Below are 72089 nucleotides of genomic sequence, written 5' to 3'. Positions count from 1 at the left end.
TTATGTTCGAGGAAACAAGACGATTTTCATTGATTCCCGATAACACATAGTGAAACATTCTCGGGATTTCTAGGCTTGGAAGAAGGGAAGTACGTGGAGATTTTGGCAATATCTAAGTTGTAGAAATGATTTGGTCCAATTTAGAGAAGATTTGGAAGCTACAGGTGCACATAAGATAATCCAAAGGAAGAAGAAAATTGTCATAACTTGCAGAGAAGAAAACGGATAGTTCGAATATATTTATCGAAATAACATCACTTGTTGGGTATATTTAGCCTAGATATGAGACATAGAGAGGGGACGTAAGCCTTGGGTTAGTTTCAGTGAAGTTTGAGGTTGTAGAGACGATTTCACAATTCGCAGTCGAGTTGCAGAGAAGAGAAGGAAGAAGAACATAGAACAACACTTAGGGAAAGTTGCAGATTATGTTACCTGTTCTTTCAAATCCAATCACTTTGTAACAATTTCCCAACAATTATTTTCAGTTCGCAACAGTTCTATTAGAGTTTCAATGTAACCGTGGCTTCTGTAACAATTATATCTGTTACAAACACACTGCTTTATACCTTTTCGTCTTTGTGAACACCTTTTGATCAATGAAATCAACTTTTGAGCATATTTGGAACATGAGGAGATAAAAACCCCTTTGTTTAGGCGATAGAGGAAGCTATTTTTCCAGCATTTGTGTGGTAATTTTTTATTTAATTAATTATTGCAACTCTTTTTATGATTATTTGCCTTGATGAGAAAAAATGATTTATTGATTTTTGTTAAACAATTGTGATTTCTTTTGATATAGCATGCTTGCCTAGGGTTTGATGTTGTGTGCTTTCGTTAAACATTTGTTATTTCTAAAAATATAATTATTGCAATATATTAGAATCACTTGAACGTATGAGGTGCATGATTATATTAATTAAATCACATAAAACTGGAAAATAATGGAATCCTAAGTCTCAGTATCTCTACAATCTTGATAACAACTTTGAATTGAGTTTTCTTATTTGTAGTTTTATTTAAGTCTGAAATGAAAAATCTTCACAAGTCTCAACGAACCTTTTTCTACAACTATAAAAAATCTGATCACACCGCAATTGCACTGAATTTCGTTAAGCAAAAACGCTTGATACCCAACAGTACAGAAGATACCAAACAATAAGCCAAATAAATTGATACAGTTTTTCTTAAACGGAAACAATTGAATCATACACACACATACATCCATACACAATAATGGAACATATTAATTGTACAGAATTTTGTTAAGCAAAAGCAAAATATATGCAATATGAACATGCTTTTCTTAAACAAGAAAACGATTAACTAACAATTTCGTTACCTCAGATTCCGTAACCTCTTCTCCCAAGAAATATATATATATATATATATATATATATGTATATATATATATATTATTAAGCGCAAGTTCAAGTTAGAACTCTCCCCTAATATGTTGCGATCCTCTCGCAAGAACAAAAGAACAACAACAAAAGAAACCTTTACCAGAGAAAGGTTGAAACGGTTTCAACTCATGCGTGCCAATGACAAAAGTTGAAAACCCGAAACGCATATGTTTATGCTAAACACAACTCATGTAAACATAAATTGATTCAACATATTATTACTTTTCACATATGAGTTTCAATCGGAACACCTTATGATCCTTTGATAAATCCTACCAACATGGGCTAGAACTTAGTCCTCCTAAATCAAAAAGCCACACAAACCATAAGGACTACATCATATGGGATCGAATATTAAGGTTATGAAAACCGAAATCAGACATCCCATAAACAGAATACACATAGAAAAAATAAAAACATTCATTCACAGGCTATGTAAACAGTAACTATCACAAGAAAAATTATAATGAAATAATTTTATTCATAAATAATGATAGTTTAATTCAAAAATAGACCTTATACAATATACAATAATTGAAGCATATCAAAAGATTGAAGTCTATTTTTCTGATAAGAATCTAATGTTATACTTTATTTCATAAGCAATTTAATCCTTCATATCACTAGAGGACGGAAGGTTATAACTTTCAGAATTGATCTTGTGAATTTCTTCAAGAAGATAACCTTGTTGCTTGACTAGAATTCTTGCAGTTGAAAAGTTTTCGTGAAGGACTCTGCAAAAACATGTACTTCTGTCTTTGATTGAACACCGAATTGTGTCAATATTTCAGCATATTCTCTCTTTCCTTCTTTCTAAGACAATCTATCTTTTTGATCTTCCTCTTAGGCTTGTTGGCATCAGGAAATGGTGCTGATTTATTCTTAAAGAAATCTTTCAGATCAAGAACCTTTGCAAGAGAAGACATCGGATCCTGACTCATTGTTCGGAAAAGGAATGATCAGAGAATGAGAAAGATCCTTTTATATTTTTCATACTACCGAAAATATAGTATTTCTATAAATATAAAAATCTTTAATATTTTCAATTACTAGATTTTATTCCCATAATCTACACATAATGTGCCTTGATTTTTGCTTCCTCACACACACAATCGGCACACAGGGTGATGATGCAATTCTAATACCGATTAGGTGGCATTAGTATGAGATTTTCTCTCATCATGGGATTTAGAACAGACAGAGTGTTCTTGATCTAGTATCGTATGGTTTAAAATTCTTTTCTTGTTACCTCGAATTAACGAAGTTTCTTGAGATTGGTTGGAGTGGCATACACACTTCTTAGCTGTTCTTGTTCTTGAGATAGTTTCACACTTTGTCTTATTTTTCCCTTTACCATTAGATGATTTTCCAACATCGGAAGACATATCCATTTTTAAAATGGTTAAATCACTAGTGGAGGAAGAGGGAATCAAATTAATAAATAATGCAATATATGATGTTTCCTCTTCTTCAGAATCATATGAATCAGAGGTCTCGTCTAGAGTTACAGCTAATGCCTTGCTTCCGGTGTCAGCTAAGATTAGGTCAATCTTTAGCCATGTGACCACAACCTTTACACTTGAAGCACTTAGGCTGATATTCATCATCTTCTTCTTGATCGCTTTTGTTATTGATAGGAACTCGATCATGGGGTCGAGAAGATCGATGAACATCTTTTATAAATATATTATTTATCTTCTTTAAGATATCTCGAAACTTTCTAGTGATTAGTGATAATGACTGTTCAATATCATCATCAGAATCTTCTGCAATAAGTTCATCAGAATCATCCGACAATCTATTTTTCTCCATATGAGCTTTTGGAAAATTTTCATATTTGAAAGCGATAACAGACAATGATTCATGATCAAAGATATTTAACTTTCCAACAATTGTGTTTCGCGAGAGAGTTGAAAGATCATTTGCTTCTATGATTGCATGCTTCTTAGATTCGTATCTAAATGGCAATGACCTGAATATTTTGCACATTATATCCGTTTCAGAATTCTTTCAAAGAGAGAAAGAAGCATTTAATATCTCAAAGAGTTTAATATGAAACTCTTCAAAAGTATCATTGTCATCCGTTCAAAGGTTTTCCCAATCAGATGTGAGAGTTTGAAATCTAGCTTCCTTTTCTGATGAGTTTCCTTCGAATACGATCTGGAGATTATTCCAAGCTTCTTGTGAAGTTTGGCATGTGGGTACATGATGTTGTAGATCGAGGCTTACAACATGTATAATAACATCCAAACCATCTGAATTCTGCTTTGCAAAAGCCTTTTCTTCGCCTGAAAAATCCACTAAGCGTTTAAACTCAGGTTCCGAACCTTCTATTTTCGGGAGATTATAACAATTAACGACTAACAGCTAAGTATTAAAGTCTCGATATTGAAGAAAAGATCTCATAGCATACATCCACCATATATAGTTTGTTCCGTCAAATGTTGGCGGTACGTTAACTGAAATCGGTTCATGTGAACTCAAATTCATTTCTTATAGGTTGGATCGCACCAAACACAGATTGTTAGATCTTTTCGTGTTTTCCTGTACTGATACCAATTGAAAAGACAAGGGTACCCAAATACACCACAATATTTTAAATATCCACCTATAAGTTCTCTTAACGAAAGTGACCGTCTGTGGACAAATTTGAGACAATACAACAAATCTGTACTCACACATTGTATGATTGTCCATGGATACGAGATCGAGACGATACGACAACCAAAGTGTAATACTTGATAATAGGTTCGGACTTAACCAAACTCTATAATATAAATATCAAGTATGTACGGAGTTAACGTTTTTGTATTTTACTTTTAATTATAATAAAACAATTATAATTGCGGAAATAGAAAAGTAAAAGACACAGCAAGATTTTGTTAACGAGGAAACTGCAAATGCAGAAAAACCCCGGAACCTAGTCAGAATTGAATACTCTCAGAATTAAGCCGCTATACAAAATCTAAACCAACTTCGTATAATTGATACCAAGCAACGAACCCTACTTCGATGAGTGCACACACTGGAACAATTCCTTTGGATCGTATTCCAAACAGTAAAGGAACAAAAAATATGTTTGGTAACAACTCTTTCGATTCTTTCAAGATAAAAATATCTCAAGTCATATGCAAAGGCTCTTCCGTTTAATCTAATAAACTCCTTTGCCTGGTTAAATCAATCTAATCCAATAACTACAAAAGTAGTCAAGTTTAGATTCACAATCAATCGATATAGATTCCAACAAGAAACTATAAAGTGATGACGATCTCACGCAACTAATCAATCGAGAATTAATAACACTGCAATTATCTAGTTTTCCACCAACGGTACTCGTAGAGCTTCTTGATCCCACAAAAGTCTTTAAACGAGCGGTCGTAAGAGATTTCGCCTAATTAGAGTACTTTCCTCTCCGATTAGACGGCTCCACTAGGAAAAAAAAAAGAAGTTTGCCTGGCTCTTAGGATAGTTTGCTAGAAATGAAAAATTAGGTATTTATAGACCAAGGATGTTTGGACACCAAGGAATTTCCTAAACCGAAAATATTCTCAAGATATGCAATGAATAGCAAAATTCAGTTTTCCTAATTCCAATAAATGCTTTTCCAAAATTTCTGAAATCTCTCAATAGAAAATCTTCAATTAGTAAATGCATATTATTAATTTTTATTCTCAAGATATATGCATTTAATGCTGGTAATTAAAGCATACAAAACCAAAAACCTTAATTAAAAGATTCTCAATTATTTTGGCACAGGATCTCCTTGAGTACCAAGGAATATCTGTGAACAATAAATGATAAGAGTTACTGAACATGTTCAAAGTATGTTGACATCTTTTCACCGTAAATACTTATTCATATTTACACGGATTTACATTCTTGGAATCGGTTATACCACACTTCCAAACAAGTTTAGAATTGGTTCACATATATTCCAAGACCACTATGTGATTGATCAAATATCAAATCACATTCATGGGTTCAATCGGTGCTACCAATCACTAGGTTCGGTTATACCTTAATATGGAAATACTTGTGATCATTCACACAAGTTACCAGGACCGGTTGCATCAATTACTAGGATCTGTTACGTCAATTACCAGGATCGGTTGGCATATACTCATGGTATTGCTTGTGATCGGTCACACCGGTTACTAGGATCGGTTACATCAATTTACAATATCGGTTACACCAATTACAAGGATCTATTACATACGCACTCTGTGATAAGTAACACCATTAATTACTAGGATCGGTCACCCCAATTACAAATATTGATCATACTATCTCATGGTGATTCCTTAGGATCGGATACACTAATTAATGAAAACTAGTCATACCGAATCATAAGTCGGGCATTGTGATTAGTTATACATGGATACATAATAAAGTTACGATCGGTTCTACCATCTCACACACATTGGTAATCCAAAGATTTACAATGAATAGTCGTACCAATAAGCCTAGCGATTTCCCTTTCGATTCACAAAACAAGTTCTTGAATGTACTTCTTTTAAACAAATGTAAAACATTGTTTCGTAGGATGAAATCTTCACCGTAACCCATTGCATAATCATAACAGTATATACAAGATTATGTCGATGTCATATCTACGAAGTTCAAAAGATAAGTGTTATACTTTGTAGTCTAATTTCCTAATACTATAATCATACAATCATGACCATGTCACATCACTATAGTATGATACAATATGTAAAGTATATACATCTTCGCAGTTCTGTTTTCGATATAACACAACTTGAAAGATACGTTAGGAATGAAACTGTTCAAGTTAATATTACTAACCTCAAGAGGAAGGATGATGTTGTTATTGTAGTTAGCTTCTTCTTTAAAGTGTTTGGGAACCGACGTTGTTACCAAGGTTAGTGGTGATAGTGGTTAAGTTGCTCTCTTACAGTAACCCTTACTGATTTGGTTTGCAATTGTTTTCAATCTCTTACAATCACATTTCCATACTGTAATACTATTGCATCCGTGGAACTTTCTTATTTTATGTTTTCCATTATGCAGATTTCATTATTTTTTATATGTTTGAAGACATAAGTGCTAGACTGTATATGAAAAAAATGCGCTTGTGTTACGTTATTTGTTTAGCTGAATTTCATGGAATTTTAATTTGCTTCTTAAATATGGCTAGATATTTGGCGCTGATGGAAAGGGATATATACGCGCAATGGGTGCTGGTGTTTCTAAATCTCAGTTTCTTGCTGCTGAGTTTATGAAGGCCAGGTTGCAGAAAGAAAAGCACAATGTGCTGAAAGAGAAGCAGAAAAGCGAAGCTTTAAAAACACAGTTGGATGCTGAAACATAGAAAAAAACACACTGGAGTCATGATCAGATCTCTAATAGCTCTTACCAGCAGGTGACTTCTAATAGCTCTTAGTAATATGTAGTCAGATGCATACAATGTTGCTATCATGATTTCTTAAACTAACTTGGTCGTGTTTGTTAAATATACAGGATATTGGCATGCCAGTGATGCCCTCGTCGTTTGGTTTTTTCTTTCTGAGGAACTTAAGGAAAAAGTCGGTTGCAGTTGCATATGTCGATACTAAGGTGTTGATTGATGATGATTACGACTGCATGCTACAAGGAATCATTGAGCCAAATGCAATGTTGTGCGACAGAGATGATGATGTACTTGGGGATGTTCCTATTGGTACTTTTATTAGGTGGCCAAAGGCCTATGTGACTCCCATAGCAGAGCTATCAAGTTAGAGCGGCAGTGACAGTGGATTGATTACTTTTTTGAGTTTTAGCATGTAACTTGGAGTTGTTAGGATATGTCTTCTAATTCATGTTGGAATATTCCATTTTCTTTTAAAAAATAATTAATAAAGTTTATTAATAAAGTCAATGTTTTAACCTCTATTTTGTTTTTTTAATGTGGATGAATTTCTGACACACCAAATATAATTATGAACGGATTTCATATTTCTGAATGAATTTCATATTCAGAAAATCTGAATGCCAATATCTGAATCGTTATCCAGAATAATAACAAGACTTCTTGTTAGAATTAAAATTTCTATTTAATAAAAATACCTCGAATTATAACAAGTGTGAACTATTATTTTATTTAACACACATCTTCCGTGGTTTTTAAATGGCATATTTCAACCGTTATTATATTTTACATATAGTAACCGTGATTTTTTTTAATGATAATAATCAACCGTTATTATATGTTACATACGATAACCGTGGTATTTAATAATAGATTATGTACGTGATTCTAAATCACAAAATTTAGTCGTCGTATTTAATAACATTATCCATTTGTCATTTATAAAAGATCACACAAGATAAATAACGGTTCGAATGACAGATGAAAACTGTGATAATTCATGTTTTATAACAGACTTTGATCGTCATTTATAACCCCTTCTGGGCTAGTGTCAACATAATCACGTCGGAAGCTGTTTACGTGCAGCGACTGATTTTCTTTCGATCGCTAATATTCTCTATCTGCTATTTCCCCGCATCAAAATCTTTGTTAGTCACCGGAGTTATATTAGAAGCTATACAAGTCCACACACTGATTTTGTTTTCGTCGCTAGATTTCAAGACAAATTCATCGATATGCACGATCAGAATTACATAGGTCGAATTCCAAAAAAAATATCCATTCAACTTTAAATTTCTATTTTCAGATTCCAAAAAAATGATTTATCTGACGGTAGAATTGGATATATGCTTAGAGACACACAAGTCTTTGCAAATCAAATCCATTCTCGTTTTCTTTCGGCATATATGTGCATACTAGAAAAAATTGAAACTGTGCATTTAATTTGATACAGATATACTCTCTCGGATTCAACTTAAGTATATGAATAGATACGTTCAAAGGAATATTCAGAAATAAACGCAGAATTTCTTGTGCACAGTTTTAATTTTAATTTACAAAAAAAAGAAAAAAGAATTTCTTGTGCACAGTTTTTTAAAAAAACCAGTGAAGTCCTGTAAAAACAATTAGAAAGAACTACTAAAAATCCACTTCATCGTCAGATTGGTTTTCATTATGGCATACATTAGCTTCAAACTCAATATTTTCGTCATTACCAGAATTATAATCAGAATACACATCATCATCGTCTTCTTCTTCTGACATGTTGGTATTTGGTGCAACATAATCGACAATTTCAATTGGAACGTCGCTCCTATCCCAAACAAAATTGTCATCATCATCCTGATTTGGTTCATTGCTCAAATCTCTGATTGATTCGGATGAAAATCTTTCTTGAAATGCCTCACTAGGGGTGGTAGTGTTTTCTATAAAATTTCCCTCCTGTGTAATAAGCTTTTCTGGTACATTATAAGTGCCACGAGGTTGTGTCTTTATGATAACGTGCCAATGGGGATCCTCTTCATCCTTCAAATAGAAAACCTGTTGTGCTTGGTGTGCTAACATGAATGGTTCATCTGCCCAAGAACTTCTATTAACATTAACACAAGTAAACCCATACTGATCATGTCTGCATCCTAACCTACTTACATCCGCCACTCGCAGTTGAAAAGAAGAACCCGGTATCCATAGGCATACTGCACCTCGATAATTTCAGTCACCCTTCCATAAAAATCAGCATCTTCAGCTCCACTGTCAACACATACTCCACTATTTTGTGTCTTTCTTCGCCGCTCCCACTTAAATGTATGAAATCTATATCCATTGATGATGTAAGACACAGCTTCGCCCATTTCTACTTCCAATGGGACGACCACTTTGTTTGAAAACAGATAGCTCTTCGGTAGATTCTTGGCTACCGTCTTCGTTTCGGTCCAGTTGATTGAATCTCGTTTCCACGCTTTCAAAATGCCGTGAAATAATAAGAATCAGACTTTCTTCCATCAGTTGACCTTCTGCCATACAGCCTGCGGAACAAGCTTTATTCCGTACATAAGCCTTTAACGTACGCAAATACCTAGGACAACAAAAAACAGATGCACAATGAATAACTTAACAAAAAAGATGTGACACACAACCATAAGTACCTCTAAATTGGGTACATCCAACGATACTGAACCGGACCACCAAGCTTTGCTTGTTTTATGAGATGAATGGGCAAATGCATCATCACGACGAAGAAGGATGGGGGGAAAATCTTTTCTAATTTACACAAAGTGATTGCTATCCTTTCTTGTAGCTCATCCAGATCTTCCATCTGCAAAACCCTAGTACACCAACACCCTAAAGAACATGCACAGCTCAGTGATCGCTTCACACACATCGTCAGGCAATAGTCCCCGTATTGCAACTGGCAACAATTGTTCCATGATAACATGGCAATCATGACTTTTCAGACCCATAAGCTTTCGCTCTTTAATATTGACACAACGAGAAATGTTTGACGAATACCCATCAGGAAGCTTTATCTCCTTCAATCTTCCACAGAATATATCCCTCTCTTGCCTCGACATAATAACATAAGAGGCAGGCGGCTTCTTGTACTTACCTCCTTGTTCTGTTAGGTGTAATTCCGTTGTTATTCCCATTTCTTGTAAATCTAGTCTGGCTTTGGTATTGTCTATTGTTTTTCCCTCCACATCCATTATTGTCCCCAACACAGTATCATAAACATTCTTCTCAACATGCATTACATCGATATTATGAAACAGTAAAATTGTGCGAACATATGGTAACTCTTGAAAAATTGGAATCATCTTCCAATTAAAGATCAGATTTTGCTGTTTACTAGCATTAGCACCAAACTCAACTTGTTCGAACTGAGCCAACTGCATCCCCCGTCATTTGCCTAGGTGGCCCCCGTTTCTGTTTTTGTCCATTAAAAGCTTTCTTCAAGTTGCGCCAGTTGTGGCCAGGAGGCAAGAAACGTCGATGGTACATGTAACACCACTTACCTACAGATAACGTTTCAAGAAATATTATATATATTCTCAGTGCATGAACAAGATAAAATGAAGTGCGGAACATAAAGATCTGAACTACTTCTACTTCACAGTCAAGATTTGGATTAAATAAGAATCCCAACAACCATAGAAACAAGTATCATTCTAAACTCGTGAATTCAACTACTACTAATGCAAGCCTCACATTGCGCGGATCTGATGAAAATGTCGGGTGTTGACGATCAGAATCTTTCCAATTCTCCGAATCAGAGGGATGTCTCATAGTTTCATCATCATCATCGACAAGGGGTGTTTTATGATATGTCATGTGTGGAGCAGTCTTTGAACACACATATAATCTCTGAAGTCTTGGAATCAAGTGGAAGTACCTTAGTGTTTTTTCAGCAATCTTGCCTTTTCGTTTTGCAATACCCTCCTCGTTGTCTACAATCGTCTGGTCAGAAGCCAGACATTTCGGGCATTCATTTAGTTGTGCATTCTCTGAAATTCCCTCCCACTTCAACTTCAGCTCTAGTACCCGAGAAATTGTTATTGCACTGAGTACATGGACACCGAATTTTTTCGACCCCTGGTTTTATGTGTTGAAATGCAAAATTCAGGAATTCTTCCACTCCAGCCTTGTACCTAGTCCCTCTCCTGGGCATTCCCATCCAACTCTTGTCCATGATCCTATCTATTAACATAAATATGAACAAATTAAACAGAATTTAAACAAGGTTAAAACAGATCTTCAGAGAAATCGAAATCAAATACTTGAGAAATCAGTTGAAATCGAAATCAAATACTAATCAAAAGCAGAATAAATACGTGAAAGGGAAAGTATAAAAACTTACACTTCACCGATGCACAAAACCCACACTAATTTTCACTCTAACATACCCATGATTTCCTTCTCTCAGCTGTTGTAAACACGACACCCACTTTAATCTTCACTCTAACATGCCGGGATTTTCTTCTCTCGGTTCTTCTGTTCTAACGGAGATACCACAGTGTACCGACTACTGAAGAATGAGAAAGAGGTGATATATCGGATTTGGTAAATTAGATAAGGGTAGTCTGATCATTTTCACAATCTGGAATATTTATTTTACTTATTCTTGATAAGGGTGGTCTGGTCATTTTAACAATCCCCATAATATTTATTGTGCTTATTTCCAGTAAGGGTAATACGGTCATTTTCACAATCTAGATTATTTACTTTATTCATTTCCGATAAAGGTAGTATGGTCATTTTCACAATTTGGAATATCTACTTTACTTATTTCTGATAAGGGTAGTCTGGTCATTTTAACAATCCCCATAATATTTATTGCACTTATTTTCAGTAAGGTAATATGGTCATTTTCACAATCTGGAATATTTAATTTACTCATTTCCGATAAGTCTAGTCACGGTTTGGAATATTCACTTTACTTATTTCTGATAAGGATAGTCTGGTTATTTTAACAATCCCCATAATATTTATTGCACTTATTTCCAATAAGGGTAATATGGTCATTTTCACAATCTGGATTATTTACTTTATTCATTTCCGATAAAGCTAGTCTGGTCATTTTCACGGTTTGGAATATTCACTTTACTTATTTCTGATAAGGGTAGTCTGGTTATTTTAACAATCCCCATAATATTTATTGCACTTATTTCCAGTAAGGGTAATATGGTCATTTTCACAATATGGAATATTTACTTTATTTGGTGAATAATGCTTCGAGGAAAAAAAAAAAAGTGAACCCAACAGACTGCGTTTCGTTTGATCCACTCATACGGATTAAGAAAAGATCTTGACGGTTGAGATTGTATTTTGGATGCTCATACGGATTGAGAAGCCTGTGTGTATCTCTTTGTGCTAATACAAACTCATGTATTGGGTTTAATTATGAACTTTCGACACGAAAAAAAATTCAAAAAAAATATTAATAAATTTAGGACATTGTTATCGACATTCTGATTTAAAAAAATCCAAAAAATACATAAGAATGAATCGGGAAAATGAAGAATTAATTCGATAATTGGTGTGTTTGTTTGTGCTTTCTCTTTGTGCTTCTGGTTTGAATTTCAACTAGTTACATAGGTCATGAAGTAATTTCGACTAGTCATACAGGTCATGAAATAACTTCAAACTTAGCCGGATACATCATCGAAATCGACAAATATGAACCAAGAAGCTCTGAGAGGGTTCTGACTTCAAACTTAGCATGATACATCATCAAAATCGATAAATATGAAGCTCAATGTCGATTCGAACTTCAAACTTGGAATAATGACATATAATCTATGAACCAAGCTCTGAGAGGGTTCCGACTTCAAACTTAACATGATACATCATCGAAATTGATGAATATGAAGCTTAGTTTCGATTCGAACTTCAAATGTGGTATAACGACATACAAATTATGAACCAAGAAGCTCCGAGAGGGTTCTGAATTCAAACTTAGCATGATACATCATCAAAATCGATATATATGAAGCTTAATGTCGATTCGAACTTCAAACTTGGAACACTAGTGGAAAATGGGGTTTCTAGGACCCACATCAGAGACCCTCAATAACAGTAGTTGGACCGTTGACCAAAGATATCCGTCTCTGATATAATAAAAACACGGAGAAATTCCGAGATGACTAGTAGCCGTCTTTGAATAATTACTATTTTTCCCTAAAATTGCTGCCGATCCCGCGACCCATGGAAACCGATTTAGGTGTAATAATTTTTTATTATTTGATAGATCGTATAAATACATTTTTCTCTCTCCCATTTCTCATCTCAGTTTCTCTTTCTTCTTCTCTCTCTCGGTCTCCTCCTCATATGCGATCTTATCCATCTTCTTCATCCTCACCACCAAATCGAGACTGAAAAAAACCCTCAAAAGAAATCAATTAAATCGTTGCTCTTAAACATAGCCCCTTTCCTCGTCAGGAAGAAATCCATCTATTGTTCTTGAAGCATCTTCTTCTTTTCATCTTTGCGGTTAAGGAGAAAACTGAAGCTAGAAAGATCGTGACGAGATGTTGAAATTGAAAGAAGAGGAGTTGGAGATTAAAGGGAAAGAACAGCTGAAACTTAAATTGAGTTGAAGAAAATTGCAGAAGTTGAAGGAATTTAATCCTACTGTGGTATAGCTTTCTTCATCTCTGGTTTTTAAATTTAGGGTTCATAAATTTTTGATAACGGGTTTCCATATCTTGATCTTGATTTGCTGAATCAGTTTCTGATTAGGGGTTTTGATTTTTAGATAAAGGGTTTTCGTTTATTGATCATGAATTGTTGAAACAGAAGTTTTGATTTAGGGTTTGAGTTTTGAGTTTTGATCTTGATATTTGATTTCTTCTAGACTTAGGGTTTGGCTAATTGATAAATTCTGGATTAAGGGTTTCAATTTCTTGATCTTAGATTTCTGAATCTGGGTTTAATTTTGATTTGGGGATTTTTTTTTGTAGGTGCGGAGTCTTCCACTGGTTCAATCTCTGAGAGAGAAAGAAGCAGAAGAACCCAGAGATGAAGAAACCATCATCTTATGTTTTATGGTGCAAAGGTCAATGGGCTGAGGTTAAAAAAGAGAACCCAGATGCAGAATTCAAAGAAGTTTCAAACATTTTAGGATCCAAATGGAAGAATGTAACTAAAGAAGATAAAAAACTATATGAAGAGAAAAAATCTGATAGAGAAGCTTACTTGCAGATTGTTGGCAAAGAAAAGCGCGAGAACGAGGCTATGAAGCTACTCGAAGAGGATCAGAAGCAGAAAACTGCAATGGAATTGCTTGAACAGTACTTGCAGTTCAAGCAAAAAGGTGCAGCATAAGCCAAGGATGGCAAGAAAAATAAGTAAGCAATGTGAACACTTGATTACGCATTTTGCGAGAATTTTCGATATCGAGTTGAATTGTTTTTAACTCTTGTTGTTTGTAAGATTTGTAGGAAGGAGCGGGATCAATTGAAGCCGAAAAGGCCATTGACAACATTCATAAGCAGGAAGCTTTACTGATGCTTAAGAAGAATGAGAAAACTGAAAACATAATCAAGGTTTGTTTGTTCATCCATTCGACGAAATTTGTGAATTGTTGTGGAATTGGAGTCTAATGCAGTGTGTAATTGCAGAAATCGAAAGTGACCACAGAAGAAAAGAAGCTAAGGTGAAACCATTGCAGTAGACCCTGATTAAACCAAGAGGAATGCTTCCTCATTCATCAATTCAGGCAAATTTCGTTTGTCGAACTTGCGAGTTTCGTCTTAGATGTTGTTATATGTGAATTGGGGTTTTGTAATGGTTTTGATTTTGGCAATGCAGCAAATAGCAAGGAAGAACTTGATCCATGACAGGAAAGGCATCAGCAATGTGACTATCAATGCATTGATTTTTTTAAAATCTCATAGAAGTTTTACCCATGAGAAAGAAAGGTGACTGATCTTTCTAACTTGGACAGTCCTAATTTACGCGTATAAGCCAATTATGTTTTGCAAAATAATGTTGAAATGGATTCTTGTTTTTTCTCATTGTGTCGACTGTTTATTGCTGCACAGTAACTGGACTGAAAATTGAGCTCATATTGGAGGTCAACTGTTTATTATATGTCAACCCAGTTTTAGTTCAAACTGGAGGTCTTTAACCTCAGATTTACTAAAATATTTTAGTCATACACCAAATAAGTAATCTTGGTTAGTCTGCAGAAAAATTAGTGACAGGGGAAAATCTAAGACTCGTACCAAAATACTGATGTCACCATGTTCCAAGAATTGCAAATTACAGAGTTACTTTCATTTTTGTCTTCTTATCAGAACCTTGCACCTGAATTGTGCAGTTAACATCAAGGAGAATACTAGGAGGTGGGAATATTGGAAATGCTTGTGCTGCTCCCTTGGGTATGATCCACAACTATAGAGCTGAGATGATTAAACTATAACATGTGGCTTATTTAAAAGATAATCTTCCTTTACTTTAATTATACTCCCATCTGGTTTGAATTAATAAGACCTTATGCTGGTATATATGCTACTTGTGAGTGAAAGTATACAAGTTATTTTTGATCTGTGAAATATGAAGGTAGATAGTATAAATGACCTCACTTATAATATTTTACCTCACAACTTAACTTAACCAGTTAATAAGCTGATTGCTAAATTTTCGAGGTTTTTTTATTATTCGTAATATTCCTACAACTGTCATGTAGCTCATTTGGACATAACTTGTCTTGTAGCTCATCTGGTAATGTTGCTTTCTAACATAGGACCATCCATTGATCCAATCTTCCATGGTGATTACTATGGAAGTTTAGTTCTAAACCTTGACTTACTTACATTGTACATGTTTTATTTTGATGTTTTTGTTTCATGTTAATCATGAAAGTATCATTAGAATGGTAAATGCAAGTTTTAAATCTTTTTTGCTATAGCTTTGAGTAGTGTGCTGGTTATTTAGATTATAACACAGACTTTTGGGTAAAGGAAAGAATGGATATACAGTTCTTCTTTTGTTTGACGTATTTCTCAGGTTACTCCACTGTCCATTGTTAGGGTTCTTAGAATGAAATTTATTTTCCAAGAATATTACTCATTATTACTATTTTTCTGTGATGTACTGAGATTCGTCATGGAAAATGGTGACAAGGGTTGCGAGGTTGTTTTCTCAACTGCAGAGTAAGTGTCATGTGCTTCTTTGAGAGTAATTTGTTCATCTTTGCAGCCTGTACGTATTATTCAGGACTGTTCACCTTTGCAGCTTGTATTATTCAGGACTGTTATCTATCCCTTCTGAATTATTGTGTTTTGATATGTAGGTTCTATTGATATCCTGGTTACTTTGGAGCTTACACCATAGTGAGAGGCATGGTATTCTCAAGGCATGTTTTATATGTTTCTTTTGGTTTGGAATTAGCTGCAGCTTTAAATTTCGATTCTTGCCTATCACACATTGTCGGAACGTCGTCTATTAGTTGAGCATGTCGTTAGAACTTACTAGCTAGCTTGGACATGTGTTGTTATGAACTAAGAATTTCATTCTTATGTGTAATTTAAACCCATGAATGAAAGAATGGAAGTTGAATTCTCAATTGGAGTTTAAATTTGAGTTAAATTTGAATTTCAATTTGACTTCGACTTGACTTTGCTGTGACTTTGACTTCCATTTGATTTGACTTTGACTTGGAATTGAGTTCAATTTGACTTGACTTGACTTTGATGCAGTCAGATTTTTCAGATTTAGCCATTCTGGCATTTCAGCAAATCCGAATCTATATTTTTTTTTATATTATAATTTAAATCTGAGCCCACGGTTAAGGGTCTGTACCTCGTTACCCTTAAAATACGTCGTTATTTTGAGACCCACGGCTTAAGGTCGTACGAGACAGCGACGCTTTATCAGAGACCCCAACAGAGACGGTTGGAAGTAGTCGTATAATACGTATATATGACTTGTTCTGACGGTCGCGGAACTTCTGTTTTCCACTAGTGGAATAATGGCATTAATCTATGAACCAAGCTCTGAGAGGGTTCTGACTTCAAACTTAGCATGATAAATCATCGAAATTGATGAATATGAAGCTTAGTTTCGATTCGAACTTCAAATTTGGTATAACGACATAAAATTATGAACCAAGAAGCTCTGAGAGGTTTCTGACTTCAAACTTAGCATGATACATCATCAAAATCGATAAATATGAAGCTCAATGTCGATTCGAACTTCAAACTTGGAATAATGGCATATAATCTATGAACCAAGCTCTGAGAGGGTTCCGACTTCAAATTTAACATGATACATCATCGAAATTGATGAATATGAAGCTTAGTTTCGATTCGAACTTCAAATGTGGTATAACGACATACAAATTATGAACCAAGAAGCTCCGAGAGGGTTCTGAATTCAAACTTAGCATGATACATCATCAAAATCGATATATATGAAGCTCAATGTCGATTCGAACTTCAAACTTGGAATAATGGCATATAATCTATGAACCAAGCTCTGAGAGGGTTCTGACTTCAAACTTAGCATGATAAATCATCGAAATTGATGAATATGAAGCTTAGTTTCGATTCGAACTTCAAATGTGGTATAACGACATAAAATTATGAAACAAGAGGCTCTGAGAGGTTTCTGACTTCAAACTTAGCATGATACATCATCAAAATCGATAAATATGAAGCTCAATGTCGATTCGAACTTCAAACTTGGAATAATGGCATATAATCTATGAACCAAGCTCTGAGAGGGTTCCGACTTCAAACTTAACATGATACATGATCGAAATTGATGAATATGAAGCTTAGTTTCGATTCGAACTTCAAATGTGGTATAACGACATACAAATTATGAACCAAGAAGCTCCGAGAGGGTTCTGAATTCAAACTTAGCATGATACATCATCAAAATCGATATATATGAAGCTCAATGTCGATTCGAACTTCAAACTTGGAATAATGGCATATAATCTATGAACCAAGCTCTGAGAGGGTTCCGACTTCAAACTTAGCATGATAAATCATCGAAATTGATGAATATGAAGCTTAGTTTCGATTCGAACTTCAAATGTGGTATAACGACATAAAAATTATGAACCAAGAAGCTCTGAGAGGTTTCTGACTTCAAACTTAGCATGATACATCATCAAAAGATAAATATGAAGCTAATGTCGATTCGAACTTCAAACTTGGAATAATGGCATATATCTATGAACCAAGCTCTGAGAGGGTTCCAACTTCAAACTTAGCATGATAATCATCGAAATTGATGAATATGAAGCTTAGTTCGATTCGAACTTCAAATGTGGTATAACGACATACAAATTATGAACCAAGAAGCTCGAGAGGGTTCTGACTTCAAACTTAGCATGATACATCATCAAAATCGATAAATATGAAGCTCAATGTCGATTCGAACTTCAAACTTGAATAATGGCATATAATCTATGAACCAAGCTCTGAGAGGGTTCCGACTTCAAACTTAGCATGATACATCATCGAAATTGATGAATATGAAGCTTAGTTTCGATTCGAACTTCAAATGTGGTATAACGACATACAAATTATGAACCAAGAAGCTCCGAGAGGGTTCTGAATTCAAACTTAGCATGATACATCATCAAAATCGATAAATATGAAGCTCAATGTCGATTCGAACTTCAAACTTGGTATAATGGCATATAATCTATGAACCACGAAGCTCTGAGAGGGTTATGACTTCAAACTTAGCATGATACATGATCGAAATTGATGAATATGAAGCCGTAAACTTGGTTCATTGGATTATAATAAAATAGACTACCGTAAATCTATGAACCACGAGCTCAGGTGTTGACTTATACTGTGTATCGTCATCTCATTTTGTGATTGATTTTAACTTTCCAGTAAGAATAAAGTAGACTACCCGTATATTTTGTGTACAATCGAAAAGCCAAGTTATCTTGTAACCACCACCTTAGTGACAGAAGAGAACAGAATCCAAAAGAGTGGTATCTCTATGTATGTTGTTGGATCTGAAGATTTTTTCTTTTGAAAAATTTTGTGTACATTTGGGAGAGCCTGGTAAACTTGTAATAAAAACTGGAAGTTGTGAATCTGGCGACTTGATTAATTATGGTGTACTCTATATCTCTCACTTTTCTCTGCCTCTTTTTTGTTCGCAACGAGCAATCACTAAACTTGCAAGCTTCGGGATGATAAGTAGTACCCTGTGTATCATTCACTGGCGGACAAGGACCTGGTTTAAATTTTTGTAAAGTCTATAATCTTCTGTTTAATTATATTTTCCTGTTTATTTCATAGACAAGATCGAAGAGGGCAAGTGATGCGAGAAAGAGACAAGCTCTGAACCACACAAATGGTAGTGAGAGCTTTGCAAGAAAGACATTTGAAAGGGTATCGTGGGATCTTATTTACTTGTACACATCCGTTTTCTATTTTGAAAGAGGGTAAAAGGTCTAGCTATCGATCCATTGACGATGTTCAATGAGACGCATAAAGATGAGCATCAGAAGCTTCCTCCAGTATGTGCAGAATGGAAGGTATATTTTTAACTTTTGTTAACGATCCTGTGTTATGGTTGATTCATTATCCATGTTTATATTGTTCGCTAATTGATATACAAAAAAATTATTTTGTATTCTCATATTTTGTTTAATGGTTTGATTTTTCTTTGGTGTATAAGGAGATGAATGACTTGCTTGAGAAGAAGCAAAGAGGGGAGATTGACTGCTCGTTGGAATAAAACAGAGTTGTTGATGCTAGTCGGCTTGGTCGTAAAAGGCGTCGAAAGCAAGCTGCTCTTCCAACCTATTATTCCAGAACTGATGAACAATTGGCTGCAGTCAAAGAACAACTTGATGCTGCAAACAGGAAAATAGAGAGGATGAAAAGAGTGGGTCAAATTTCATCAACCTAATGAATGTGGCTTTAAAGAATTTAGGTCAAGCTCCTCTGCACTGGATCCAAATGAAGATAGTGAAACAGAAGACGAAGTCGATGAGGAAGAAACGGAGGATGAAGAAGAAAATATGGAGGATGGCCAGTATAGGAATGACGAGGAGTTGGAGCAGCATGATGAAGCAGAAGAAGATGAGGAATAAATGTGAGTATAAGAAGCAGGAGAGGATGAGGAATAAATTGAAGACTGAGTATTTTCTGAAGGCTAACAGTAACTTCCTAACCTCTTGACACATACTTTCTACCGACACCGATGCGACTACATAATTTTAGCCGCTGGAGGGCTGTAGCGTTTAATAATGATCTCTTGCATCTGTATTGTGTTTGTCGCTGAAGACCGGTTTTCTTGTAGTGAATGGATTTGTATCTGGTGTTCGACTTCCTAAGCCTGACCCAAAGCTTAACGTTTAATCTTTTGCAGGCGTAACTAAAAGGAGTTTGTATAACCTTTTGGGATATATGAGTTCCCAAACACGGTCTTATTATTGTAAATGGAATACACATGAAAACTGCCTTTTGTTTGGCATTGCTTTTGCCTCAAAGCATCATTGCCATTCTAAAACTAGCGGGTATTATCCGAAACAGTCACACTTTTTTAATTTGGTTCCCAAAAGAGTCACCGTGTTACAAACTCTTTGCAAAATGACCACTTGTCCATTATCTGAGGAGTGGTTGGAGAAAATTACACAATGTCAAAACAAAGTAGGTTTTAATTTGATGGAGATAACTTTTTTACTTTTTTTTTTCAACAATAAAGAAGAAGACTTGTTGATTAAAAGAGAGAGGGTGCTGGGGATTTATACCACCGTAGAAAGATGCAGAAAATAAAAAGTACAGAAAACATTTTTTTTTCTTGGGGGTAACACGGCTACCACCTATTTTAAGCATGATTAAAATACACTCTCCACCATTTTCATAACTTCATTCAAGTTAACAACTTCAAACTCTTTGACAACGGAATATCAACACAACAGAAGGTGTTTTTCATTGTTGGAGACTGCGTTTGAAAAACTATGTACTTTGGCGGTTGAAAACTTTTCACAAGATTGGTTAAAAAGACCAAAATCAACAATTTTTGGGTGAAAAAAGACATGTAAATTTTGATACTGTAAAAATAGTCAGGATGTGAAAAGTTTCATCCTACCCATTTTCAAATACTTTTTCTTATTTTTAATTTACATCAGGATGCATCCAGTTTCATCCTCACTCTTTTCTAAGTTTAAGCCAGGATGAATCCAGTTTCATTCTTGCAATTTTCTTGGTGTCTATTTCACCCATACTAATTTTTACTCGTCCATTAGAACCATGTTTTAAAAATATTTGGACAAATGACCCATTTTCCGAAAACTTTTTCACTTATTTTGCGCCAAATACTCCACATGCATGATCAATAACGGAACCAAATTCCAAATAAAGGTCCTAGCTTTTATCACTCAAAGCTAAGTTCCAAGTTATAATAATAATGTAAGGCATTGTAAATATATAACATCCATTTTAAGTTTAGTTTGAAAAGTAACCCAAACTTGTTGATCAAAAGAACAGTGGATCAAGCCACGAGAACTGGACCCGCAAGCATTGCAAAAAAGGCAAGCAATACAGAAGCATCAATTATTTTTCCGCACATAAGATCTTAGTTGGAAGTCTGTCATAAATTATTAACCTGAACAAGAAAGAACCAATTTTGGGGATTATTTTGTCTCAATAATTGCTTAAATATGTTAACCATATGCAATTGATCTCCATCCGCCACCAACTTATCACACACAGGACTTTTGAACTTGTGAAATCCACTCAATAGCATCCTATCATAATTGAAAAAACACAAGTTTAGCTTTCCAGAGAGAACAATCAACTTAGTGCTAGCAACTTGATTAAGCCTTCTAAGTAATGTAGAAGGATAGGTGGAAGAATGTAATACGTAGATTACTGGAGATACGAAGGAAGAAAGAGATACGATATAGGAGATATTCCAGAAGAGATTAAGAAAAGATAAAAAAGAAACCGTTAAACAAATAATAAGATTGATAATAATATTATTTGATACAAGATTGTACGTAGAGATAACTCTATGCCCGTTTATATAGGTTTCCACTAGATACCTAAAATATTAGAATTCTAAATAAAAACAAATACTAAGGAAATGATAATAACTTTTTAACTAAGTAAGATGTCCTACATCAGAATGCTCGGACTCCAAATAACACCATTACTAACACATTTATGCAATAATTGTAGTCTTAATTCTAACAAACGCAAAAATATTTGGAAACTTTTTTTCAGAGAAGATCCAAAAATTCAGATATCATGCCAGAATCTAACATGCACGCCTTTATGCACTTTAAAATGGAAAAGCTTCGGAGAGTTGGAGTTATATACATTTCGTGATAGCTTTCCAAATAGACCTACCATAAGTGCAATTAAGATTTTTAGCAGGCCGATTCATCATTTTAGTGCCATATTTTTCGTAATAGTTGCAAAATGAATGGTGAAGTAACCGAGTTAGTATTATCCTGATGCTTTAACCTTCTTTAACATACGTTAAACTAAAGAAAAAGAATGTTTATGGAAGTTAGCAGCTCGCTGGAGTTATTGATTGTATTACCTGTCGCAATAACTCTAGGTTCTAAATATTCGTAAAAAAAGGCAATACTGTAACAGATTTGTTAGCGAAGTAGATACTTCGATACTCTACAAGAACCCAATGGTGGAACAATCCACGCCATCTTTTTTCACGTGACGCAACAATTGGGAGAACGCTTTTATGAGGCAATCAAATGGTCCAGAGACAAAGAAATTGCTCATTTCGATTTAAACCATCTACATTGAGGGATTTGTATCCTTGCATAAAAAAATGATTAAGTTTATTTTCAATGGGATATGGTCTTCACTTATTGCTTTACATGTCACAAAAAAGCTACCACATAGGATTTTATGGGAATTCCCTCTTCCATGATAGGATATGGTCTTAGAGACTGACCACCAAACCATTATTTTGTCATGAATAAGAAGAAAAACTCCCTTAAATATAAAAAATAACAAAAATAATATGATGAAGACTTATATTTGTTAGACTCATTTGATAATTAGAAATGCACCAAGACTCCAATAATTTTACTCCTTCAGATAATTTTTGGTCGCTTTATTTGTTAGGAAGGAATGGAATAACTCATATCCACCAGGGGCAAATGAATGTATTCAAATTGACTTAAACTCAATGGTTCCATGATTCTTTCCAATTAAATATAAATAGAATAATTGGATTAATCCCATCCATTCCCCAAAAATCAACGTTAGCGCCATTGTATATGTTTTTATTTTTTCTCTCTCGAAGAACCTTAAAAGGGTGTTTGGAAATTTTGGATACCAGAAATAAAAATGCGTATACTTTTCCAAAAGCAGAAATCGATCTCGGAAGGCAAAAACAAAAATTATTTACTTCACAAAAAGTTCATAACATTTTTGTTTCTAGACATTATTCCAAAAAGTATACCTTTATGACATGTTTGAATACACATTCAGAAATAGCTTTTTGACTTATAGAAATTAAAAACAAAAAGTTAGTTTCATGAAATTTCAGAGAACTCCAAAAACAAAAAAATCAATTTTTTGTGAAACAAAATATCTTTACTTTTAATTTCTACTTGTCGAAAAGCTATTTTTTGAAATCCAAACGCGCTATAAGTTAACTTCTTACTTTTTTATTTATGAAAATCAAAAAATAACTTCTTAAATAACTCCACCTTATGCCGCCACATGGCTCCACCGCGTCCACATAATTGCGAGGAAGTCCAAATCATTGAACTGAAATAAGAAGAACATGAGCCCGGAGCATCTTAGATTAATTTGTTCAAGTTCATGATCCAACTCAGAGCTGTCGAGTGCTCTCCCAGCTGATTTTGATGCTCAAGACTCACATCAAACCCCAATGCATTTTCGATATATGGCGCATTTTCATCCCGCCCAAATTCAAATCACTCTTTCACTCTCTCTCTCTCAAAATCGACGAATCACAACATCATCAAAAAACCAGATCTCGTCATCTTCTCGATCACGCTTTGTAATAGGCTATCTCCCTTAACAGCATCAACGCCAGGTTCTCCCTGAATTCTCTTTTCTATTTTGATTTTGAATTTCACTAATTCAAGCTAATGCTAGGTTTAGTTTTTTGAGTTCTGTATTATTTTGATTGTTTTACTGACAAATTGAGAAGATTCGTAGATTTAGATTAGTAATTGTTAAAAGGATTCAGATATGTTTGATTAGATTTGATTAATTAGTACGATTTGTTTTCATGAGCTGTTTGAGCTAAATGCAAATCAGTTACGGTTTTAATAGATTAGTGTTAATGATCGGGTGAATTGTTACGTTTTGGTGGTGCTGGTGGAGGAGTTGGTTGTGGTTCAGTAGGTGGTGGTGTTGGTGGAGGACTTGGTCATGCTTCAGTAGGTGTTGTTGGTGGAGGAGTTTGTCAGTTCAGGAGGTATTGTTGCTCACGGTTCAGGACTTGGCTATGGCTAGGAGGTAGTGTTGGTCGAGGAGTTGGTTGTGGTTTAGCAGGTGTTGTTGATGGAGGAGTGGGTAAAAGTGGTGGAATAGGCATTGGTTTTGGTGGTAGTTCTAGTGGGGGTGGAGTTGTTGGTGGATGGTCTAGAAAGGGTGGTGGACTAGGCATTGGATCTGAGGAAGGTGCTACTGGAGGTGAGGTTTCGGTTTCGGTTTAGTAGGTGGTGCTGGTGGTGAAGGGTATGGACAGGGTGGTGGAATAGGCATTGGATGCGATAAACGGTGCTGGTGGAGGTTCCAGAGGTGCTGTTGTTGAGTGAGTTATGAGTGTGTGACCTTATGTTTTGACTGATAATTTTGGGGGACGAAAAATGAAGTATGTAGTGAGCTAATGCACGATTGTGGCACACTGCACATCATTTATGGCTATAATAAATCACCTAAATGTATTCCCTGTCTGATTTGTTGTTAAAATTTTTTGCAGGTTTTTTAGTCAAAAGTGGTCTAAATAAACTAGGACTCTGTGTTTGGTATGGAGCGATCAGGCTAACCATTGGCTATGGCAAAATTTGCTAGGCAAGAATAACTATACTTTTTTTTTTCTGTTACAAGGTCGATATTTCTCAATGTTGATCATCTATTTTCTTGCTTATGCAGTGGAAGGAAGTTACGTACAGTGTATGAGAACCATCCGAAGTTCAACTTGTCACAACACGCTAGTGCTCTTGATGGATTCTCATGTCAAAATTGGTTTTTGAGCTCAAGTTTCCTTTACTCATTGCTCACACAGAAACCTAGTTCTGAAGGAGCACCATGTGATGCAAGGTATGCATTGAAACTTCAATGGTGCACATTGGTCTTCATGCAGCTGAGATTTTTATGATTTGATTCCCAGTTGTTTTATTACACATTCTTAGAAGCACTAGAATTATTAAGATAGATGATTTTTTACGAGGAGTTTCTTTTTATTGGTAATAGTGTTTTTTAAGAGAATAATGTAGCTCTGTTGGTCGTTCATGTAAGGGTGTTGGTGAGGAAGGAAGCTTCTTCTGAATTTTCATTTCTTCTTCAAGAGATTGTGCAGTGAAATTTAGCAGACCAATATGTTAGAAGGAAAACATTTTAGAAGATACCTTCTGTTTGCCTCCCGTGCAATACTTGCTTTAGTCTGGAGTCGGGTGCTCAACAAAATTTATCAAAGAGCTTCAGTTTTGTGGCACCTTTACGAATCACTTTATTATGCTTGTGTGTTTAGATGGTGGAAGGAGTTTCTATCTTGTAGACTTGTTTGCCAAAATGTCTTGCAGAGACATTTTTTCTATATGTAGACTTACCTTATGCGCTTCTTTCCCTTCATTTCTACGAGTTTATACGCGCTAAGAAGTAACATCATTTTCCTACATATCTGAGGAAGTCTAATTGTGTAATAGCATAAGTTACAAGGATCTGGCCATTCAAAGTGAACCCACAATCAAAAGCACACCACTCACTTCATATGGGAATGCTCAATTCCATGACCTCTTATCTGATACTTGTTGACATACATTGATATGTCCATATAGCTATGTAAACACATTGAATATCACGTGACAGTAATTACACTATAAAGCCTTTATGTTGGCAAGTAATTCTTGTTTCTCATACAGTTTCATTTTATCTTTTAAGGTTTAGTGACTTAAGCAACTGTAAATCCTCAAAGGCTGCAAAATCCACAAATTAGAAAGGTAAGTTGTCAATGATCCCGGAGCAGAGATGTGACATTGGTATACTGATAAGATTAAAATTGCAGCTGTTGTAATATATCTTGCTATTATATCCAACCACTTTTACTCTGGTGCCTGCATATAGATGTCGTCTCATCTTGGCGTTTTCAAAATTACAAACAACTCCAAAATGCATGTGTTTTCAGTTTCTGAACTGGTTAAGCATATTCACTGTCAAAGCTTTCATGTTTGACATATATGCCAGTGTTGATCTTAAAGTTACCTTGACTAGCTGAATCAAACTTTGTTGTGCTGGCTTGGTACAGTCTTTGCAGCGTGCAGGAATGATTTGAATCCTCGAATAACTTCACCTGTAGTTTGTATTAGTGGTGCAGATAATAACTTCATTGATTCCAATTCCACGGTTGGTAAATCTGTAGTAAGCCGAAGCACTTCTAATGCTGCAGAAACTTCCAGAGATTCAAACATAAAAATGCCTTATGGGAGAGATGAAGCAATGATCTATCCAGATCCTGTTGGTAATGGATTTATTGACCATGGGCTGGGTGAAAACATCGCTGATGTTTTTGATGATGATGAATTCTTTCAGGTAACATGTATACTCAAGTGCTCATTATCATATTTCATGATGTAAGTAGTATTGTAATAAAACTTTAGTCTGAAGCTTTAATTTTTTTCGTTCTTCATTTCTTGATTTCAGAATCTTGTTGCGGATCAAATCATTCACAAACAGTTCTGATCAACTTGCACGCAACAATTATCAATGCCTCAGCTTCCACCTTTCACCCCAGTTGTACAAAAGGATAACTGTAGAAGTGCTGAAGGGACTTGTTTGCCACCAGAGTTATCCGCAAACTGTGTTCATGGACTGAAGGTATATTCTTTGTGTTCTGATCAACTCTGCCCATCCCATGTTCTTTTTTTTTTTTGATACATATTACTGAAATTGATTCAGGTAGCACTTTGCTCTGCAACTCATTTGCAAGAGATGAAGGAGTTGCTAATTTCCATATCAAATGAGCTTATTGACAATGTGGATGATCTAAGAAGCTCACCTCAGCTAAAGAAGCTTAGCCAGGATAGGTTAGTTCCTATTTTGTGTATGTATAGTCCCCAGTTATCTTTCCTAATACACTCTTCGATTCTTATTTGAGCGTGAGAAACTATCAAATAACATTAATTTATCTTTTCCCTCATAACCAGGTTGCAGTTGAGCAAGGAAGTTAGGCTTCTTGAGAATTATCTCCAGGCTTCATCGCTGAATGAAGATAGACAGGATTTTCATTTTTCAGCATTCACCACTGCATGCAGGGGTTTCAAATCTGAGACACCAGCAACCACATCCAGGATTGGTCCTCTGAGATTTGATGCTCAAGTCCATATGCATACCGACCTTAACTACTGTATTAGGGGCAACCTCATCATTATCATTATCTTCTGTTGGCAGCTCTGTCACACCAGGCTCTCTGGAAAGGGAAGCCTTTACTCAAAAGACCGATGATGTTAAATATGTCGATGGATCGAATGACAAGGGATGTTGGAGTAGAAGTAACTTTCCATGGACTGAAGAGCTGGAGTTTTTTTCTAAACTTCATAAGTGAATCCAGTTATATGCTTATACATATGTATGTTATCTCTCCACGAATACCACCAAAGTGTATCCAAATTCCAGTGAGTTAAGTATATAGAGCACTGCTGGTGCTTATCAGCTGTTTTTCTTTTTAAGCATCTTTCTTGCTTCTGGTAGCCTCTAGAGCAACAGATCATCGACTTATTGCATCAACTGATGTCCATCCTGATGGAAGCAGTGTGAAAGTTATAAAATTATTTTGGAAACATATTAATATCCTCATAATATGTTTGTGAAAGTCTATCCATAGCGGGTAACAATGTTCGCAATCCCCATGGGCAACTAGTACTTGAAGAGTGCATGTGGTTCTGTTTGCCTATAGTCAGATATCTAAGATACATCTCTTCGGACAATTAGTATTATACAGAGTCTTCTAATTTTTAGTATTGTACAACTTCTTCTGAGTTGTAGCGCAATGCTTCAGGCCAATAACTGGAAAGTATTTGGGAATAGTTCGTTTCGCCTCAATCAGAGGGAGGTGATTAATGCTACAATGAGCAGCTGTGATATTTTTGTTTTGATGCCAACTGGAGGTGGCAAGAGTTTGACATACCAGGTAGGAAAACAACTATGAACTTCTATTCCTGTGCATACATCAATGGCCATTCTGTTCATAATTGAGAATTTTATCTCATTGTATTGGACTCTGGTGTAACCTGAGACATGTTCCATAAAGAAAGTGGGTAATAATTTTATCTCAGTTTTCACTAGGTTAATAGAGTTTGCTGGTGGCCTTGGATGAAATTAAACTGTTAAAGGCGCACACTAAACAAAAACTAGTGATTATGATTCTTTAGGATGCCTTTTTTTCTTTTTTCGCTTTCCACTTTTCTTTTTCGCCATAAAGAGTTATTGGGTGTCGTTCAACATAACCAACGACACTGAATGCTCATTCTTTGGTGGTTTCGAAAAACCTGATGGAAACAGAAAATGCACATCAAGTTATATTGTGTGTTTTATTAACCCAGTTAGTTCCTCTCTTAAACTCTATGGTGTTCTCTACAGCTTCCTGCTCTTATATGTGAGGGTGTAACCTCGGTGATATCACCTCTTGTCTCGCTCATTCAAGATCAAATTATGCATTCGCATCAGGTACTGGATATTTATGTTACTTTCTATTAATTAATGGTTTTAACTTCCTTCTCTTTCTCGTATCAGATTTTAGTTTAACGTTTCCTCTGAATATGGACTGGACTGAACAGCAAGAGATATTTAGAGAACTGAGCTCTAGTTGCTTTAAATACAAGTTATTATATGTCACTCCTGAGAAAGTTGCTAAGTGAGTGGCTTCCTCACTCTAATTTTAGATATATATGAATGTGCTAAGTCAACAGGACAGAAAAATTCATCATCTCATATCCTGGAATTCTTCAAAGGTTACATGAGCCAAATTGTAGATTGATATGATAAGTTATTTTCCAATCTGCTGACTTCAATATAACTGACCTTGGTGATACTGGCAATTAAAAACTTAGGTAAAGAAGCATCGGTACGACTTGGTGAAGCATCACGGAGCTGGGAAACACCTTGAAAAGGGTGAAGCATCCCGAGTTCTGCATCATCTCGTTACTGAGGAATTTCTTGTGGAGAAAGTTAAGAAAAGTGATTATGGATCCGTATCATCAGTGTTGAAGGTACCACAGTCCTTTAATTCAATTTCTGCACACAAATTTTTTAGGCCCTGAATCTTGATTCAACTGTTTACTGTCTTTAGGTAAATGAGTCCAAGTTCTACTATCTTTGCCATGGCGGAAAGAAAATTATTTTAAGGTGCAAAAACTGTTTCTCTTGGTTGCTTGTTTCATTCCTTACGGCGTTGCTTGTTCTTTGCTCAAGCTTTTGCGTCATGTTTTGCTTATTAATTTTTCGTTGTCAATGAGAGAGACCCAATATGCAAGGAGAAAATAGTCGGGCACCTGTGATATTTTATAAATAAGTTCTCGTCGAATCTATTTGCAAGAGCTCAGTGTCTCATATCAGTTAAACTTTGTTTAAGTAGCCATCAGTAGAAGAGGGGTGCGAGAGGAAAGCAGTGCTAAGGTAGATATTGGGATTTTGTGGGTTAGTAAGCCTATATATGCTTCTTTATCGATATTCACAAGCTTTCATGCGAGGGTAAAGCCTGCATTTTTCATGTTTGGCCGTGTTAAAATGAGAAGAAATATAAATGAGACAAGTAACTCACAGAGGCAAATAAATTTCAGCCTACTGAATTTGCAAATATAACTTAGGCAGAGCTTAGTCCATTCACTTTCAACCTAGACAGATTCGTGTTCATATCACGAGGGGACCCATCAACAAAGCTGCTTGACCCAAGTTTAACTCATCCCTAAAAAATTTGGCTTATGGAAAGCTCTTATTTGGGCAAAGTAATTACAGCATCAAAGTTGATTGAAAATAGATTTTGAAGTTTAAAGACTGAAGAGGTTAGGAATCATTCGAAGCTTGAAGGAATGACAGACTGTCTGCAAAACTTGAGGCCTTATGGGCACCACATGCTGACATGTTTAGGATCTCATTCCTACATGCCACTCCACTTCATAATTATCGGGCACCATGGTCAGTTCAAAATTTCAAATTGTAGTGTTCACTAAAAATATCTGTTGAGCTGTGAAATTGTTAGGGTAATATGTGCTTTTGAAGCTTTACTTCGATGAAACTGATTTCGATTAATGGAATGTCTTTTTGTTTGTAAGGTATAGATGCATCCATCTTTTAGGTATTACGTTAATCTTATAGTGAATAGATTGATATTAACGTTCAACACTATTCAAGTCCCATAAAGTTTTAGACTAGGCTTACTTTTATCCTGGTAAATCCAGCTTATATAAAGTTGCTGTTTCTGTTGTCACTTATATACCTTTTAGGTTCCCGGCGTCCATGAAAACAGCTAAACCTTTGGTAGCAAAAGATCCACTTGCCTCTTCAGGGAAGACGAACAACCCACAGGAAAACGAAGCTGACAAGGTAAATTACAGTCCATTTGCTATTCTTTGTGCTTTGATGCCTGAGTAGATTCGACGCCCTTGAGCATTATCAGTTAAAGACACTTGTTTGTCTCCGGTTTGCAGCCTCTTTCTGCCAAGATCTTTGATGCTTTGATGTTGCTTCGAAGTGATATTTTGGATGCTGCTGAAGGTGTTAATGCTCACCACATATTCACGTATGTTATACCTTCCGTTCATCTTTGTTAGGGTTTTATTTCCTCAGATAATTTGTCCCTATTGATATATGTAATTCATGATACCTTTCTCTCTCACTGTCTCACTCCCTCATTCTCACAATAGGAGGCCTACATTACAAAGGATCAGCGAAAGAATTCCCAAACATGAGAAGAATTTCTCGAGATCAATGGAATAGGAAGGTAAACCTGTTCACATTTGTACATGAATTGTTATGGGTGTTATTGTGAAACCTTACATTCGTCAACTCTACTGAATTTAGGGCAAAACTAGCCAAATATGGTGACCGGGTACTGGAACTGATCGAGCGTACAATCAAGGACTTCTACAGTAAGGGCAAGAGACGTCGCACTGGTAGCGGTCATAATTCTGGAGCAAACCAGAGAAGTTTAACAGAATATTATAGTTTAGACAAGAGAAGTAGCAGTAGCAGTAGTGGTGATAGTGGTACTAGTTCTGAGGCAAGCAAGAGGAGAAGAACGTTGACTGGCACAATCAAGTCAGGGTTCTAAAGTGGAAGATGATGGATTCACCAGTATACTTGATTATTGGAGAAAAGAGCAACATCAGATGAAGCTCTATGATTATCCAACTTTGATGATTTTAGTGCAGCGAAATCTGTTCAATGCATCAATCTATTACCTTCGTGGTCAAATTTGGGAGATCAGTTGATTATGCACAATGTCAGCAAGTTGTACGAGCGATTCTCTTTCAAGGAATACATGTGTATTTAAAGTGTATGTGTTTGTACAACAGAATACCACGTTGACGGTTCTGAAAGTTGTAATCGCTGAATTTCTTGTATAGCTTTTTATGGCAGTGAGTAATACAACCCTGATTTGGGGTTTAAAGTAACAGTCAAGTTCCCTTCTGCTGCCTTTTGTATGTCTATTCCTCCAAATGTGATTGAACTTGTCAAATTAGCATACTGTATAATAAATCAAAATTTTCACTCCAGAAACATGATATAGATCTGCAGACATTCAGTTTAATAGTGTGAAATGATATAAATTGACTACATGACTTGATAGAGTTAGACAACTCCAATAAAAGGATCCTTTCTTTATCTCTTGTTAACTTTCAGTTTCTCTCTCAGATGAAGAAAATCAAGGTTCAGCAGTCAAAACTGCGATAATCAAAAATATATACATGGTCTCATTAGAATCTCTATCAAAGTTTCACTAGGATCCTTTTCTTCATCTCTTGTTAACTTTCATTTTCTCTCAATAGAGTTCAGATGAACAAAAATATATACATGGAATCTCTATTTGTCATGGTGAAGACAGGTCTAGTCTATACAGGAATCCACATGTTACGCACCACATAATCCAATGTTTTTTCATCCTGCACCACAGTCAAAAAAAATCAAATGAGAGTGGGATTATATGAAATGCAAAATCTTCATTTGAAGTGACCTTTTGTGATTGGTTTATGATAAGTAAATTTGAATTATTACCTTGGACATCTGCATCAGTGTTTCGTCAGCAAGTTTTTCAGCAATAGCCGCTTCTATAACGCTTGCTGCAACTTGAATGGTGATATCCCGAATACTTGCAGTCGAAGGATATACGATCCCGCTCTTGATTTGTTCATCCGTAACGAATAACGCAAGGCTGTCAAAGATTATTATTATTTAGTTAATTAGAATGAAATAATAAGTACATGCCATAGAGTAAACTGTGAAATACAAAACATAAGTATAACTTCTATTACCGTTTAGCGCCAGCAAAAACCATCCCATCTGTAATAGAATGGGAACCTGAGAGTAGACTCCCCAAACAGACCCTGTAGAAAACATAGCACTAGATATGAGTGTACAAGTAAGTAATTTTTTTGATTTTTTAAAGAAAAATAAGTGCGAGTAACTAGCATATACCCAAGAGATAAAACTCTGGTATCTGCTTGATTAACATGGCCTACTTTCCCATTTCCTGCAAGTAATGAATGTGTTGTTAATATCGAACTATAACAGATATAAAAGAAACGCATGTCAAATAAGAATAGAAGACAACCAATAACTAACCAATATTGACATTTGCACAAGGGCTCCCACTAACAAAGATTATGTTTTCTCCTGCATATTTGAAAGCATCGGCTGCTGTGCATTCAGCTGACATAGCCAATATTGCAGGGCGAGAAGAACCTGAATCCTTCATGGCTTTAAGGACCTCCTCGGTGAAAATACCTTTGACTTCGGATACACCAAGAAGGATGTCGGGTTTCACTTTTTTAACCTGATAAAATTGAGTGTTTATCAGACTACAGTACCTGAACTAAAAATTTAGTTAGTTCTTGCAACATACACTGCAAACAGAGCAAGCTCTAACAACAGAGAGAATTCCCATGGGACAAGAAAGCGATGAAAGAAACACATGACTAAGCAAAAAAACAAGCAAGTTACCAGTACAAGCTGCAAAGACAAGCAAGCTACCAGTTTGTGCGGTACTTACCACCTCAAGAAGACTAGCCCTCGCACCGAGTCCCTTGATCTCCTGTTGACTGAAGTCTCTTGCAAAATGTGCAGCTGGTGGATCAAGATTGAATCTATTTTTTGTAACAAGGCCCTGACCAAGCCAAAAACGAACAAAAGAATGGATAACTACAATCAGTTAGTGAAATCATACAGCTTTCGAATTGATAATACAGGATTTCTGAAACAGTAGTGTATGTACATGGAAAAGTATTTAACAATGCAGAGTCAACATAAATATATGCTTGTGGAACAAACACTGAGTAATCAAAAAGTTTCCTCTGGAGATCATTTCATGGAAATTTCAAAAAACGAAGCAACAGCATCCGAAACAAGTATCATCCAGGATATTTCAAAAACTGTCACAGAATTCGAAGGATATAAAATAGATTGTCAAATCAGTCTGAGCTGGAGTAGAATAAGAATGGAACCGCACTTTATTGTCATATATCCAGATTGGATTCTGTGGTGCCTTCTGATCGCTCTCTGTCATCACAGCGACAGCTTGCTTCACTATTTTTAGCACACCTATCCATGCACTACATGTTAGAGGAAAGCATTAGAAGATGTCGACCAAGGGGCACAACTATAACCATGCTGCAGATATCATTTTCTAGTACCTTCCGGACCCAACTATAACCATCTTTTGTTTTACAAAGTCGCTCAAAGGTCGATTCTGTGCCCTTAGAGCTCCCAGTAACCCAGCTATTGCAACACCACCAATTCCCTATTAGACATGAAATGTAGGCACAACGAATCAGATTACTCAAGAGGCACTAAATAAATGTGATGTTTACTACCCCTATTTCTGGTAAACTGATCACAAGGTTTGTTTCATTAAACACCAACCTGTAAGTTATCATTAAACATGCAAAACTTGTTATGATATTGGTCCCACCAGTAGCTCAAATTTCTCAGGGAGGAATATGGATAATGCTCTAGACGTCCCAAAGCCCACATCAGTTGAAAATCTTCAAACTGATGAAATTGTCAAACTTGTTAGCGGGCAATATTATTCACAGATGTACAAAGTCAGACTTTTTCAGGATTATACCAGCACAATAGCACTAGGCCAACGTGTGTAAACAGCTTCCAAGAATTCATCAACCACGGCCATGTATTTTGGTCCTTCTAGCCTTTCCTCTCGCACGCCTAAATCTGCAAAGCTAATATGGCGTGAAAAGAGACCCTTGTAATTTTCACATAACAAGATTACAACGATTAACTAATAAGGTTCATTCTGAAAACAACATAACAAAGCATGACCTTCATCATATGTTTCTCCCATACCATACATGAAAACAAAAGGTTTTGGCAACTTTGAGAGTTGTTGTGTTAATAAATATTTAACATAGAAATAATTGTCAATTTACGACTCGCGAAATTCTGAGCTTGGTGACTTACTAATTTTATTTCATATTTTTTGATAATTGCTTGGTGACTTACTTAAAGTTCAACAGAATGAAGTCCGGTAATGTATTTGTTATAAGATAAGAAGGCTGAAGATTTAGTCATTCTTAAGAAAGCAGAAGCATGTTCAGGTAACATAACTTGTAATTGCATAATAAGACTGGCATAGGGAAGAACTTACATAGAGGATCTTCAAGAAGATTTTTGTTGCTGGTTCCAACATCAAGCATGGTGGCAAGTATCTGTCAGACATTATCAGTATATAAGGAAGAAAATCATGTGCATTGTTCATGGATCTCAGTGTGCGACTGACATATAGAGTGAGAGAAAGTGGAGGGACATACTCTCTGTGGATTAATTCCTGCAGCAGCAACAAACATATCAAGGAGGCCAATCGATTGTCCTATTCCATGTACTCCTAGGTCATGGAGTCCAAGGATATGGCTTCCATGCGTCACTACTATGATGTCTACCTCTCCGGACGGCAACATGGAAATCATCTGTCCTTTGTCCTTTCTACTAACAAGCAACACACGACGAGAATGTTTAAACAAATTAAGATAGCTTTGACATGCTAAACCCACCGTAGGTTTGCATATCATGGGAGCCAATGCTGCAATGTTGTGGGTGAGCACTTTGTAGTATAGCATCGGATCCATGTGGTGCAGTTTCTCCATTAGTCTACGTTTTTCTAGAGATAGAATATTTTCAGGTTCATGGGTTTTCTTCTCCAAGGAAGAAAATGACTCCACTGCAATCAAAGATTGTTATATGAAACGCCTAATTGAGAATGAATGAACATCAAAATGAGCAATGCCACTTCAACAATATGTGCTATAGTAGTAGTCAAGAAAGGGTTAAGTAGAACTTACTGAAACGCTGATTCTCATCCTCAAAGGATGAAGTCTTAGGTGCAGCCAATTGTTGCTGCTCGTCCTTCTTCTCCTCCTCCTCCTCAAATCTACCATACTCCAGACCAATGGGTCTAGTATGGTGACTACCTCCAACACCAGGGTATGCTTTTACTAGCTCTTTCCACACACTAGCAGCTGAATTACCCATCAACACTGTAATTCCGTCCACATCTGTGTAATTGACAGTGTCACGACCACCTTTATGTAGTATAAGAAAAGAGAAAGGACCCTTTCGAAGTACCATTCCTTGTACTGTTCCCCCACTTTTCCTTCTTAGTTGTATCAGATTTCTAACTTGAAAAGAGCTGTTGCAAGTATTCACCCCAAGGTATACCTCAACTACTGGACCGACCACCTCAGTTACCGCTGTAAAGAACCCATCATCGAGAAGAAACGCATTAGGCAGGAATGTGATTTTAGATCTACAGTCTTGAGACATGTTGGGGAATTTCCGGTGGAGGGGAAAGGAAATCTTCCTTCTGTACTCATCATCTCCACTACCTCTTGTACTACTCACACATAGAATCGTTTCCTTGAAAATCTGAGTTCTCTCAGATTTTGAAGAAAGAACTTCCATCGCTACTACTCTCAACTCAAAAGTTTTAGGGTTCAAGTTTTTCCCCAAATTTGTTTTCTGTGAATTAGAATTATACGTCACCCACAAAGAAAACACTATAAAGTAAACAAAAACAAAAACAAAAAAAATGAAAAAGCGGAATCTCTGGGTACCGGCTCACAAGTTTATAAGTTACTTTCCCACTAAAAAATAAGTCGAAAAAACCGGAAGATAATTTGGGAAAACGGATGACGTGTGGAAGTTGAATAGATTTTTGATTTTTCGTGTTATATCCAAACACTCTCTGAAACTTTTTTGGTGCCTCTATTTTGGCATTTTGACATGGTTCGGTGGCAATTCCGGTATAAAAAGAAAAACATTGATTTTTGTCGAAGGGACAGCAAAAAATGATCCGAGGAGAGCGTAGTCGATCACATACTTACCATTTCATTCACAGTTTTTAAAATGGGAAAAATACGGAAAACCGGAAAAATATGATTCAAAAAAAAAAAAAGGCAAATTACAAAGAAACCTCACGGCCCATGCTTCTCAAACCCCGTATTGTTCAAGGTAGTGGTTGCAAACGCCTGTTGCTAATTCCACTTGAGTGCAACCAAATGACGATCATATGACAGTTCTATGTTTGATTTTAACTCAAGCTTTCCATTGTTTCTCTGCCACCCCACCCTAGAAAACAGATTATTCTCTATAAAGAATTAGCGAAAAGGGATTTTAGTTAACCCCATGGATTACTCAAAAGGGTTGCAGCAAAGGAGGTTGGTTCCACCCCATGAGATTATACTAATCTTACCTCTAGAGTGATGAAGGGTGTATTTTTTTTCAATCCTCACAGGAGTTTCCATTTAGAATATAGGAACAGAGGGAGTCTGGAACAAATCTATTATGGAACAAACATAAACTAGATCCAGATTTCCAAGACAATGATTCAAGCAGGAGAGAGAGAGAGAGAGAGAGAGAGAGAGAGAGAAAACTACTACCAAATAACATAACATATACTATATATATCTCCCTACATAAAAGATTAACCTTCACTGTTCACTATCAGTGTCACTAAACATTGTTGTCTGAAGCATTGTTGTGTTGAGCTATATACAGAACCATAAAACACTAAAAAAACAGCTTGTAAACAAAATCAAGTATGAGACGGAGGCCACTGGCCAACTGAGCTATCCTTGGTTAGCTTATAAACTTAATCACTTACCATTAGTTTCATCCAGCATGTTCTTCCCCCATCTTTTTCACTTCAGGATCCCTGAATAATCAAGTCACGAGGTTATCAAAGTGAAAACAATTTTTTTTTACTGGTAGAAGAGATGCTCCGTAATGCATAGGTCCACTTTAACCAACCTCCAACCCTACTATACATAGGTGGAAGAGAATGAATCCTAGTATTAGGGTAATGTTAATTTTGACTGTAAGATCGTGTAAGGGGAGTTTGAGGATGTAGTCTTAGCCATTGAATCAGGTGACAGGTGCTAGCTATTAGCTATATACAAAGGGAGTGGTAACTGTACAAGGCACCAAAAGTGAGAGTATTGGTGCCAAGGCGCCTCGACCTGCCAAGGTGCCGCCTTTATTTAACGGATCTTTGCTAAGACCTAATTAACCAACCTAAACCCAGATATATGACACTTAGTCCTTCTTCATTTTTAATCTTGTTCTCACTTTTTTGAACGAGATCAAAGCCCTGTCCATTGAGTAACATACCATCTAAACTAGGTATGTTGGATGAAATAATAAAAATTAATGTATGACCTGGCGACCTGTGGCTCCATATTTATACCCTAATTCCTTGTACAACATAAGAGTGGTGAAAAGTCTGGTGAGGGATGTCCCCAGACTGCCATTGAAGGGCAATAATCAGTCTTAACTAGTTAACCTAATCGTGCTTCTTCACCAAACTACTACTTCTGAAGGATCAAGTAAAGAAAATGAAAGGGAAGATGGCAATAATGATATTAATGGGATTGTGTGATGCTACACAGGCCAACCTGAAATCAGAGTTTTTAAGAAATATAAATTACTGAGTTGCGACCAGCACCTTTTAACGTGGTCAAGTATTAGGAGCCTTGGTCCAGGAGGGACTCCCACATCTTTAAGAACACTGCAACAGATGAAGACATATAGAAAAGATTGTCACCATCTTCTCAATGCTATAAAAAGAGGTGATACGAACTCCCTCAACAACACTTGCCTGTCAGTAAGCAGAGGTAGAGTATTGTCTGTTAAAGAGCCTTCCTCAAAGTTCTTCTCGTATTTCAAAAGGCCAAGGCTCGACAACATGCATCTTGTTCTTGTATACTCCACTGGCGGCTCACAGACTCTGTGACCTAGCTGCGCAGATGCAAAACAAAGCGGAATATAAATCACTTGATGGAAAAAAGAAATGTTTGTGTTCCAGGCATACTACTTCATAATGCTCTTGAAAAAGAGACACAAAGAAAGACAGAAAAAGGAATATCAACACCAAAACATACACGTGTATATACGTCAGTTTATCATACGCTAAAGAAGTTTGCATCGGCATAATTGAGAGATACTTTCTCTGTGAGATCGATGCTAGGAAAGGGATGGTGATACAAACACAAGTAAATTAACAACAAACAAATACTTCGCTCGACGGAAGATGGTATCATACCCTAGCTTGGTAGCATTTTATCAGAATGTGTTACAACGATATGCCTAAAAAATGAATTCAGCCGTATCGATATGTATTTACACGGATACGCGTACTAATACTCCAATACTTCAAGATACTATTCAGTTAGAAAAACCTGACTAAATATTAGATCCCAATACCTTAATATTAGAAAATTTAGATATTTTACTAGATTCTATGATAAGTTTTAACTATAGTGACAAAATATTAGTTCCAAATCTGTCCACTGATCTTGTTCTAGACTTTCTTCCTTCTTATCCAAACTTTTCTCTCGAGTGAGGTTAATCATACATGCATGTATTTTGTTAAGTTTCTATCTTATATATAATATATTTATGATAAACTACTGATATGCCATATCGCCGTATTTTAGTTTTTCAAGTAGGTGTATCATAGTAGCGTATTGGTATCTTGTATCCGATACCGTATACGTATCGCTGCAACACAGGAACTATCACATGCCAAAGATCATACTACCAACATATGATTATACTCCCTCCATCCCATGAAAAGTGGGTCTTTCAATTTTTATGAGATGGAAGTAGTGTAACTTTACAACTAAAGAGACGATACAATAGTTATCTAACCCAGCAGCTTAGAAAGTCCAGCATGAGAAGGCTATATACAACATGTCCTGTTGATAAGGATGTGTTGTGAAGCTGAACTAAGACATCAATCTCAGATATTCTCTCCCACAAGATTTTCAGAACTGAGACTTATAATCTTCAGCAGCCAGTTCCATGACACAGTTTTAAAGATATTTCAGAACAGCCTCACAACATATGCTAGAACATTTTGCGATATAAATACATACACAAACTCCATCTAATACATCTGCACCATGTGCAGTACATACACTGGTACACGGCCAACAAAACCAATTCTTCAAGAAATGTTGGACGAATCATTTTTCTGATCCTATGCAAAGAATTTGCAAAAAAAAAAAAAAAAAAAAAAAAAACGTTTTAGAGAAACTAATGTACATTAAAACCAGTTCCGTATAATAATTGTGATTGTGAGAAAAATATTCCACTTAACTGAAATTATGAGCATCTCTACAGAGAGGTACATATAATATCTGCATTTCACAGAACGTGATGTCATAGGTGATATGTCTCGAATATTTATTAATGTTATTAGGAGTAAACATCCAAGAGTCTAGACTCAAGATTGGTACAGATAACAGAATTAAACTCTTTCCAACATATGCTTACCTGGAAACACAACCTCCAAGATTGCACCGGCGACCCCTAATATGGCTGCATTGACTGCCGCATCAGGACCCCTCATCCGCGTCAACATCAATTTATAAGTGACTCCAGCACCAAAACCTGCTGCCATTCTGCAAAATCAATGCCTTCATTCACTAGGTGTCAAGATGAAGACCCGCCATATTTATAATATATCAATCAAGGACTAGACAGTGAACCAAGTTCAACACTAATCAAGCCATGGATCCCCTGATATGCATCCATCCAATTGTTAGCAAAGAACCAGAACACATAGATAGAGTGGGTTAGTTAGTTACCGAGCCTGGACATCCTCTTTTCCTCTAATTCTTTTCATAATACAAGTTATACTGGCACGGGCACCCCCCATAGCAGCAAAAAAGACGGGCTGTGCCATAGACTAGCGCTAAAGCCTGTAGAATTGAAAGAGCGTAAGCATACTGAACAGTATTGAGTCTACATTATTAGTCGTGAATCAAATTCAGTTCGATTAGTCGTGAATCAAATTCAGTATCGAGTCTATATTATTAGTCGTGAATCAAATTCAGTTCGATTTCAATTTTTCTTTTTACACCCTAATTGCTTTGCTAAATTGAATTTCTTAATTGAACAAAAAAATAATGAAAAAGGATTAAACTTTCAAAGCGGGTCGATCTGAACTAGTAAATGTAATCAAGTACAACATGAAAATTTGATGAAATACAAGAATTCACATAAGCAGAGTTAAAGGGCGTAAGTAGAAAACTTTCAGAGTGGATTGATCCAACTGTACCTTAAGGGCAAGTGAATGCTGTGGATAGGCATGCTTAGCGACCTCAGTTAAGACTCCGACAGAAGCACCGTAAGCAGCTCCACGGATTACACCAAATGTAGTAAGAACAGGAAATTCAACAGGAAAAGATTGTCTGGGAACCCAATTACGGTATCCATCCCTTAATTCGTTGAATTTCGTATGAAACTCGGTTATTTTTGTTGGGACTGTTTGAAGCTGATTTATCATTTGATTACAGCTATCTTTAGGTACCCTCCTCAGAAACCTCACCACTGCTGCTCCTCCTTCTTCATCTTCCATCCTTTACTAAAACGAGTCCTACTAAAAACCCTAATAACCACTAAACTCTTCTTTCTTTTCTTTTCTGCCCTAGCTGTCTGTGGTAGAAAAAATATTGAGAGAGGGGGGGAGGGTTTTTTTGAGACTGAATAGAAAATGCATCACAAACGTGTTAAAATACAGGGTTACGGCCAAGGTCGAAAAACGGGTCACGGCCCAGTCACAGGTACTAGGCGTGACCGTTATAACGTGTTTTGACGGGTGTGAACACGTTTTGGGTCAAAAATGCGTTATATAGAATAAAACGCGTTTTTTTGACGTTTTTTTAAAATAACGGGTGTGATAACGGTTAAATAAGAAAAATAAATAATTTGTGATCTGACCTATGTAACGGTAATTACAGCTGTGAAAACGGTTACGACGGGTCTAAATAACGTTGTTACTACGTTTTTTCATTTTTTTTGGTTTAATTTATTTATTTTATTTTTTATTTATTTGTTTATGGGTTTTTAACATACAAATTTATGGATATCTAGTAAAATTCACAACCCTAAGTCTATGACTTATAACAATGCATTGTAGTTATTTTTTGTAGATTTTTCATTCAATTAGAGATATAATTTATTAATACGTTATTAATTTATTTATTATCGTTTTTTTCTTTCATGATGTTAGAGTAGTGAATATAGATGTTTGAGAAATATCGATGTTTTTTTCTTATGCGTGAGTGTAGTAAATGACTAATGCAACTTGTGATTTCTAATTATAATGCTACTCTAACCATTTTTATATTGATGGAATATGTCCACTTAACTTGTATTTATATATGTCACTTATTGCTATGTGAAATTTCCTACTTACATAATATAATGGAAGGATCAACATCTGCAAAACGAGATGTTTTTCATGCATATTGTACTGTAATGAGTGATGGTAAAAAGTTGAAGTGTAATTTTTGTGAAAAAGAAGTGTCTGCGGGAATTTCGCGTTTCAAAATGCATTTGGCACAACAAAGAGGTACAATTACTCCCTGCATGCATGTGCCACCTGAGATTAAAAATTTAGCAAAAGTATGGGTGCAAGACAGAAACAAAGCAAAACGGCAACGAGTACCAGAAACTGAATATGAAGATACAGAAATTCAAGATATGTATGAAAATGAACCGTGGAACCCTGTGCATGATATAGATGAAGAAGAACAAGCGCCGGTAACACAAAAGAAAATGGGCGAGTTATCGAAGTTGAAGAACCTTTTTGGACGAAAAAGTAAGAATACTAATGTCGGAGAAGGTACATCACAGCGTCCACATGCCTCTATGGACATACCTAGTTCTTCAATGCGTACACCACACCAAGCACCTAGGATGTCTGTAGATATGGGAGGACAATATAATATTAATAGGGATTCTCAACCTAGCATGGCGAATTTTGGGAGAAGTAAAACATGCCGGGAAAAAGTTGATTCTTCTGTTGGACGTTTTTTCTATGCTAATGATATTCCCTTCAATGTGGCCAACTCAACTCAGTACCACGAGGCATTCAACGCAGTTGCAAATTTCAGAAAATCATACAAAGCTCCGTCTTCCTATAAGTTGTCGAACCCATTATTAAGGCAGGAAAAACAAAGGATTCAGAAGGATGTGGTGTCGGTCCAACGAAATTATTGGAGAGAGTATGGGTGTACACTCATGTCAGATGGTTGGAAAAACAAAAATAACCATACGATTGTAAACTTCTTAGTTTACAGTGGCCATGGGACAGCATTTTTGAAAAGCGTTGACATCGAGCATAATCGATTGACAACAGAGTATTTGATGAGTTTGTTCAGACCGGTTATAGAAGATATTGGTCCGACAAATATTGTTCAAATAGTAACTGATCAAGGATCCCAATTCAAAGCCGCAGGTAACTATTACAACTTAATTTAATTATAGTTGTTTATTTTTATATATTATTAATTCATTTCTCATTTTGTTTTAATAGGTATGAGATTGGCCATAGAGTATGGTACATTTTTTTGGGTACCTTGTGCAACTCATGTGTTGGATTTAATGTTGGAAGATACTGAAAAGTTCCCCTTTGTTAAAGGTGTGATTTCAGAAGCTAGAAAAATCAGTAAATTTATTTATAATCATGGTTGGGTTCTTGCTAGATTCAGACAACATTCTGGGGGACGCAATCTATTGCGCCCTGGCTTAACAAGGTTTGCGACAAATTTTATCGCAATCAAAAGTATCATTGATCAACGTAATGCAATCGAGAGTCTTTTTGTAGACCAAGAATTTGTGAACTCGCCAGAAGGAAAAACTCGTACGGCTAAATATGTGAAAAACATTATTTTGAATGAGATGTTTTGGCACACATGCCAAAATGCATGCATGATGGTTGGTCCTTTATTGAAAATGATCCGTTTCTTGGATTCAGATAAACCTACCATGGGTTATTTGTTTCATGCACTTGCTACATGTGTGAAACTATAGAAAGGGGTTTGGGTAAAACTCGAAATAATTATACTGTAGGTGTGATTAACCGACGATGGAAAGATCAGTTGAGTTCTCCTCTTCATGCTGCAGCGCATTTTCTGAATCCATATTATATCTACAACCCAGCAGCCAATCTCATCAACAATGAAATTTCTCAGCCCCAAATTTGTCTCAGTGAAGTTATATCAAAAATGATTAGTAGCCCTCAAGAACAAGCGACATGCATGCTAGAGGTGTGAATTTTTATTAACAATTAATTTCGTAATTATATGAATTTCTATTCACAGTTTTTGATATTTTTAGGCGGGAAGAATGCAAATGATGCAAGGCCAATTTGCATCACCATCAGCAAGATTGGCTGCTCTGCAAGGTGATCCTGTAAGCTGGTGGTTGTCATACGGTGCTCAGTTTCCATCACTCCAGAGGATCGCGGTAAAGATACTAAGCCAGACAAATACATCTTCTGGATCCGAGAGGAATTGGATTGTGTTTGAAAGAATTCACACCAAACTACGCAACCGTTTAGTTTCGTCAAGAATAAACGATTTGGTATATGTTCAGTACAATTTAAGATTGGAGCAGCAAAGAGTTCAAGGTAAAGCAAAGCGACATAACATCGATGTCCACGATGTTCATAGCCTGCTGACAGATGAAAATATGCTTGATTGGATAGCAGGGGATGATGAAACACCAGTTTTACCTCAGGAAGAACATTGGTTAAATGAATTGGAAGAGGAAGCAGCTAATAATCCAGAGCCTCTCCCTCCACCATACGAATGGCATGATCCAGAAGTTGAAATCTCATATCAAAGGTTTCCAGTGAGTAACTTTGTTTATGACTTTGGTAACCTAACATTTGGAGACAATACACAAGGTCATGAAAATGAAAATCCCATATACAATTCTCATTACATGAAGATCGTCCAGAAGAAGATACCCGAGGAATTAATGAAGAGTATAATTCCAATATTAATATCAATAATGAAGTAGATAATCGTAATGATAATGAGGAAGAAGACTATGGTTATGAAGATGACGATACTGTTAACTACGACAGCCAAATGCATTACGCGAACCAATATGAGGCGGAGGAAGAAGAGGAGGAATCAACTGAGAATCGTCGAGAAAACAGAAAATACTTGAATAAGTCGGAAAAAAATGCCGGTACAAGTTGGTTTGTCTAAGTTTAAAATTTCAAGCACTTCTGTCACTAGGTTACTTATTGTAAGTTTATAAAATTTGAAGTGTTTAATGATTATTTATGAAATTTTAGTTGTAAGTTTGAAATTAAAAATTGTATAAGAATTTCTCCAACTCAAATTTTTTTTCCTTAAAAACGGGTTTAACCGGTATGAAAACGGAAAATACGGTGTAAAAAACGTGTGTTAAAATGTTATTTAGAAGAAAAAAACTGAAATATTAATTTTAGAAAAACGGTAATCACAGGTGTGAAAATGGTTATAACGGGTCTAAATAACGCCATTTTTTCCTATTTATCGGTATTATTTAGGTAAGCGTGTTGGTGAGCCTCACGGGCACGGTATATGGGCGTGAGCGTTACAACGGACGTTTTTCGGAAAAAACAGCCGTTTTTCAAACCTTGGTTACGGCCACTTAGCCATGTAACCTGTTTTCGGTTCGAGTTCGGCCATATAACAGTTTTTACAGTAAAACTGATACCACTGTCTTGTATTTGAATCAATAGTAGTTATGTATTTCTCCCTAAATTGATTCGAAATATTTCTGAATAACATCAATGACACATATCATTGTTCCAGGCTATTTCCGATTGATAATTTTGAATCATGATTTTGATTCCGAACAATAAATCGTCCTCAACCGAAATTTATCAAATATGAACAAATGTTCATTAAGCTTAGTCATCATATTTCGAGAAATTCGTCAACTATGGAAAGAGATGAGATTGTTGGACACTCTATCTGAATTGTATTGATAAAAATATTCTCAGTTTTCATTACAGACCCTGGTGGGCCCGGGAAGGTGTGTAAAAATGAAGAGCAATGAAACGGCGGGCCTACAGTAATACCGCAAGTGCACGGTCGTCGGTTGTAGCTCGTGCAAGTACGGGTCGATCCACAGAGACTGGGTGTGTTTGGAGTTTCTAGCTATTTTGGGCTCTAATTTGTTGTTGGTTAACTATGAAGCCTTTTGGGCTTTGGGCTTAGGGTACCTTTGGATTATAGGCTTGTTTGATAATGAAGTGCTTTAGGCCTTGGGCCTTTGAAGTAAAATGAAATGGGCTTGGTTTCAGTGAACTGATTTGAGCTTTGGGCTCAACAGTTCAACTGTAAATTGGGCTCAGCTTTTGGAATTACCAGTGAGTGGGCTTTGAACCTGGGCTTTTAGCCTTTGGTTTCAATGAACTGAACTTGGGCTCAGTGTTAAAGTGAGCTTTGGAGCAGCAGACAAGGCTGGGCTGGAGAAGAAGCAGCAACAGCAGTGGTGGCTTCTGCAGCAGCAGAAGCAGTGCACAGCAGCAGCACAACAACAGCAAGTAGTAGTAGCAGCAGAACAAGGAGTAGCTGAAGTAGCAGGAGCAAATAGCAAACAAAATGAAGGACAAGTGAAAGTAAAACAGTGGCAGTGAAGGAATGAGGAAAAGTGACAGTGCAATGAAACTAAACAAGAACAATGGAAGTAAACCAAGGCCTAAGCCAAGGGCAGGGGAGATGGTGAAGGTGATATGGTGAGGGTGAGCCTAGGCATACTACTAGAGTGGGAAGAGAACTAGTTTGATCACAGTCACTAGTGAGCACTAGTTTCTCCCCACTGCTCAATCAATCCAAAGCTTCAAAGCTAAACTTCTACCACTAACAGTGAACAAAACATGATTAAACACAAAACTAAACCTAAACAGTTGACAAGACAAGAGAGCCTAGGCATACAACTAGAGTGGGAAGAGAACTAGTTTGATCACAGTCACTAGTGAGCACTAGTTTCTCCCCAATGCTCAATCAACACAATGCTCTAAGGCTTCTAGCCTAACATTCCACAAAACATGTATCACATGACAGGTACATTAACATTACATGGAACACAAACATCAACAGGAACATGCACTAGGAAAATTGAAGAAACTAAACATCACAGTGAACTAACATTAAACACAAAACTAAATTGAAATTAGAAACAAACAGAAATTATAAGAACATAAACTAAATGAACATGGAATTAAACATGAAATAAAACAGAAATTGAAAATTAACTAAAATTGATTTGAAACTGAAATTGAACATTAACAGAACTTCACAGTCCTGGACACTGGCTAGTCCAGCATAAAACCTCACACACAAACCCACAGTTCCCTTTTATACCCAATACCCAATTTAGGGTTTATAGAAAAATACCCAAATTCAAACAGTGAAATTAGGTATATGATTTACCTAATTTTTGACAGTACAAATTGAACCCATAACTAATTTATTGCTTCTCCTAACAGAAATTAGGGTTTTCTATAAAAATCCCAAAAATTGAAAAATTAGGGTTTCGTAAAATCTTACTTTGATGGCGCAATTTCTTCAATCAATCGCTGACCCATCCTTCCTCTGACTTCACTGCTCCTTCCCATGCCTCAATTTCATCTCTAGGTCACCTACTTCATCAACCTCTCACGCTTAGGGTTTCAGGGAAGAAACGTGAGAGATTGAGGGAATAGGGGGCTAGATAGTTAGGGAGTGATGATGGGTTTTGGTTGGTGAGAGCCATGATGGCTTTTAGTGGTTGTGGCAGAGGTATGGTGGTGGTGGCAGTGGAGTTGGTGGTGTACGGTGTGGAGAAGGTGGTGGTGCGGGTAGAGGTGAAGAAAGAGGAGAAGAAATGATTAGGGTTTCTTTTGTTTTTGGGTTATATATCCTAGGGTTATTTCGGTGTGATGCGGATTCATAGAGTTTTGATGTCTAGCAATACGAAACCGTGGGATGTGAAGATGGTAGATAGATCCAACGGCTTGATTGAACGGAGCGTGTATCGACCGTTAGATGTATAATACATCAAAATTAACAGTGCAAGATGGAGTTAGGTGATGTGGTGTGAAGCGGATGTATCAGCATTTGATGAACAACAAGGTAGCGACCGTTGGATGTGGTTGAGATCCAATCTGACGGCTAAGAATGGGAGCGATTTTAGGCTTGGGTCTTAGGCTTAGAATTTAGAATTTGGGCTTGAGAAATGAGTTTGGGCTTGGACAATCTTTCCTCTTCAAGCCCATTTCTAGCCTTTTGGTCTTGTGCACAACATTCTTCGCGGCTTCCTTGCGTAATTCCTCTCGGCTTTTCACCACTTTTCTGCTCTTTTCCGTTCCGCAATTCATCCAGACTTTATTTATTACCTAAAAATGCAAAATTAAGTAAGAAAAATATTTATTCTTGAAAACAATGAAAATACAGAATATGGGATAAAATGTAGAATTAATGCACAAAAGATGAGTTAAATGCCAACAAAAAGGGATAAATATATACAATATTTGGCACTCATCAAATACCCCCAAACCTGAATTTTACTTGTCCTCAAGTAAAACAAAACTAAGGAAATCCTAACTATACCACTGTCGCTGGTCTCTCGAATGCATTTAGCGTATGCACTAAGCCTTTTAAACCACTAAGTGTCCCTAGTGGACGAGTTGAAGTCTCGTGAAGGTTTGCTTAGAACGTACCTACAAAGTTCTAGGTCAAAATATAAGCTCAAATTCCATCAAATGTGACATGTGCAAGTCAGTTTAAGCTCACATCAAAATGGAGATGTCAATCTAGCTATCAAAGGCACAATCCTAGCACTGATAACAAAAAAAAGACATGTGATAAGAGTGTAAAGTGTATCTACACATGTTTCTAGAATAACCTGAAGTTATGACTACTAACACCAGAGATAGTTTTTAGGCTAAGAACCGAATCTAAGCCAAGCTAGCTGTCCGGCTTACGAGAATTGTGAATGTTCACCCAATGAGTTGTGATATTTCAGTTTACCCGCGTTATCATCGATGGCTGCCCCTCCTTGCTTATTACAAGGACTATTTACAACAAAAGATACTCTTTACATGACTCTTATTTACATTGATACTCTCTTTATTTTTGGAACAGAGAGAACTATTGTCTTAACATGACAAAACAGGAAATAAATACATTGTTTGTATTTTTTTTTTTTTCTGTTTTTTTTCTGATTTTTTATTTTTTTTTTTTCTTTTTTTTAAGAAAAAACTTTGATCTTACAACATATGACACTTTTGATACATGAACAAAAGAAAAACATAATTGACTCTTAGCAAGGTGCCCTTATCGAATGCATCCGTCAAATTCTATGTTGCTTTTCTTAACGTATCCTCCACTTCTATCCCAGCCAACCAAAGAACAAGCTAGTCAAGTCTCATTCAGTATTCTAAAGTGATTGGCAATCTAACTTCCTATCAAACACCTTGAAGATCGAGGCCATACATGTATTGGTAGATCGTGCGCGTGCAAGTTCTTATCACTATGTAATTGTGCTAGAATCAGGTGCCTAAATATCTAGACTAAGACTCCTATAATTACATATTGCACAAGAGTCAACATTTCAAGGTAAATGAGCTCCATTTTTAGATTTTTTAATTTTTTTTTTTTGATTTTTATTTTTTTTGGAATTTTTCAATTTTTTCAAAAGAAGGAGTTTGTTTTCAATTAGGCATATTATCGTTATCTACTTACCCCAAACCTAAACTAAACATTGTCCTCAATGTTTCAAAATATGAACAAAATTAATACAACATGAAGAGGATCATGTTGAGTAGAGAAAAAGGAAAGAGAACACCCGATTTCGGCGAAAGCAATTTAGACTCGTTTTCAAGGAAAAATCCAACATTTCAGCCGAGATCATATTGGATTAGCAAAATATATACAAAAGGAACAAAAGGGTTTTTAAGAAATTTTATCTACTGGATTATATACAAAAATCACCATACACTAACATCTAAAGAGTTGAGGATCAACCCAAAAGACAAAGTGTAGAGGTTTCAACAGCTTCACACAATAATATGGTAGGCAAGTGAAACTGTGAAACAAATGAGCTACCCCCAAACCTGATTTTTCAACGGGTAAAATTTTGGAAACAAAATCTCGCAGTTTTGGGGGTTCATCATGCACAAGGTCTAGCTCAAATGAACTGTGCTAGGGCGGGCAAACATGCTAATTCCAACTGTGGTTCCTCAAATGTATTATACTTAGAAGCAAAATATCCAAGAGGACTTGGGAAGCACAGTTCCAAACCTAGATTAGGGCATTCTCAAAAAATCGGTTTTACAATATGGTACAAACCAATCTAGGTTGGGTGGAAGGCCATCAGATTGTGACTTGTAGGAGATAGGCTCATTATATCAATCAAAATCTCCTAAATCATCTACACATGTCAACATCATGCTCACAATCATCAACAAATTGGCAAGTCACACTCAGATCACAACATCATCAACAAATTTATTCTCATGCATCGGCAAATCAGAGAAATATCACAATGTGACCTAGGTAGAGAATCAGACACATCAAATATATTTTCATGCATATGATTAGTGTCTACAGAAGATTCAACTATTCCTATGTCATGCTCATCTTCACAGAATAATTGTACGAAGCCCATGTCAATATCAAAATCATATGAATTACAATGAGTATTAGAAAAAACAACATTCATGAAGGGAGGGCGAGAAGCCATATGTTTTGAACCAACAGGTTCCACAATATTTTCATGTTCTTCTAACATATCATCATAATCATCATAATCATCATCATGGTAGCATGCATATGGTCCTCATTAACAGTGGTGGTGTCATTAGTCGATTCATGTTCCCTAAATTAGGTTCATATTCAACATTATTTACATGAATGGGACTAGACACTTCATTAGGGACAACATACATTTCCTCATGAATTTCCTCCTTTTGTAGGTGAAGCAAAATCTGATCTAAATGCATGAATTCGTGATGTAGATCTATCATAGTCTTGCTTGCACGAGTCTTAAAGCTTCTGTGGTGGAGTCTAAATTCATGGGAGTACAAATTCTTCATGTTCAAATTGCGGTGAATGGTACATGTGTGCATGGTCATTAGGTTTACAAAATATTGATCGCAACCCTCAAAGGATTGATTATGGTCCCAATGACTACCATTCTCACATTTATGGGCATTTCATACCTTGGATTTTCTCTACATTGCCTAAAATTAGCAAAATATGACAATTCTCAACAGGGTGGTCTAAACTACCCATGCGGGACATGCATAGATTTCAGGTTGCCTAAGAAAATTAGATGTGACAGATTCCTCATGTGATTGCATTTCTAAAGCTGTGATTCGAGCTTCTATTTGATCCATAAGTGATTGTGTGAGTGAGGCACTGCAAATGTTCATTTTCACGTTGCGATGAATGATGCATGATGAATAGTCAGGGGTTCATGTATTGCGGCTCGGGACTTTGAAAATGTCCATAATAATTCCTATGACTATTGACATCATGGTCCGTGGAAGGTTCATAACGTGGCACATGCCCCTAAGCAAGTTTCTAAGATTTTATTCCATCCCCGGAGCAGACCAAATCCAGACATGATTGGCTCAAAAGCTAAGTAGAATGTACAAAGCTCAAATTTGGTTTTTAAAGGGTTTGGATTTTTGAAAATTTGGTTTGGTGTGGGAGACATTTTTTTTTGGTTTTTTAATTTTGGGAGCAAGTTTTGGTTTAAGGGAATATTTGTTTGTTTTAAGAGAAGAAGAAAAAATTTGGTTGTTAAAATGGGAGCAAGTAAAATTTGGTTTTAAAATTGGGAGCAAAAGAAAATTTTGGTTTTTTAAGAACAATAAAATGAAGAAAATTTTTTTTTTTTTTTTTTTTTTTAAAAAAGAAAGAAAATAAAATTTGGTTTTTGAATGGGAGCACGCCCACTGTTGGTTTTGTGTCTGCTTTGGCTCAGCTGGTTTGAAAACGTTTGGTGAAACTGAGTCCAAAATCTCGGCCTAGAATTTGGGTACTCGGCCCACTAACGAGTTAACCTAGCGTGATCGGTTATAAGCTCAGCTGGGTTTAAACCCAGAATACAAGATACAAGTCCAATTTAAACAAGCTCACAAAAATTAAATACAAGCCCACAAATTAAACAAACAAGCCCACAAATAAATTATTACAAACCCAACAGAAAATAAGAGAAGCCCAAAAATTGGCTTTAATATTACAAGCCCACAATTAAAAAAATTGGAAGCCCACAATTCGGGTTCTCTTAAATGGGTTACCTTTTAAGCACAGCCCAGCTGCTCTAATATTGTTGCAAAAACCCAGTTTGGCTTTGGTTCTTTTCCTTGGTGGCGTCCCGGCAGAGGAAAAACAGGTTCAGAACAGCAGGTCCAACAGCAAATGAATTGAAGCAGATGCAGATGCAAATGCTATGCAGTGAAATGCAAAAATAGCTAATAAAACAACAAGAAAAACACAGCACCAATCCCCGGCAGCGGCGCCAAAAACTTGGTGGGCCCGGGAAGGTGTGTAAAAATGAAGAGCAATGAAACGGCGGGCCTACAGTAATACCGCAAGTGCACGGTCGTCGGTTGTAGCTCGTGCAAGTACGGGTCGATCCACAGAGACTGGTGTGTTTGGAGTTTCTAGCTATTTTGGGCTCTAATTTGTTGTTGGTTAACTATGAAGCCTTTTGGGCTTTGGGCTTAGGGTACCTTTGGATTATAGGCTTGTTTGATAATGAAGTGCTTTAGGCCTTGGGCCTTTGAAGTAAAATGAAATGGGCTTGGTTTCAGTGAACTGATTTGAGCTTTGGGCTCAACAGTTCAACTGTGAATTGGGCTCAGCTTTTGGAATTACCAGTGAGTGGGCTTTGAACCTGGGCTTTTAGCCTTTGGTTTCAATGAACTGAACTTGGGCTCAGTGTTAAAGTGAGCTTTGGAGCAGCAGACAAGGCTGGGCTGGAGAAGAAGCAGCAGCAGTGGTGGCTTCTGCAGCAGCAGAAGCAGTGCACAGCAGCAGCACAACAACAGCAAGTAGTAGTAGCAGCAGAACAAGGAGTAGTGAAGTAGCAGGAGCAAATAGCAAACAAAATGAAGGACAAGTGAAAGTAAAACAGTGGCAGTGAAGGAATGAGGAAAAGTGACAGTGCAATGAAACTAAACAAGAACAATGGAAGTAAACCAAGGCCTAAGCCAAGGGCAGGGGAGATGGTGAAGGTGATATGGTGAGGGTGAGCCTAGGCATACTAGAGTGGGAAGAGAACTAGTTTGATCACAGTCACTAGTGAGCACTAGTTTCTCCCCACTGCTCAATCAATCCAAAGCTTCAAAGCTAAACTTCTACCACTAACAGTGAACAAAACATGATTAAACACAAAACTAAACCTAAACAGTTGACAAGACAAGAGAGCCTAGGCATACAACTAGAGTGGGAAGAGAACTAGTTTGATCACAGTCACTAGTGAGCACTAGTTTCTCCCCAATGCTCAATCAACACAATGCTCTAAGGCTTCTAGCCTAACATTCCACAAAACATGTATCACATGACAGGTACATTAACATTACATGGAACACAAACATCAACAGGAACATGCACTAGGAAAATTGAAGAAACTAAACATCACAGTGAACTAACATTAAACACAAAACTAAATTGAAATTAGAAACAAACAGAAATTATAAGAACATAAACTAAATGAACATGGAATTAAACATGAAATAAAACAGAAATTGAAAATTAACTAAAATTGATTTGAAACTGAAATTGAACATTAACAGAACTTCACAGTCCTGGACACTGGCTAGTCCAGCATAAAACCTCACACACAAACCCACAGTTCCCTTTTATACCCAATACCCAATTTAGGGTTTATAGAAAAATACCCAAATTCAAACAGTGAAATTAGGTATATGATTTACCTAATTTTTGACAGTACAAATTGAACCCATAACTAATTTATTGCTTCTCCTAACAGAAATTAGGGTTTTCTATAAAAATCCCAAAAATTGAAAAATTAGGGTTTCGTAAAATCTTACTTTGATGGCGCAATTTCTTCAATCAATCGCTGACCCATCCTTCCTCTGACTTCACTGCTCCTTCCCATGCCTCAATTTCATCTCTAGGTCACCTACTTCATCAACCTCTCACGCTTAGGGTTTCAGGGAAGAAACGTGAGAGATTGAGGGAATAGGGGGCTAGATAGTTAGGGAGTGATGATGGGTTTTGGTTGGTGAGAGCCATGATGGCTTTTAGTGGTTGTGGCAGAGGTATGGTGGTGGTGGCAGTGGAGTTGGTGGTGTACGGTGTGGAGAAGGTGGTGGTGCGGGTAGAGGTGAAGAAAGAGGAGAAGAAATGATTAGGGTTTCTTTTGTTTTTGGGTTATATATCCTAGGGTTATTTCGGTGTGATGCGGATTCATAGAGTTTTGATGTCTAGCAATACGAAACCGTGGGATGTGAAGATGGTAGATAGATCCAACGGCTTGATTGAACGGAGCGTGTATCGACCGTTAGATGTATAATACATCAAAATTAACAGTGCAAGATGGAGTTAGGTGATGTGGTGTGAAGCGGATGTATCAGCATTTGATGAACAACAAGGTAGCGACCGTTGGATGTGGTTGAGATCCAATCTGACGGCTAAGAATGGGAGCGATTTTAGGCTTGGGTCTTAGGCTTAGAATTTAGAATTTGGGCTTGAGAAATGAGTTTGGGCTTGGACAATCTTTCCTCTTCAAGCCCATTTCTAGCCTTTTGGTCTTGTGCACAACATTCTTCGCGGCTTCCTTGCGTAATTCCTCTCGGCTTTTCACCACTTTTCTGCTCTTTTCCGTTCCGCAATTCATCCAGACTTTATTTATTACCTAAAAATGCAAAATTAAGTAAGAAAAATATTTATTCTTGAAAACAATGAAAATACAGAATATGGGATAAAATGTAGAATTAATGCACAAAAGATGAGTTAAATGCCAACAAAAAGGGATAATATATACAATATTTGGCACTCATCAAATACCCCCAAACCTGAATTTTACTTGTCCTCAAGTAAAACAAAACTAAGGAAATCCTAACTATACCACTGTCGCTGGTCTCTCGAATGCATTTAGCGTATGCACTAAGCCTTTTAAACCACTAAGTGTCCCTAGTGGACGAGTTGAAGTCTCGTGAAGGTTTGCTTAGAACGTACCTACAAAGTTCTAGGTCAAAATATAAGCTCAATTCCATCAAATGTGACATGTGCAAGTCAGTTTAAGCTCACATCAAAATGGAGATGTCAATCTAGCTATCAAGGCACAATCCTAGCACTGATAACAAAAAAAGACATGTGATAAGAGTGTAAAGTGTATCTACACATGTTTCTAGAATAACCTGAAGTTATGACTACTAACACCAAGAGATAGTTTTTAGGCTAAGAACCGAATTCTAAGCCAAGCTAGCTGTCCGGCTTTACGAGAATTGTGAATGTTCACCCAATGAGTTGGTTTTCAGTTACCCGCGTTATACATCGATGGCTGCACCCTCCTTGCTTATTACAAGACTATTTACAACAAAAGATAACTCTTTACATGACTCTTATTTACATTGATTACTCTCTTTTATTTTTGGAACAAGAGAGAACTATTGTCTTTAACATGACAAAACATGGATAAATAAATACTTGATTTTTTTTTTTTTTCTGATATTTTTTTTTTATTTTTTTTTTTTTTTTTTTTTTTTTTTAAAAAAACTTTGATCTTTACAACAAGTGACACTTTTGATACATGAACAAAAGAAAAAAATTACATGACTCTTTGCAAGAGGTGCCCTTTCGATGCACCGTTAAATTCGATGGTTCTTTTCTTAACGTATCCTCCACTTCTATCCCAACCAACCAAAGAACAAGCTAGTCAAGTCGTTCAGTATTCTAAAGTGATTGGCAATCTAACTTCCTATCAAACACCTTGAAGATCGAGGCTATACATGTATTGGTAGATCGTGCGCGTGCAAATTTCTTATCACTATGTGAATTGTGCTAGAATCAGGGTGCCTAAATATCTAGACTAAGACTCCTAATAAAAAACATATTTGCACAAGAGTCAACATTTCAAGGTAAATGAGCTCCATTTTTATGATTTTTTTAATTTTTTTTTTTTTGATTTTTAATTTTTTTTTGGAATTTTTCAATTTTTTCAAAAGATGGAGTTTTTTTTCAATTATGGCATATTATCGTATCTACTCTATACCCCCAAACCTAAACTAAACATTGTCCTCAATGTTTCAAAATATGAACAAAATTATAATACAACATATGAAGAGGATCATGTTGAGTAGAGAAAAGGAAAGAGAATACCCGATTTCGGCGAAAGCAATATTAGAACTCCGTTATTCAAGGCAAAATCCAACATATGTCAGCCGAGATCATATTGGATTAGCAAAATATATACAAAAGGAACAAAAGGGTTTTTAAGAAATTTTATCTACTGGATTATATACAAAAATTCACCATACACTAACAATCTAAAGAGTTGAGGATCAACCCAAAAGACAAAGTGTAGAGGTTTCAACAGCTTCACACAATAATATGGTAGGCATGCAAGTGAAACTGTGAAACAAAATGAGCTACCCCCAAACCTGGATTTTTCAACGGTAAAATTTTGGAAACAAAATCTCGCAGTTTTGGGGGTTCATCATGCACAAGGTCTAGCTCAAAATGAACTGTGCTAGGGCGGGCAAACATGCTAATTCCAACTGTGGTTCCTCAAATGTATTATACTTAGAAGCAAAATAGTCCAAGAGACTTGGGAAGCACACAGTTCCAAACCTAGGTTGGGCATTCAGAAAAAATTGGTTTTACAATATGGTACAAACCAAATCTAGGTTGGGTGGAAGGCCAACAGATTGTGACTCATGTAGGAGAATAGGTGCGTCATTATTAATCAAATCAAAATCTCCTAAATCATCTACACATGTCACATCATGCTCACAATCATCAATCAGTTGCAAGTCACACTCAGAATCATCAACATCATCAACAAATTTATTCTCATGCATCGGCAAATCAGGAGAAATATCACAATGTGACCTAGGTAGAGAATCAGACACATCAAATATATTTCATGCATATTATTAGTGTCTACAGAAGATTCAACTATTCCTATGTCATGCTCATCTTCACAGAATAATTGTACGAATCCCATGTCAATATCAAAATCATATGAATTACAATGAGTATTAGAAAAAACCATTCATGAAGGTCGAGGGCGAGAAGCCATATGTTATTGAACCAACAGGTTCCACAATATTTTCATGTTCTTCTAACATATCATCATAATCATCATAATCATCATCATGGTAGCATGCATATTGGTCCTCATTAACAGTGGTGGTGTCATTAGTCGATTCATGTTCCTCTAAATTAGGTTCATATTCAACATTATTTACATGAATGGGACTAGACACTTCATTAGGGACAACATACATTTCCTCATGAATTTCCTCCTTTTGTAGGTGAAGCAAAATCTGATCTAAATGTGCATGAATTCGTGATGTAGATCTATCATAGTCTTGCTTGCAGAGTCTTAAAGCTTCTGTGGTGGAGTCTAAATTCATGGGAGTACAAAATTCTTCATGTTCAAATTGCGGTGAATGGTACATGTGTGCATGGTCATTAAGGTTTACAAAATATTGATCGCAACCCTCAAAGGATTGATTATGGTCCCAATGACTACCATTCTCATAATTTATGGGCATTTCATACCTTGGATTTTCTCTACATTGCCTAAAATTATGCAAAATATGACAATTCTCAACAGGGTGGTCTAAACTACCACATGCGGGACATGCATAGATTTCAGGTTGCCTAAGAAAATTAGATGTGACAGATTCCTCATGTGATTGCATTTCTAAAGCTGTGATTCGAGCTTCTATTTGATCCATAAGTGATGATTGTGTGAGTGAGGCACTAGCAAAATGTTCATTTTCACGCTGCGATGAATGATGCATGTATGAATAGTCATTAGGGTTCATGTATTGCGGCTCGGGACTTTGAAAATGTCCATAATAATTCCTATGACTATTGACATCATGGTCCGTGGAAGGTTCATAACGTGGCACATGCCCATAAGCAAGTTCTCTAAGAGTTTTATTTCCATCCCCGGGAGCAGACCAAAATCCAGACATGATTGGCTCAAAAGCTAAGTAAAGAATGTACAAAGCTCAGAATTTGGTTTTTAAAGGGTTTGGATTTTTGGGAAAAATTTGGTTTTGGTGGGAGACATTTTTTTTTGGTTTTTTAAAATTTTGGGAGCAAGTTTTGGTTTTAATGGGTTAAAGAAGAAAAAATTTGGTTGTTAAAATGGGAGCAAGTAAAATTTGGTTTTAAAATTGGGAGCAAAAGAAAATTTTGGTTTTTTAAGAACAATAAAATGAAGAAAATTTTTTTTTTTTTTTTTTTTTTTTAAAAAAAAGAAAGAAAATAAAATTTGGTTTTTGAATGGGAGCACGCCCACTGTTGGTTTTGTGTCTGCTTTGGCTCAGCTGGTTTGAAAACGTTTGGTGAAACTGAGTCCAAAATCTCGGCCTAGAATTTGGGTACTCGGCCCACTAACGAGTTAACCTAGCGTGATCGGTTATAAGCTCAGCTGGGTTTAAACCCAGAATACAAGATACAAGTCCAATTTAAACAAGCTCACAAAAATTAAATACAAGCCCACAAATTAAACAAACAAGCCCACAAATAAATTATTACAAACCCAACAGAAAATAAGAGAAGCCCAAAAATTGGCTTTAATATTACAAGCCCACAATTAAAAAAATTGGAAGCCCACAATTCGGGTTCTCTTAAATGGGTTACCTTTTAAGCACAGCCCAGCTGCTCTAATATTGTTGCAAAAACCCAGTTTGGCTTTGGTTCTTTTCCTTGGTGGCGTCCCGGCAGAGGAAAAACAGGTTCAGAACAGCAGGTCCAACAGCAAATGAATTGAAGCAGATGCAGATGCAAATGCTATGCAGTGAAATGCAAAAATAGCTAATAAAACAACAAGAAAAACACAGCACCAATCCCCGGCAGCGGCGCCAAAAACTTGGTGGGCCCGGGAAGGTGTGTAAAAATGAAGAGCAATGAAACGGCGGGCCTACAGTAATACCGCAAGTGCACGGTCGTCGGTTGTAGCTCGTGCAAGTACGGGTCGATCCACAGAGACTGGGTGTGTTTGGAGTTTCTAGCTATTTTGGGCTCTAATTTGTTGTTGGTTAACTATGAAGCCTTTTGGGCTTTGGGCTTAGGGTACCTTTGGATTATAGGCTTGTTTGATAATGAAGTGCTTTAGGCCTTGGGCCTTTGAAGTAAAATGAAATGGGCTTGGTTTCAGTGAACTGATTTGAGCTTTGGGCTCAACAGTTCAACTGTGAATTGGGCTCAGCTTTTGGAATTACCAGTGAGTGGGCTTTGAACCTGGGCTTTTAGCCTTTGGTTTCAATGAACTGAACTTGGGCTCAGTGTTAAAGTGAGCTTTGGAGCAGCAGCAGACAAGGCTGGGCTGGAGAAGAAGCAGCAGCAGCAGTGGTGGTGGCTTCTGAAGCAGCAGAAGCAGTGCACAGCAGCAGCACAACAACAGCAAGTAGTAGTAGCAGCAGAACAAGGAGTAGTTGAAGTAGCAGGAGCAAATAGCAAACAAAATGAAGGACAAGTGAAAGTAAAACAGTGGCAGTGAAGGAATGAGGAAAAGTGACAGTGCAATGAAACTAAACAAGAACAATGGAAGTAAACCAAGGCCTAAGCCAAGGGCAGGGGAGATGGTGAAGGTGAGATGGTGAGGGTGAGCCTAGGCATACTACTAGAGTGGGAAGAGAACTAGTTTGCTCATAGTCACTAGTGATCACTAGTTTCTCCCCACTGCTCAATCAATCCAAAGCTTCAAAGCTAAACTTCTACCACTAACAGTGAACAAAACATGATTAAACACAAAACTAAACCTAAACAGTTGACAAGACAAGAGAGCCTAGGCATACAACTAGAGTGGGAAGAGAACTAGTTTGCTCACAGTCACTAGTGAGCACTAGTTTCTCCCCAATGCTCAATCAACACAATGCTCTAAGGCTTCTAGCCTAATATTCCACAAAACATGTATCACATGACAGGTACATTAACATTACATGGAACACAAACATCAACAGGAACATGCACTAGGAAAATTGAAGAAACTAAACATCACAGTGAACTAATATTAAACACAAAACTAAATTGAAATTAGAAACAAACAGAAATTATAAGAACATAAACTAAATGAACATGGAATTAAACATGAAATAAAACAGAAATTGAAAATTAACTAAAATTGATTTGAAACTGAAATTGAATATTAACAGAACTTCACAGTCCTGGACACTGGCTAGTCCAGCATAAAACCTCACACACAAACCCACAGTTCCCTTTTATACCCAATACCCAATTTAGGGTTTATAGAAAAATACCCAAATTCAAACAGTGAAATTAGGTATATGATTTACCTAATTTTTGACAGTACAAATTGAACCCATAACTAATTCATTGCTTCTCCTAACAGAAATTAGGGTTTTCTATAAAAATCCCAAAAATTGAGAAATTAGGGTTTCGTAAAATCTTACTTTGATGGCGCAATTTCTTCAATCAATCGCTGACCCATCCTTCCTCTGACTTCACTGCTCCTTCCCATGCCTCAATTTCATCTCTAGGTCATCTACTTCATCAACCTCTCACGCTTAGGGTTTCAGGGAAGAAACGTGAGAGATTGAGGGAATAGGGGGCTAGATAGTTAGGGAGTGATGATGGGTTTTGGTTGGTGAGAGCCATGATGGCTTTTGGTGGTTGTGGCAGAGGTATGGTGGTGGTGACAGTGGAGTTGGTGGTGTACGGTGTGGAGAAGGTGGTGGTGTGGGTAGAGGTGAAGAAAGAGGAGAAGAAATGATTAGGGTTTCTTTTGTTTTTGGGTTATATATCCTAGGGTTATTTCGGTGTGATGCGGATTCATAGAGTTTTGATGTCTAGCAATACGAAACCGTGGGATGTGAAGATGGTAGATAGATCCAACGGCTTGATTGAACGGAGCGTGTATCGACCGTTAGATGTATAATACATCAAAATTAACAGTGCAAGATGGAGTTAGGTGATGTGGTGTGAAGCGGATGTATCAGCATTTGATGAACAACAAGGTAGCGACCGTTGGATGTGGTTGAGATCCAATCTGACGGCTAAGAATGGGAGCGATTTTAGGCTTGGGTCTTAGGCTTAGAATTTAGAATTTGGGCTTGAGAAATGAGTTTGGGCTTGGACAATCTTTCCTCTTCAAGCCCATTTCTAGCCTTTTGGTCTTGTGCACAACATTCTTCGCGGCTTCCTTGTGTAATTCCTCTCGGCTTTTCACCACTTTTCTGCTCTTTTCCGTTCCGCAATTCATCCAGACTTTATTTATTACCTAAAAATGCAAAATTAAGTAAGAAAAATATTTATTCTTGAAAACAATGAAAATACAGAATATGGGATAAAATGTAGAATTAATGCACAAAAGATGAGTTAAATGCCAACAAAAAGGGATAAATATATACAATATTTGGCACTCATCAAATACCCCCAAACCTGAATTTTACTTGTCCTCAAGTAAAACAAAACTAAGGAAATCCTAACTATACCACTGTCGCTGGTCTCTCGAATGCATTTAGCGTATGCACTAAGCCTTATAAACCACTAAGTGTCCCTAGTGGACGAGTTGAAGTCTCGTGAAGGTTTGCTTAGAACGTACCTACAAAGTTCTAGGTCAAAATATAAGCTCAAATTCCATCAAATGTGACATGTGCAAGTCAGTTTAAGCTCACAACAAAATGGAGATGTCAATCTAGCTATCAAAGGCACAATCCTAGCACTGATAACAAAAAAAAGACATGTGATAAGAGTGTAAAGTGTATCTACACATGTTTCTAGAATGACCTGAAGTTATGACTACTAACCACCAAGAGATAGTTTTTAGGCTAAGAACCGAATTCTAAGCCAAGCTAGCTGTCCGGCTTTACGAGAATTGTGAATGTTCACCCAATGAGTTGGTGATATTTCATTTTACCCGCGTTATACATCGATGGCTGCACCCTCCTTGCTTATTACAAGACTATTTACAACAAAAAGATAACTCTTTACATGACTCTTATTTACATTGATTACTCTCTTTTATTTTTGGAACAAGAGAGAACTATTGTCTTTAACATGACAAAACATGGAATAAATAAATACTTGATTTTTTTTATTTTTTTTTTCTGATTTTTTTTTTTTTTTCTTTTTTTTTAAGAAAAAACTTTGATCTTTACAACATAGTGACACTTTTGATACATGAACAAAAAGAAAACACATAATTACATGACTCTTAGCAAGAGGTGGCCCTTATCGAATGCATCCGGTCAAATTCTATGGTTGCTTTTCTTAACGTATCCTCCAACTTCTATCCCAGCCAACCAAAGAACAAGCTAGTCAAGTCTCATTCAGTATTCTAAAGTGATTGGCAATCTAACTTCCTATCAAACACCTTGAAGATCGAGGCTATACATGTATTGGTAGATCGTGCGCGTGCAAGTTTCTTATCACTATGTGAATTGTGCTAGAATCAGGGTGCCTAAATATCTAGACTAAGACTCCTAATAAAATACATATTTGCACAAGAGTCAACATTTCAAGGTAAATGAGCTCCATTTTTATGATTTTTTTAATTTTTTTTTTTTGATTTTTTAATTTTTTTTTGGAATTTTTCAATTTTTTCAAAAAGATGGAGTTTTGTTTTCAATTATGGCATATTATCGTGGTATCTACTCTATACCCCCAAACCTAAACTAAACATTGTCCTCAATGTTTCAAAATATGAACAAAATTATAATACAACATATGAAGAGGATCATGTTGAGTAGAGAAAAAGGAAAGAGACCCGATTTCGGCGAAAGCAATATTAGAACTCCGTTATTCAAGGCAAGAATCCAACATATGTCAGCCGAGATCATATTGGATTAGCAAAATATATACAAAAGGAACAAAAGGGTTTTTAAGAAATTTTATCTACTGGATTATATACAAAAATTCACCATACACTAACAATCTAAAGAGTTGAGGATCAACCCAAAAGACAAAGTGTAGAGGTTTCAACAGCTTCACACAATAATATATGGTAGGCATGCAAGTGAAGCTGTGAAACAAAATGAGCTACCCCCAAACCTGGATTTTTCAACGGGTAAAATTTTGGAAACAAAATCTCGCAGTTTTGGGGGTTCATCATGCACAAGGTCTAGCTCAAAATGAACTGTGCTAGGGCCGGGCAAACATGCTAATTCCAACTGTGGTTCCTCAAATGTATTATACTTAGAAGCAAAATAGTCCAAGATGACTTGGGAAGCACACAGTTCCAAACCTAGGTTGGGCATTCTCAGAAAAATTGGTTTTACAATATTGGTACAAACCAAATCTAGGTTGGGTGGAAGGCCAACAGATTGTGACTCATGTAGGAGAATAGGTGCGTCATTATTAATCAAATCAAAATCTCCTAAATCATCCACACATGTCACATCATGCTCACAATCATCAATCAGTTTAGCAAGTTCACACTCAGAATCATCAACATCATCAACAAATTTATTCTCATGCATCGGCAAATCAGGAGAAATATCACAATGTGACCTAGGTAGAGAATCAGACACATCAAATATATTGTCATGCATATTAGCATTAGTGTCTACAGAAGATTCAACTATTCCTATGTCATGCTCATCTTCACAGAATAATTGTACGAAGCCCATGTCAATATAAAATCATATGAATTACAATGAGTATTTGAAAAAACAACATTCATGAAGGTCGAGGGCGAGAAGCCATATGTTATTGAACCAACAGGTTCCACAATATTTTCATGTTCTTCTAACATATCATCATAATCATCATAATCATCATCATGGTAGCATGCATATTGGTCCTCATTAACAGTGGTGGTGTCATTAGTCGATTCATGTTCCTCTAAATTAGGTTCATATTCAACATTATTTACATGAATGGGACTAGACACTTCATTAGGGACAACATACATTTCCTCATGAATTTCCTCCTTTTGTAGGTGAAGCAAAATCTGATCTAAATTTGCATGAATTCGTGATGTAGATCTATCATAGTCTTGCTTGCAGAGTCTTAAAGCTTCTGTGGTGGAGTCTAAATTCATGGGAGTACAAAATTCTTCATGTTCAAATTGCGGTGAATGGTACATGTGTGCATGGTCATTAAGGTTTACAAAATATTGATCGCAACCCTCAAAGGATTGATTATGGTCCCAATGACTACCATTCTCATAATTTATGGGCATTTCATACCTTGGATTTTCTCTACATTGCCTAAAATTATGCAAAATATGACAATTCTCAACAGGGTGGTCTAAACTACCACATGCGGGACATGCATAGATTTCAGGTTGCCTAAGAAAATTAGATGTGACAGATTCCTCATGTGATTGCATTTCTAAAGCTGTGATTCGAGCTTCTATTTGATCCATAAGTGATGATTGTGTGAGTGAGGCACTAGCAAAATGTTCATTTTCACGTTGCGATGAATGATGCATGTATGAATAGTCATTAGGGTTCATGTATTGCGGCTCGGGACTTTGAAAATGTCCATAATAATTCCTATGACTATTGACATCATGGTCCGTGGAAGGTTCATAACGTGGCACATGCCCATAAGCAAGTTCTCTAAGAGTTTTATTTCCATCCCCAGGAGCAGACCAAAATCCAGACATGATTGGCTCAAAAGCTAAGTAAAGAATGTACAAAGCTCAGAATTTGGTTTTTAAAGGGTTTGGATTTTTGGGAAAAATTTGGTTTTGGTGGGAGACATTTTTTTTTGGTTTTTTAAAATTTTGGGAGCAAGTTTTGGTTTTAATGGGTTAAAGAAGAAAAAATTTGGTTGTTAAAATGGGAGCAAGTAAAATTTGGTTTTAAAATTGGGAGCAAAAGAAAATTTTGGTTTTTTAAGAACAATAAAATGAAGAAAAATTTTTTTTTTTTTTTTTTTTTTTTTTAGAAAAGAAAGAAAATAAAATTTGGTTTTTGAATGGGAGCACGCCCACTGTTGGTTTTGTGTCTGCTTTAGCTCAGCTGGTTTGAAAACGTTTGGTGAAACTGAGTCCAAAATCTCGGCCTAGAATTTGGGTACTCGGCCCACTAACGAGTTAACCTAGCGTGATCGGATACAAGCTCAGCTGGGTTTAAACCCAGAATACAAGATACAAGTCCAATTTAAACAAGCTCACAAAAATTAAATACAAGCCCACAAATTAAACAAACAAGCCCACAAATAAATTATTACAAACCCAACAGAAAATAAGAGAAGCCCAAAAATTGGCTTTAATATTACAAGCCCACAATTAAAAAAATTGGAAGCCCACAATTCGGGTTCTCTTAAATGGGTTACCTTTTAAGCACAGCCCAGCTGCTCTGATATTGTTGCAAAAACCCAGTTGGGCTTTGGTTCTTTTCCTTGGTGGCGTCCCAGCAGAGGAAAAACAGGTGCAGAACAGCAGGTCCAACAGCAAATGAATTGAAGCAGATGCAGATGCAAATGCTATGCAGTGAAATGCAAAAATAGCTAATAAAACAACAAGAAAAACACAGCACCAATCCCCGGCAGCGGCGCCAAAAACTTGGTGGGCCCGGAAAGGTGTGTAAAAATGAAGAGCAATGAAACGTCGGGCCTACAGTAATACCGCAAGTGCACGGTCGTCGGTTGTAGCTCGTGCAAGTACGGGTCGATCCACAGAGACTGGGTGTATTTGGAGTTTCTAGCTATTTTGGGCTCTAATTTGTTGTTGGTTAACTATGAAGCCTTTTGGGCTTTGGGCTTAGGGTACCTTTGGATTATAGGCTTGTTTGATAATGAAGTGCTTTAGGCCTTGGGCCTTTGGTTTCAGTGAACTGATTTGAGCTTTGGGCTCAACAGTTCAACTGTGAATTGGGCTCAGCTTTTGGAATTACCAGTGAGTGGGCTTTGAACCTGGGCTTTTAGCCTTTGGTTTCAATGAACTGAACTTGGGCTCAGTGTTAAAGTGAGCTTTGGAGCAGCAGACAAGGCTGGGCTGGAGAAGAAGCAGCAGCAGCAGTGGTGGCTTCTGCAGCAGCAGAAGCAGTGCACAGCAGCAGCACAACAACAGCAAGTAGTAGTAGCAGCAGAACAAGGAGTAGCTGAAGTAGCAGGAGCAAATAGCAAACAAAATGAAGGACAAGTGAAAGTAAAACAGTGGCAGTGAAGGAATGAGGAAAAGTGACAGTGCAATGAAACTAAACAAGAACAATGGAAGTAAACCAAGGCCTAAGCCAAGGGCAGGGGAGATGGTGAAGGTGAGATGGTGAGGGTGAGCCTAGGCATACTACTAGAGTGGGAAGAGAACTAGTTTGCTCACAGTCACTAGTGAGCACTAGTTTCTCCCCACTGCTCAATCAATCCAAAGCTTCAAAGCTAAACTTCTACAACTAACAGTGAACAAAACATGATTAAACACAAAACTAAACCTAAACAGTTGACAAGACAAGAGAGCCTAGGCATACAACTAGAGTGGGAAGAGCTAGTTTGATCACAGTCACTAGTGAGCACTAGTTTCTCCCCAATGCTCAATCAACACAATGCTCTAAGGCTTCTAGCCTAACATTCCACAAAACATGTATCACATGACATGTACATTAACATTACATGGAACACAAACATCAACAGGAACATGCACTAGGAAAATTGAAGAAACTAAACATCACAGTGAACTAACATTAAACACAAAACTAAATTGAAATTAGAAACAAACAGAAATTATAAGAACATAAACTAAATGAACATGGAATTAAACATGAAATAAAACAGAAATTGAAAATTAACTAAAATTGATTTGAAACTGAAATTGAACATTAACAGAACTTCACAGTCCTGGACACTGGCTAGTCCAGCATAAAACCTCACACACAAACCCACAGTTCCCTTTTATACCCAATACCCAATTTAGGGTTTATAGAAAAATACCCAAATTCAAACAGTGAAATTAGGTATATGATTTACCTAATTTTTGACAGTACAAATTGAACCCATAACTAATTCATTGCTTCTCCTAACAGAAATTAGGGTTTTCTATAAAAATCCCAAAAATTGAGAAATTAGGGTTTCGTAAAATCTTACTTTGATGGCGCAATTTCTTCAATCAATCGCTGACCCATCCTTCCTCTGACTTCACTGCTCCTTCCCATGCCTCAATTTCATCTCTAGGTCACCTACTTCATCAACCTCTCACGCTTAGGGTTTCAGGGAAGAAACGTGAGAGATTGAGGGAATAGGGGGCTAGATAGTTAGGGAGTGATGATGGGTTTTGGTTGGTGAGAGCCATGATGGCTTTTGGTGGTTGTGGCAGAGGTATGGTGGTGGTGGCAGTGGAGTTGGTGGTGTACGGTGTGGAGAAGGTGGTGGTGCGGGTAGAGGTGAAGAAAGAGGAGAAGAAATGATTAGGGTTTCTTTTGTTTTTGGGTTATATATCCTAGGGTTATTTCGGTGTGATGCGGATTCATAGAGTTTTGATGTCTAGCAATACGAAACCGTGGGATGTGAAGATGGTAGATACATCCAACGGCTTGATTGAACGGAGCGTGTATCGACCGTTAGATGTATAATACATCAAAATTAACAGTACAAGATGGAGTTAGGTGATGTGGTGTGAAGCGAATGTATCAGCATTTGATGAACAACAAGGTAGCGACCGTTGGATGTGGTTGAGATCCAATCTGACGGCTGAGAATGGGAGCGATTTTAGGCTTGGGTCTTAGGCTTAGAATTTAGAATTTGGGCTTGAGAAATGAGTTTGGGCTTGGACAATCTTTCCTCTTCAAGCCCATTTCTAGCCTTTTGGTCTTGTGCACAACATTCTTCGCGGCTTCCTTGCGTAATTCCTCTCGGCTTTTCACCACTTTTCTGCTCTTTTCCGTTCCGCAATTCATCCAGACTTTATTTATTACCTAAAAATGCAAAATTAAGTAAGAAAAATATTTATTCTTGAAAACAATGAAAATACAGAATATGGGATAAAATGTAGAATTAATGCACAAAAGATGAGTTAAATGCCAACAAAAAGGGATAAATATATACAATATTTGGTACTCATCAGACCCTCACACACAGTTCGTGTGTTTTATAAGATATTTGAAAAACTGTTAACCACCTGAACCGGTGACTAACGTAAACAACGACCTGTAACCGTCAGTTATTGTACATGAGCAACATCTTGTGATTACACAATTGATACACTTGATAAAGTTGCAGAAGTTGAATATTGAGGTGTAACCAGATTTGCATAAGGAAATTCAGTCTCTTCAAAAACAACATCTCTAGAAATGATTATCTTATTTGTCTGTAAATTTAAGCATCTATAACCTTTGTGCAAATAACTGTAACCCAAGAAGATACACTTAACAGACCTTGGTTGTAGTTTATGATTATTGAAGGGTCTGAGGCATGGGTAACAAGCACACCCAAATGTTTTTAATAATATATAATCAGGTTGTAGATGAAGCAAACATTATAAAGGAGAGACATTGTGTAGAATTGAAGTTGGTAGTTTGTTGAGAAGAAAGTTAGCAGTTTCAAATGCATATGACCAATATGATAATGGCAAAGAGGCATGAGACAATAGAGCTAAACCAGTTTCTACTATGTGCCTGTGTTTCCTTTCAGTTGTTCCATTTTTAGCATGAGCATGAGGACATGACACTCTGTGACATATTCCACATGAGTCCAAATAAGTTGACACGTTTCTATATTCACCTCCCCAGTCTAACTGAACAAATTTTATTATCCTTGACAACAAATTTTCCACATGAGCTTTAAACTTGATAAATGTAGCAAGAACTTCAGACTTGTATGCCAGAGGATATAGCTAAGTAAATATACTGAAGGAGTCTATGAATGACACATAATATTTATAACCATTTATTGAACATAAAGGAGATACCCATACATCAGTGTGAATAAGGTCTAAAGGACCATGATTTTTGGTATTGGACATTGTAGAGTAGGGTAAATAGTGGCTTTTAGCTAACTGACAATCATGACAAATAGTAGTAGACAAATGATTGTGAATAACCTCATCAACAAAAGCCAATAGATGTTTCAATGTTTGATATGCAGGATGACCCAATTTGTTGTGCCAGCTAGAGATAGTAGAGGTGTTGTTAGAGCATTGCTCGGTCAAACTCGCCTGCGTTGCTATCTCAAGCATGTTTGTCAATGTTAGTGATAAAAACTATAAGTCTCGATTTCTAGTCTATTATAGCTAAGTCTCGGACTAGGATAGAAAGTGTAGTTGAGCTCAAGGAATTCATGGCGATTCATCATACAAGTAGAAGAACTACTCAGGAACCGGTGGAACTTCTCAACAAAAAGGTATGTGAAGACTTGAACTTATCTGTCACTCAAACGTCTATCTATTCTATCTCCTACTCTTTGAGACAAGAAGTCGTATGCCATATATATAAACTTGGATCATACACATTTGGTATTTCGAGTCGAGTATACCTCGCCTATCTATATCTCGAAATATGTGTTGGTAAGCTTTTCTCTTCGATCAAGTTTATCTTTACCATGTGACGAAAGTCATAATATGTTTCAATCATCTTGAAAATTGCTTTGACGAGAAATGGTGTAACAACTGTATAACGTCCTCTAAGAATGTTTCAATGATTGAAATGAGAGTTTAGATTACATAACCAATGGTGGACATAAGCATTGTTGTGGAAACACATTTATGTATAAGTCATATTCCTTGAACTAAAGTTTGTGAACTTTGTTGATCAAGAGAACCGGAAGAATAGCGTGAGCCAAGTCCGCGAACTGCCGAAGTTCTCAATCCCGAGAATTTCTGCTGGAGTTGACAAACTACTTGCGTGAATCTAAGTCCGCGAACTTAGTCCGCGTACCCAGTCCGTGAACCGGCGAAGTTCTCATACCGAGAATTTCTGCTAGAGTTTGTAAACTCTGCCCGGTAACTTAAGTCCGCGAACCTAGTCTGCGAACTTGAGAAGGTTATATATCTGAAGATGATTTCTGAACTTAAACTTAAAAAGACCAAGGAATGCAGTTTGCAAACCGTGGATATAAAAGTTCATGAACCGATTCAAGTGAATCAAATCATCTTTGCTTTAATTGTGTCTTGTGTAGTACATGAGATTTCCTTGCAATTGAACAACTCTCTAACTAGTTCATCTTGAAGTCATTTGAACTAGTTATGGTGAAGAAGAACATGGTTGATATGAAATGCTCATATGACTAACCATTTGGTTAACTGTTGTTGAACCAACAAGTGCATACGTCTGGGTACGGTTAACAAACCTAGAAGCGTGCATTGTCAAGTGTGTATAACAAGCTAGGTTTTCGATCTAACGGTTGAGAAATATTGGCTTGAATCTAAATCAGGTTTTTATCTAACGGTGAATATTGAATGCTTTGTTACTAAGCTAACATTGATTGCAAACCCTGATTTGAAAGACTATGTAAAGAAGACATCTAGTATTGTGCAAAACTAATCCCCACACCTTAAGTGTGATACTAGTTTGCGTGCTAGAGTCGATTCTACTTTAACCTTTGGTTTTTTTCTTCTAAAACTAGGTTAACGACTTCAAGACTTCATTGGGATTGTGAAGCCAGACCGATACTACTTTTATCGTAGTTGTGTGATCTGATCTTGCATCTTCTATCATACGAGTACAATCAGATTGATTTGAGATTGATATCTCCGATAGGCAAGATATAAAAAGTAATCACAAACATCTTCATCTCATTGTTTGTGATTCTGCAATATCTTGTTTCGCTACCATACGATTAAGATTGTTGTGAGGTGATTGATAACTCTTGGTTGTTCTTTGGGAATATAAGACCGGATTATCAATTGGTTCCTGTTCACCTTGATTATTATCAAAATACGAAACAAAACCTTTAGGGTTTATATGTGGGAGACAGATTGATCCTTTGATAGACTTGTCTGTGGGAGACATATTTTTTTATTGTCAAATCCTGCGATTTGGGCCGTAGCAAATCTTAGTTGTGGGTGAGATTAGCTAAGGGAATCAAGTGTGCAGTATCCTGCTGGGATCAGAGGCGTAGGGAGTACAACTATACCTTGGATCAGTGGGAGACTGATTGGGGTTCAATTACATTCCAGTCCGAAGTTAGCTTGGAGTAGGCTAGTGTCTGTAGCAGCTTAATACAGTGTGTGTTCAATCTGGACTAGGTCCCGGGGTTTTTCTGCATTTGCGGTTTCCTCGTTAACAAAATTCTGGCGTTTGTGTTATTTCTATTTCCGCATTATATTGTTTATCTTTATAATTGAAATAATACAGTTTGTGCGTTGTAGATCATCAATTAAAATATCCAACCTTTGGTTGTTGATTTAAATTGATTGATCCTTGGATATTGGTCTTTGGTACCATCCAAGTTATCCCTTGTGCTTGATTAAAGACTCGCTGATTTCTATTAGCTCGAGTAAATCAAAACAAGAGAGAGATATTAACTCCTTGAGATACTTTTACCTAGATTGAGTCTGACTGTCTAGTTGATTCTCTAGAAAGTATTTCGGAGTTAGTCCATACAGATTGCTAAGCGAAATATTGGGTGGTGTTGTTAGACCCCCTCTTTTTCAGGTGCTTGATGCAAAAGCTTGTTTAAGTTGAGCTGCTGTGAATTCCAGATGATAGAGTCCATCCTTAATAGGTCCATGAAGGTTAAACTTGTGAGTAACAATGTCCTTCATAAAGAATTCATCAGGATAAAATTCAAAGAAACGGTTATTTTCTTTGGTAAATTGATGCATTGATATTAAATTTTTAGTAATGGAAGGAACATGAAGAACATTAGACATAACAAACTTTATAGATCCATTTTGAAAATTGGATGAGACAATATGAGTTATATGCAAACCTGATTCATTTCCCCCACGCACTTGATCAGTTCCCTGGTACTTAGAGTATAAATTGAGATTAGACATATCAGAAGTAAGGTGATGTGTAGCTCTTGAATATGGAATCCAACTTGACTGAGAAGTAGAAACACCAGAATGTGAAGCATAAGGATCTTTATTATACACTGAAAAATCCTCAAGTTATGGACACCAGAATTCTTCATAGTCGTCACCAAAATAATCATAAGAAGCATTGTAGTCTTGAGCCATATAATTATCAGATGGTGCATATATGTCGTGACAAGTATTAGCTAAATGTCCAGCTTTCTTGCATATCTGACAATCAGTAGCAGGATTATATCTTATAGCTGGTGGATAAGAATTATTTGGAGCAGCCGGTGGACCAAATCTACCAACACCATTAGACATTCTTCCACTATGAAAACCTCCTCTAAATCTACCACCACGATTACCTCTAAAACCTCATGATCTATTGAATGTTCCTCTAGAGGGATATGAATTCCATTGATTTTGTGCAGGAACATAGCTATGTGGATTGTCATATGACTGATTTTAGTAATTAGCATTATGATTATGAGTATTTTTAAATTGATTACCATAAGCAGGAGAAGA

At 36.6% G+C, this 72089-nt stretch overlaps 4 protein-coding genes and 1 long non-coding RNA gene across 5 annotated transcripts; 3 read left to right on the top strand and 2 right to left on the bottom strand.

Annotated features, from left to right (window-relative positions):
• The first annotated feature begins 13785 nt into the window (after positions 1-13785).
• LOC113332333 (high mobility group B protein 13-like) lies at positions 13786-19846 on the top strand. Its single transcript, XM_026578882.1, has 9 exons — positions 13786-14085; positions 14208-14312; positions 15089-15149; positions 15970-15972; positions 16064-16080; positions 19047-19139; positions 19190-19285; positions 19429-19478; positions 19687-19846. Exons 1-9 carry the CDS (start codon positions 13786-13788, stop codon positions 19844-19846), a joined length of 885 nt encoding a protein of 294 aa, XP_026434667.1.
• A 6556-nt stretch (positions 19847-26402) lies between these two features.
• On the top strand, positions 26403-31254 carry LOC113332332 (ATP-dependent DNA helicase Q-like 4A). The gene is made up of 12 exons (XM_026578881.1): positions 26403-26519; positions 26703-26804; positions 26886-27013; positions 27134-27243; positions 27341-27507; positions 27985-28116; positions 28566-28652; positions 29036-29194; positions 29275-29330; positions 30428-30527; positions 30632-30723; positions 31005-31254. Exons 1-12 carry the CDS (start codon positions 26403-26405, stop codon positions 31252-31254), a joined length of 1500 nt encoding a protein of 499 aa, XP_026434666.1.
• Positions 30688-31597, top strand: LOC113332534. Its single transcript, XR_003351573.1, has 3 exons — positions 30688-30723; positions 30848-30924; positions 31005-31597. It is a non-coding gene; the product is annotated as an uncharacterized LOC113332534 (long non-coding RNA).
• Positions 31598-31734: 137 nt separating this feature from the next.
• LOC113332530 (NAD-dependent malic enzyme 59 kDa isoform, mitochondrial-like) lies at positions 31735-36214 on the bottom strand. Its single transcript, XM_026579073.1, has 13 exons — positions 35495-36214; positions 34967-35373; positions 34804-34864; positions 34267-34370; positions 34062-34190; positions 33833-33939; positions 33649-33751; positions 33193-33306; positions 32766-32976; positions 32619-32673; positions 32456-32527; positions 32199-32355; positions 31735-32086 (listed from the first exon to the last, which is right to left on the bottom strand). The coding sequence occupies exons 1-13, from the start codon at positions 36111-36113 to the stop codon at positions 32036-32038; spliced, it is 2190 nt and encodes a 729-aa protein (XP_026434858.1). The 5' UTR covers positions 36114-36214; the 3' UTR covers positions 31735-32035.
• An 860-nt stretch (positions 36215-37074) lies between these two features.
• LOC113332533 (chloroplastic import inner membrane translocase subunit HP30-2-like) lies at positions 37075-39909 on the bottom strand. Its single transcript, XM_026579078.1, has 4 exons — positions 39811-39909; positions 38308-38447; positions 38155-38217; positions 37075-37365 (listed from the first exon to the last, which is right to left on the bottom strand). The coding sequence occupies exons 1-4, from the start codon at positions 39874-39876 to the stop codon at positions 37323-37325; spliced, it is 312 nt and encodes a 103-aa protein (XP_026434863.1). The 5' UTR covers positions 39877-39909; the 3' UTR covers positions 37075-37322.
• Between the last annotated feature and the right edge of the window lie 32180 nt (positions 39910-72089).

This window comes from Papaver somniferum, unplaced genomic scaffold, assembly GCF_003573695.1.
Source record: "Papaver somniferum cultivar HN1 unplaced genomic scaffold, ASM357369v1 unplaced-scaffold_131, whole genome shotgun sequence".
In the NCBI taxonomy this organism is placed as follows: Eukaryota; Viridiplantae; Streptophyta; class Magnoliopsida; order Ranunculales; family Papaveraceae; genus Papaver; species Papaver somniferum.
The sequence above is the reverse complement of the archived record's forward strand: the minus strand, read 5'-3'. Positions and strand labels throughout refer to the sequence as shown.

Coding starts and splice junctions, on each gene's coding strand:
- LOC113332530 (XM_026579073.1), bottom strand. CDS start 36,113: ATGGAAGTTCTTTCTTCAAAATCTGAGAGAACTCAGATTTTCAAGGAA. Junction 33,752..33,832: donor GTTATAGTTGGGTCCGGAAG/GTACTAGAAAAT, acceptor TCTAACATGTAG/TGCATGGATAGGTGTGCTAA. Junction 32,977..33,192: donor GGGCTAGTCTTCTTGAGGTG/GTAAGTACCGCA, acceptor CAATTTTATCAG/GTTAAAAAAGTGAAACCCGA.
- LOC113332332 (XM_026578881.1), top strand. CDS start 26,403: ATGCCTTATGGGAGAGATGAAGCAATGATCTATCCAGATCCTGTTGGT. Junction 29,195..29,274: donor CCGTATCATCAGTGTTGAAG/GTACCACAGTCC, acceptor TACTGTCTTTAG/GTAAATGAGTCCAAGTTCTA. Junction 30,528..30,631: donor AGGAAAACGAAGCTGACAAG/GTAAATTACAGT, acceptor TCCGGTTTGCAG/CCTCTTTCTGCCAAGATCTT.
- LOC113332333 (XM_026578882.1), top strand. CDS start 13,786: ATGAAGAAACCATCATCTTATGTTTTATGGTGCAAAGGTCAATGGGCT. Junction 14,313..15,088: donor AAACTGAAAACATAATCAAG/GTTTGTTTGTTC, acceptor TGAATTGTGCAG/TTAACATCAAGGAGAATACT. Junction 19,286..19,428: donor CAGTATGTGCAGAATGGAAG/GTATATTTTTAA, acceptor TTGGTGTATAAG/GAGATGAATGACTTGCTTGA.
- LOC113332533 (XM_026579078.1), bottom strand. CDS start 39,876: ATGACATCACGTTCTGTGAAATGCAGATATTATATGTACCTCTCTGTA. Junction 38,448..39,810: donor TAGAGATGCTCATAATTTCA/GTTAAGTGGAAT, acceptor GCATCTGCGCAG/CTAGGTCACAGAGTCTGTGA. Junction 38,218..38,307: donor CTACCTCTGCTTACTGACAG/GCAAGTGTTGTT, acceptor CATCTGTTGCAG/TGTTCTTAAAGATGTGGGAG.